The sequence below is a fragment of the Calypte anna genome, chromosome 8 (assembly GCF_003957555.1).
Source record: "Calypte anna isolate BGI_N300 chromosome 8, bCalAnn1_v1.p, whole genome shotgun sequence".
Taxonomy (NCBI): Eukaryota; Metazoa; Chordata; class Aves; order Apodiformes; family Trochilidae; genus Calypte; species Calypte anna.
In genome coordinates, this window is record NC_044254.1 from 11,998,910 (window position 1) to 12,070,998 (window position 72,089).

Genomic DNA, 72,089 nt, shown 5'->3' on the forward strand with positions numbered 1-72,089 from the left:
TATCTTAGTACATAACATAGTAATTTGACTGTTAAAGTATATTTGACTTTCTATAATGACTGACAAAAATGACCAAGACTCTTAAGACATGCCAACCTAATATAGTACTTTAGCTCTGATCACTCCAGTGGTTATGAAGAAGAGAAGGGAAAACACATTGCACACTCACAAAAACTGAATGGAATATATATTTTCAGTAGAGTTTCGGCTACACAAATAAATTTGAGAACACAGGTGTACTGTAAAGAATTCTGTTTTAACTAGCTCTTAACATTAATTTTCAAAGAATTGTGTTTCTGTCTCCACAAGATATTTTAAAAACATCAAATGATTTTAAAAAACATTTATTTTAATCTGTGTCTCTATAGATGGGTGGGTAGATCTGTCATTGCCTATGACAGGCATCTGCTCTTAGGGAACTGTCAGGGCTCTGCTTTTAGTACTACTGTAGACAAGAATGTGGTTGTTAGGAGAGTTCTTACAGCAGCAGGCAGAAGAGAAGGCTTTCATGATGTCTTTTTTGGAAAAGCTAAGGTTTCATATGACAGTATACTGAGTAACTATGTACTAAGTACTGGCAATAATTTTCAATGTGTTTTTGTTTGTTTTGATATTATTTTTTTGAAGAAGACAATTCAGCTATTGAAAACCTGGATATTCCCATAAATTTTTCATCTAGTTTTCTGTTGTGCTATAATTTTTGTAGCAATTTGTGAAAACTGTATTTACAATCTGTAGTTACTCCTGATAGCTGCTCAGTGACAGCTAGAATCACTGTACAGGGTTCAGGGAAAAGGAGAATCACTTATTTTGTTATTTAGAGACTGCATGATATCCATGCTGTCTGTCTTCATTCTGGCATTACTGATAACATGGTTAGTGTAGGATTATTCAAACAAAATGATCCTTAATTAGAAATTTATATTAGGATGTGATATTGTAAATAAATCAACAGCTGAATATTGGATGGCAACAGCTCTATCCTGGGCACTACACTTTTCTGTCAACTCCATAAATTCTCGCTTTTAGGTGACATAATGTATTTTAGTGACTGCATGTGAGTAATACTCACAATATGACAAAGGATGGTGGGTAAAAGACTACAGAAGTATAGAATGCTCAAATCACACCTGCACTTCAATTTCACCTGCAATCCAATGAGATGTGATGGTGTCATTCTGTTCTGGTCCTGATTATCCAGCCATGATGCTTAACAGAAGCTGCTTCCACCAATGGAAAAAAATTGTATCTATGAATTATTTTCTGGTTTATGTTTGACTACATCTGTATATTGTTTCACAGTAGCCTGTTTATATCTGTAAGTGGCCCCTAGCCTGTCCTTCAAGGAGATACATTATAGAATCTTTGTGAGCCTCTGGAAGTGCTTAAAAATCTTTATAAATTACGTGTCATATCTAAATGAGCCATCTGGTCTGCCAAAAAATAACTCACCTTAGTGACTGTTGTATTTGAAACCACTCAATAAAAATATTAAGTAAGTGTTTCTCTATAAGTAGAGAAAGAACACTAAAAAACCACCCTGAAAAAAAAAAAAAAAAAGAGAAAGAAAAGGGTTTAGGTGTAAAAAAGACACACGCACAACCATAATACATTCTTGTCTTTGTTTTTTCTGGACTGTGAGTGAAAGTAGGTGACCATTCTGAGTTAAATTTGGTTTTTTTTTTGCAAAAGACAGAGGTATTTAGAATAGATTTGTCTCAAGTTTTGAGTGATTTTAGTGTGAAATTGGCTGCTGAAAAGCAAGAAGAAATGTAGTATACTGAACAGAATTCTCCATTCTCACATTACGGTGTGGAAATTGCTAGAAAATGGAAACTTTAAATCATGGCTGCCTCCCCCTATTGAACAAGCACCATCTGAACAGAGTACTTCTGGAAACTGTCATTCTGAATATTGTGATGAACACTGCCACTGGAAGCAAGGTCTTAGGGTGAAGCTTGCAGCTGCAGAAATGGAGTGAATGGAGAGAGAAGTGACAAAACACAAGAGAAATCTTTTCAACAGTTACATGAAGATACTGGCTTTGTTTTGTTTTTCTGCTGCATAGGAATAAATGGAAAAGCCACAGGGAAAAGAAATGTGATTTCAATCTATCCATTATGAAAACACATAAAAGTGTTTTTATCATTAGCTAATTACAGTTAGAAGCCATTTTAATAACATCTAAGACCAGTTAAAAGATGACAAATGTTGGGTTTTGTAGTTATAACTACAAAAATTAATCCCATGACAGATGTGATTTTAAGATACAAACCTATGATGAAGATATGAAATGTTTCATTAAATTCTTGCTTCGTACATTAATTCAATTCTGAAACATTGTCTAAAAATGAAAAGGAAGAAAGAATACATATATAGTGCTGGTACAGGGCACATTACCCCACAACAAATCAGTGTTCTTCACTGATAGTATGAACTGTCAGCTAGGCCAAGGTAGGTTACTAGAGTTCTGTAAGCACATTAAATCTACATATCTTTGCATTCTCTCTTTTTAAGATTTTTTTTTTCCTTTTCTTTGATACAAAGTTGCCTATAGGGTTACTGTAAATATTTTCAGAAAAATACCAAGTCTGAGTAAAGACTGCAGGATTTTGTGTTCACTGTCTTATACTCATTTAAAAAATCTGTGGTTTTTTTCCTGTTGATGTTAAGTTTCTTTCATTAGGGATATTATAAAGTTTAAAGCTGAATCTTCAAGCCATCCTGTATTGTGGATGAGATAAGGTATGTGGTGGGCATACTCCCCATCCTCTTAACATTGAATGCAGATCCATATCCCTGTAGGTGCAGGCTGTGGTTATTCTCTGCTTACTCCAATCTAATTCTATTGACACGTTGAAGAGGAAGAGTGAAGTTATTAACAACAGTAACCCATGCTACAATAGTGCAGTTGGTATAGCTTTTATTTGAGATCTCCAGACAAATTCCTAATAGATGGACAGAATTCCTGGAAATTGTGTCTAATTTTTCAGAGAAATACTAGAGGAGTTTTAGAAAAATTAACTTGCTCTGTTTTTTCAATTTGTATGAGTTTTACATTTTAGCAATCAGAGGAATGCACAGTTTGTGTTTGCTTTTAATCTAGTTTATATATTGATGAAGCTTTCTCTTTTAAACAGGTTGAAGTAGTTTTCTTATAAATCCTTAATTTTTCAGGCATTCAGCTGCTTTTTATAGTATTGCTGCTCCAAATGAAACATGAAGTACAGTTTTTAATGTTTTTTTTTTTTTCTTTCTTTACCCAAGTTGTCTTTAGAGGCTTTCTGGAGGAGGTTCTGTGACTGAGGTTTCATGTGGAACAAGAAAAGGGAAGTTTAATCCTAAAGCAGTCTGCATATTTAACTATTAGGAACTGTGCAGAAATATCATGTCCTTCTTTTGAGTACTTTACAGTTGCAATTTGGAATTAAAGTTATCACCCAGAGAAACGTGGTTCATCAGCAGCATCACAAAATGCCCTTGTGAGTTTGTTAATTTGCAACTGATATAGATGAAAAGAATGAAAACAAAAATTATGACTTTATGCCATGCTTGTCTATGGAGAAGTGCCATGAGATATTCAAGGACAGATGATTTATAAAGCCTTATGTATTCATAGTGGCAGCTGCAGTTTTCTTAGAAGAGAATAGCCAGTATGTAAGAGCAACACTGGTGTACATTTTGAAGAAGAAATTTTTTATCATCTTTCCATCCATGACCAAAATGTAGATGATAAGAAACTGCATAAAAAATTTCAGGAAATTGCATGGTAAATGTTCTTGCAAAGGCTCAAATCAGACACTAGTAAAATATTAGTAAAAGGTGGCTATGTTATAGGATATCACAGTGACTTAATATGGCTGCATTAAATCCAGTTTGCATCAGGCCCTGTGTATTACCACAAAGACATACTTTGAGAACCATAGACAATTGAGCGGATTTTTCTTATATTCTTGTACTGGTATTTGTGCTTGGTCTTCCATAATCTGAGATACTGTTCTCCATCAAGCCATTCTAGCACTTACTCTTGTAACATTTTCGATTTTCACTTTGAAGCTCCAGTCAGTCATACAAGCATATTGGATTATCAGTCTTGAAGAACTTTATAAATGTTGAGAAAACAGAATATGGTACATTAGATATGGGTTGTGTATATTAACTATAGCTGACAGTAAATATGAGGAATTCCATAGGCTGTACTTGTTTTGCTGAATTATAGATCTGAAGAATGTTCAGGAGTGATGTTGAGTAAAAAGAGGAGATGAGTCCTGGATTTATAGAAATGTTTCTTAGATGTCTCTGATAATCACTCCCGCTGCACTGTATCAGGCTTACATTTCAGTTAAAGCACCTGTAAAAACGTTACGGTACAATTGTAGGAGAGTGCATTTTAGCTTTTTTTTTTGTATCGTGCAGTTCTTTGTAACTCCAAAATACTTGGTGATATAATCATTTGAGCCACCAGGTGGACGTGCAGCCATCTATCTGTTCTGCCGTCAGCCACGCTGCTGCTACACTGCTGCCTAGAAAGAGATGTTTGCCAATGAGCAGCCAGTAGCCCCTCCTCATTCAAACTGTCTGATCTGTTTCAGAGATCAGTTTTGTTTCCTCAGACCCTTTTTGTGAACATGTAGTAGATACTTCTCATCTCCAAGTGAGTTTGTTGGGAAGGGCAAAGCTACTTCATTGCTGACTGTACTTTTGCTTTGATCTCAAGAAGAAATCTGCTTCTATCAGGTTCAGATTTCCACTCCACAGCACTGAGGTATTTAAAAAAAAAAATAATAATGCAGAGAATAAAGGTATCATGGGATTTTGTGTTTCTTTCTGTTAAGACACTTTCCCAGTAGCCTTGTCCAGGAGTGGAATCTAGACTGCTGTTGGTGTTTGGCAGCTTTCACAAATTTATCAACTGCACTTGCATTTAGGGTGGTAAAAGTCTGAAAGGCACTTTTATGTCACTTAGACTGAGTTCAGGTTTGATTTGCTTTGGTGTTTTTTTTTGTTTGGTTGGTTGGGGCTTTTTTTGATGGTTTTTTTTTTATTTTGGTGTTTCAGAGGCTTAAGGTAGTAACAAGGCATAAGATGTCATGCAGTAATTCCAGTTAATTATTATCTGAGTCATAGGGGGAGGTAGAATATCTGCTAACTGCATTTCAGCTGCAATACTGAGGTTCATTGTGACACAATCTATTCAGCACTCTGCCCTAATCTCCTGTATAACTGCTGCATAGCAGTGCTTAAAGCTCTGAATTTACATTTCATAAAGGAAAGTGTTTTTTAATTGATTTCAATTTAGAACAAAGCAACTTTAAAAATATTTGCTACTTAAAGGAAACTTATAATATTTCAGTTTTAGCATTTCATTTTAGGATTTTGAAAAGGTTTTGCAAATTATGCCCGCCATGGACATGGAGACCACGCATGTTATGTGTTAAATTGGGTGTCTGATAATTTACATGGACTTACACAGAATCATACAGAATGTATAAGCTGGAAGACACCTCCAAGACCGTCCAGTCCAACCTTTGACTGTTATCATTAAAGATAACAGAAAGATTTTCTATAAATATGCAAATAGCAAAAGAAGAGCTGTGGAGAATCTTCCCCCCTCTACTTGACCTGAGAGGGAAACTTGTGACTGAGGATACGGAAAAGGATGAACTGCTGAGTGCTCATTTTACCTCAGTTTTCATCAATGCCAATTGCTCCCTGAGGGTACAGTATTATATTTCCAGCAAACATATGAAAAGTTGAAGTCTCCCACAAGAACAAGAGGAAGCAAATCTGAAACCTTACCCAGCTGCTTATAGAATACTTCATCAACCTCCTCGCCCAGACTGGATGTTCTATAGCAGACACCTTCTATGGTATCTATGGTATCTGCCTTGTTGCCATGCCCCCTATCATCACCACCATTAAAATGCTCAAGACAGTTGAGACCTTCCCTAACATAGAGGGCCACACCCCCTCTTCTCCTTCCCTGCCTATCCCCTCTGAACAGCTTATAGCCATTTAACCCAGCACTCCAGCTATGGCATGCATCCCACCATGTTTTTTTACAGGCAATTATATATAATTTTCTTGGTGGACAAGAGCTTCAAGCTCTTCCTGCTTATTGCCCATGCTATATGGGGTAGCATAAATGCATTTTAGCTGCTGTGCCTTCCTACATGAGAGCAGTCTACCCCCTGCTTGGAGTTTCTCAGGTCCCAACAAGCACTTCCACTGCTCATCACTGGCTGGCCTGTACTTGCTCCCTTACCCCTTGAAATCTAGTTGAAAGCCCTATCAATGAGCCCTGCCAACTCCTGCCCCAGAATCCTTTTCCCCCTCTGGAACAAATGCATCCCATTGTTTGCTCATAGCTCTGGTGCCTCGTATACCAAGTAATGATCATAGATCCCAAAGCCCTCTTGAAAACACCAGTCCCAGTACTTGTACTATCATTTGTTTTTTTCTTGCAGGTTATCTCCTGTGTTCTCATGAACTTTAGTTAAGCCATTTAGAAAAGTCAGCATATGGATCTTTCTACAAACTTTCACTGCTATGAATCTTCTTTTATTATAGGCATTACAATTTTATAATTTTGCACTAAAAGATGCAGCCTGTTCTCATTTTATAAGTTTATATTTTGCATACTAATGATATTTTATATCACCAAACAGTAATATTCTCTTCTGTAGCTTTTTATTATTTGCATGTGTTACAAAATATTACCAAGCTTACAAGTGGCCTTAGTAGGCATTCTCGTATAGAGTCATTAAATGCGACAGAAGAATACGGGCTTGTTGGTAAGTTAAAATGTTGCTGGGATGAAACAGGTTGTTTGTAGTTTGCCAGTAGAATGCATGGAGAAGAAAACAAAGCAAGTGGAAGCAGTGGATGTGAATTTTTCCAGGAGGAGGTAAAGTTTATTTCATCTTGAGTCAAATACTAGGTGTGCAGTGATATTTCTCAGGTTGCTCTTTTGGCTTTAAGTACTCGTTTCTGTGTAGAGACTTGAAAATAAGTGTTGAGAATTTCAGGTAAAATAAAATAGAAAAGTGTCAATCAGATAAGAAGATTATTGAAATTGAGAGGAACTTACATTTGAATTTTTGTTTTGAACTGTATAAAATGATAAATTTTATTCAATTTCATGTCTCCTAACCACATGCATATAGGCTGTATACTAATGACTCAGACATGGATATAAAGATGAATCTCCTTTAGAGGTGTAAAGACAGTGTAGAGATGAAAATTTAATTGACATTGAGACTGTGGATGTTCGGCAATGAGGCAGGACACATGGCTCCCAACACAACTCTCTGTTGACTTCTTGCATCAGTGGACATGCTTTACACAGGATTTCTTTATGATCTGCCATAAAAAATAATTTTAGCAGTGTGCAGTTTGTACCCTTCAGAAATGTTTGCTCTTCACCTCATAATCCACAAGATCAGCTTTTTTTTCTCAGAGTGACTGAACTGCTTGTAAAGACCTTGCAGACCAGCCTAGGATTCCATATACCACCTGCAATGGAAAAGGGCATGCAGCAAATGCTTCTGCTCTGGGCTTGGGAAGCAAGCAAGCATTTGTTCTCTGGTGTGTGTGAACATAGAAGCAGAAGCACATGGTGCTGCTGTACATATATCATGGAAAAAGAGACAATAATCTGATAACAGAATTTTGCTCTTCAGTTGACACTTATGAGTCATCCCTATTATCTGAATACAACTGTTGACATTGTTGAGCCAGAATTAGTGCAACAAGTTGTCTCTGTGCCAGTTCTCGTGTTTGTAATTTAATGTAATCAGTAGTCCTAAACTTGAAATTTACTCCTTTAGAGCAGCCCTTCTACATTCACACAAGTCTGTGTAAATATATTTCCTAATTCAGCACAACTGAATTTTACAGCATATGTTTACTACCTGAAGTACAAATAAGAGGATATAGGTTTTCATGGTTAACAGTTATTTCTCTTTCTGTATGTGTTTCTTCTTTTATGTACTTTATTTTTGACAGGCCATTATAGCAACACTCACAGAATCTTTTAAGAATACTGTAAGCCTGCTTCCTCAAGTAGCTTCTTTCAGTTTTGTAGGGTTTTTGTTTGTTTGTTTGTGTTTTGTTCTTTTTTTTTTTTTTTTTGCTATACAAGTTTTTATTTTTACTTGAAGTTGCAGAAGATTGTTATTTTCAGTAAATCATACTGTTCAGTGATTTCAAAGTTTGAGAACCTGGCCTAGATCCAACCTTATTTTCCTCTTTAAGGATGGGTGATAGAAGTAGGGCACAGCAGTCTGGACTCCCAGAGAGGAGAGGGAAAATGTGCCATGGCTTTTGTTTTGGTAATGTAAACAGTGCCACTCTGCTCACTGTGTTAATTTCACACATCAAGGACAGTTGCAGGTGACCTGCCTCAATGTTGTAAATACAGTCATAATTAATTTTCAAGAACAAAAAAAGATCTGCATTTCAAAATAGTAATCTTATGTTTAGCTTTCTGACATCACTACACCTAGATGTGATATGTCAGAAATTTTCAAGAAGTTAGCACTTAATGGTATTCAATGTTGCAGACTGGAGAGTTGGGCTGATTCCAATGGGATGAGGTTCAACACAGCCAAGTGCCAGGTCCTGCACTTTGGCCACAACAACCCCAAGGGGAACTCCAGGCTGGGCACACCAGCAGCCAGACAGAGAGAGACCTTGGAGTTTGGATTGACAGGAAGCTGAACATGAGCCAGCAGTGTGCCCAGGTGGCCAAGAAGGCCAATAGCATCCTGGCCTGTATCAGGAACAGTGTGGCCAGCAGGTCCAGGGAAGGGATTCTTCCCCTGTACTCAGCGCTGGTGAGGCCACACCTCGAGTCCTGTGTCCAGTTCTGGGCCCCTCAGTTCAGGAAGGAGATTGAGGTGCTGGAGCAGGTCCAGAGAAGAGCAAGGAGGCTGTGAAGGGATCCAGCACAAGTCCTGTGAGGAAGGGCTGAGAGAGCTGGGGGTGTTCAGGCTGGAGAAGAGGAGGCTCAGGGGAGACCTCATCACTCTCTACAACTCCCTGAAAGGAGGTTGGAGCCAGGTGGGGGTTCGGTCTCTTTTCCCAGGCAGCTCTCAGTAAGACAAGAGGGCATGGACTTAAGCTCTGCCAGGGGACGTTTAGGTTAGATATTAGGAAGAAATTCTTTACAGAGAGGGTGATCAAGCATTGGAATGGGCTGCCAAGGGAGGTGGTGGATTCTTCCTCCCTGGAGGTTTTTAAGAAGAGACTGGATGTGGCACCCAGTGCCATAGTCTGATAACCACAGTGGCAGTGGATTAAGGGTTGGACTTGATGATCTCAGAGGTCCTTTCCAACCTGGCTGATTCCGTGATTCTGTTTGACTTTTTCTGAGTGAGTGATGTATCTGAATCCCAAACTGAATGATCCTAAACTCGTCATTTTAGTTTCTTACAAGTAGGGCCATTGCAGCTGAGACAAAGTTCTTCAGACTCCTTTCCATGCCCCAGCCCTATCTATGTAGTCTCAAAATTTTGAACAGGGTCTAGTGCCTATACTAGAAATACAAAGTGTTTCTGGTGAATAATCATTTTTGGTAACAATAATACAATATTCATAATTTTTAGGAAATGTTATATTAACATGGCTATTGAGTGTTTTCATGTGTACATGACTCAGAATTGACCAGTTCAAGAGTTGGGATTTTTGTTTTGTTGTTAATTTAACTTAATGTGTTGAACAGAGATCATGCAGACTTTGTGTCCTGGGATTCAGAGAGATGTGTTGGGGGCACAAAGGAGAGAAAGTGGAAGGAGAGAGATATAAATTGTCGATTGCTATTGCCAAGCAAAGGAACTGATATGCAAACCAAAGTAAATGGTTATGACTGTAAATCTCAAATAGGTTTTCTGCAAAAATAATTACATTGAAATTGATTTTAAAATATCTGCTGAAAATCAAGACAAAGATTTTAAAAGTTAAGGGAAGAAAATATTGTGTTCTTGGCTCCTTATGCCTATGTTTTATTTGAGTTAGAGGAATTACAAAGAAAATGCAAATGTTGCTAATATAGCATTGTGAAAATTAACTCTTGCATTTGCAAATTTGTGCATGAAATTTGGAGCATCAACTTGAAAAGATTAAGACCAGAATCAGAAATTATTATTATTAATAAGAAAAATATTTAGCTGTTCGGGTCTTGCCTGAGAACAAAAAATGCATAAAATAAATAGCCATGAAAAAATCTGGTAAACACCTATATTGTGAACCTTTCTGACAGATTCTAGAAAAGAAATGTTAATAACATTCAAGAGAAAATTCTGCTCATAGAGCTGCCAATATAATTTTGCTTCTTAGGTGACTAACCAAGAGTAACTGCAGTCATTCCATTAGGCCATTTCCACTCCATTCATCCTGCTCTCAGCCTTGTCTCTGCCTGCCAGTACACACCCTCTGACTATGGTTTAGATGCTTTAGTGCATGCCAGTTGCTGGGACACAATGGGATTTGTAATACTTGGTGGTAGAGGTTTCACTGTGACTTATTCATAGCAGTGTCCAGGTCTTCATGGCAGCTCTCTGACTTTTTGTGACTGAGTGACAGGCGTAGCTTGAGAACTGAAAGACAGTGTAAAAAGTGTGGGTTTTCAACAGTGCAAATGCTGATGCTGAATAATTGTACAAAATTAATTTGAGCCTATTTAAACAATGGTGACAGAAGTACCACTGAGCTAACTGGTTTCTTGAGTTCACAAAGATTTATTGAAAATTGCTTTCAAAATTTGTTTCTTTTGTCTTCACTGGACTTGGAATCAGACCTTTGGTACATATTTACCCACTTACATTTTGAGACTTGACGATTTACATGATCTCTCAATACTTCTTATTCCATTACAACTGGAATGGTTGGTGGTGATTTAGCACAGCCAAACTATCAGGAATCATGAATCAAAGGTGGACATGGAAGAGTGAGATCATGCTTTTAAAAGATCAAACTCTTGCCTTCCTATTTGACCAATGTAAAATGAATCCAGCAAGAGGAAGAAACATTTTTCCCTGTGGGATTTTAAAGTTAGAACTTTCTTTCTTGTGGCTTTAGTAAGTGCTAAATTGCAATTGATAGAATTGACAAACAGTTTTGTTTTCCAGCTGATAATTACTTCATTACTTCTAATTTAAAAACCTGAGTACTTTATGCATGAAAGTGAATTAAGATGCCTTTCTTTAAAATGTAATGATATCTTTAAAAGCTTCAAGAAAGTTGGACATAAAAATACTGCAGCTGACTTCAATAAGCATAAATCAAGAGAAATAGAATAAAACCAGAATAGAAAAATGATTGCTTATGCTTAGTAGGTATCTATGCTACAGCAACCTTTAGAAGTCTCAATAAGGCTTCTGGACTCATTGACAAATATAAGACAGACTCTGCTCATAGTTGCTCATAATCTACGGACTTAACTGCAAAGAGATCTTTACATCTAAGTTTCTGTGCCTTAGCAGAGTCTCTGCCTCTGCACAGGGTTCCTTTGGTGGAAATGCAGCAGCAGGGTCAGAGTTTCATGGCCCACAAGCAAACCCAAGTGCAAGTGTAATGCCTGACACAGAGAAATCAAATGCAGGAGAGTTCAGCAGTGCTAATCAGCAGTGCCAAAATGTTGGGCCTGTGAGGCACCTATATATTATACTTGCATGAATGGGAAATTAATCTCTACCCATTTGATGCTTTAGATACTACTATTGGTTTTCCTACTGTAATTCTGTGTTTATTCTCTTATATTTATCGTGTAACACTGCATCGCATTGCATGATTTTATTTAATTTTCTATACGATTTTCTATATCAGACATTTATATCATGTCTGTTTGCTTTTGAAGGCAACTTAGACTAAGGTCTATAGCTTTCCAGGTTTCTGCTAAACCCATATTCCTACATGGTTTTTTCTTTTTTTTTTTTTTTTTTTTTTTCTTTGTCCTTCCTCAACCCCGAGGGTGTAAAGCTGCAAGTGTCAGGATTTCCTGCAAATGTCAAGATTTCCTGCAAGTGTCACAGGAGTGGGTAATGAAAAGAAGTGGCTGAGTCTAAACTCAGATATTCCTCCCAGTTCACTTTTTTTCACCTCCTTATATTTTACTGAATGTTTTAAGTGAAAGGAGCTATTCCTTTTAGGATTTTCATCAAAAAAGGAACATTTCTTTGCAGAAAAGGTTGCAGTGAGTTTTTGCTACTTCAGACTTTTGACATATGCCAATATTTTTCTGTACTGCCACTTACAGCTGCTGTTCTTCTCTGTGTAGTGGGTTATAGTGCCTTCTTCAGGAGAATCAGAACTCTGAATTAGGTAAACTCTCTAAGACTTTTCAGTAATAGCAGACGATCTGTTGTGGTTCATTCTGCATATTTATTCTTTTTCAGTTGGAGGAGTGAAAAGCAACATAAACTTTATGAGTAGTGTCTTGAAAAATCATGGCACTAAGTTCCTAAATGGTGAAGAAATAAGACAACACAGAGTATAAGGGTTCAGTGACAGGAAACCACAGTGTGACCAGTGCTACAGGATTTGTTGTAAATTTCATACCAAATATAGCCTGCATTATACCTGTGTGAGAGGTAAGCCTCAGAAATGAAGAAGAGAAACTAAATGATCAGAGGTCTAAGAAGACCCAGTACACATAACAAGCCTCATAGCTCAAGCCTCATAGCTCTTTCTTATTTATTAGTTACGTACTACCTATACAGTGATATAATGACCATTTTTTAATCCCACTGCTATACTGCAAGGATCAAATAATTGTGCTGCACCTGTGCTTTGAAGATGCACTGTGCTATAGATATTGCTATGTGGAATTTGTCTGCTTTCAGATGTGGCAGTGTGCTTTTATCAGACAGTGTGCCCTCTGTGAGGTCAGGCTGGCTTGATTTGTATAAATCTGTCGGTGCCATACAAAGTACAGAGTTTCTTTGGTGTTTTATTTTTTCTAGAGTTTAAGCCGAACAAGTCTAGGGATGCAGAGAAATTTTAACTGTGACCCTCAAGGGCAGATATGGTTCGTTATTTTGAAGTGACATCAAGAGGAAGAAGAAGCAGACATCAAGATTTCTTTCACTGGGGAGCAATGGCACAGATAGCAGAGTGTTTCTGCCATCACTGAGTAAGAATGGATATTGTGGCAGAGATCTCTGATACCAATAGACAGTGAAGTTGTGGGTGAAGTGAGGAAATGAGCTTGAGATTCATGCTAAAATTAGCAAGTGTGGGATGGAGATATAAAGTCTGGAGTTGTTATACTTCTCTGTAAATAATTTAATCCTGAAGTAATGTCTTCTGTCTGAAAAGTTAATTGCCTATTTTATAGCAGCAGACTAACCTGTTCAGAAATAGAAAAATTTGGGTTTTTTTTAACTGTGTGGTAGTTGACTCTATAATACTTATGAATGGGTATGTCTGTATGTTGAAATTAGAGTATCTAGAATCTTAATGAGATGTATCCTGAATATTTTTCCACCTCTTGACTCTCTGGGAAGGAGTTTAGAAATATTAGATGGAAGAGCTGCTAATATAAGTGAAAGAACTGATGAAATTGTAGTTATGTAAAACAAACTTGAGTTATTATTATGTCTATGTAAACAAGAGCAGAATCTACCTCATCTTTGATTTAATAAGAAATGCTTATTTCTTTTTAATAAGAAATGCACGACAGGATTTTTTTCTTGTTTCTCTTTCCCCACGAGCCTGCTAGTAAACTGAGAAATTTGAATGAAAGAATGTAAAGAGTAGCTTCATCAGCTGTATTGAAATTAGGTTCTCTGACATTTCCTAAACTGCTGGATGAAAGAATCATTAAACTTGGTAAGAAACTTTTAGAATAGGATAACAAAATGTCACTACGAAAACTAGTACTGAACAAAAGGACAGTTCTAGTCAGTAATATGGCATACAGGAAAGGTCTTTCTCAGAAGGAAAATTACAGAAGGTTGGTTCCATGAGTGTGGGCACAATTATGTAAGAATTCCCATGGATTGCAATAATGTCACTTATGTTTACAAATATTCAATCTTTTGGTCTGCTAAAGGAGTGTTTCTTGTACAAAGATTGCAGTCTGGGCCTTTGGCCTTGTCATAAGACAATGATAAGGATTTTAACAAAAGCCACTTCTTCTGCATAAGATCTGTATGTTTGGCCTAGTGCTGTAAGAATACAGTTTTGGGGGTACTTGAGAGCATTGGCATTCATCTGTGCCTTTCTGTCAGTGATGGAACAAAGTGAGGTGCTTTCTCCATTTTTCATGTTCTCCCTCTCCAAAAAAGAAGTTATGGACCATGGCCCCAGGACCAGGAAGTATTAGCCAAGTAATTAGTAACAGCAGCTGTCAATGACACAAAATAAAGTTGGTAAAAAATGTTCTTAAGGAAAACATCTTCTAGTTCTGAAAGAAAATTGAGCCAGTTTGCCTTTTTTATCCTTGTTACTTTCTTTATATGGAAACACAGGCCATTTTACAGCTTAATTTCCTTTGCAGTGTCTGCCTATTCAAGAGGAACTTGGACTTCAGTCTCATTCTTCCTTTCCATGAAACAACTTCCTTTTCTGCATTTTTGTTCAATTTATTTTCCAACCTACCAGCCTCTTTCCTCCATCAGTCTGCCATGTCTTCTGCTTCAATATTCTGGGATGCCAGGTTAACTGTGTCTGCCACCTGTCATCAGCCTTGACCCACAAGGTAAAGTCCAGGCTAAGATGTACCTTTCAGGTTTCCCATGCAGTCAGACAAATTGTCTCCTCTGCTCTTTTCTAGTATTTTCTCAACTGAAGTCTATTGCCTGTTTCTAATCTGTAGCCTCAAAGACGGGGAAGCAATATGGGCCAGAGGCCTCTTAAGAACACCCATGGACAAGGCTGTGTTGCTGAATTACAGTACCAAGCACACTGAACCTCAGGAACTTCTATTTTATTGACAAGTTATGTGTTATTTCAGCTAAAACTGATTTCTTCACAAATTTGAAGAGGACCCACTCGAATGTGAAAGGATGGAATTCTGGAACACAGATTTACTTTCTTCAGCATAGTTTGATCCTGTTCCCATTTATTTCAGTGGCTTTAGATCAATGCCTGTTGCTAATTTCTGTTCCAGTCAGTTTCCCTGGTAACATTTTATTTTTAGCATCATTATTCTTCAGAGATCTGGCATGAAGGGTTCATTTTGAATATGAACTATTATAACTTTGTTTTAAATATTTCATTTCATGAGCAAAAATGGAAAAAAAACAACCCTAAGCTGTTCCATAAAATACCTATAAATATCTGAAAAGTGTGGCCATATCACATATCACTTTATACCTTCTCCCTCCCCCACTCCCTCCATGTTCAGTGGAAGAGTTTTGGAAGACAGGTTGTTATGCATTTATGTAATTTTAAGTCTCCTAAAAGCATTATCCTTTTGTACATCAGGGCTGTGTTACTCTGATTTTTCAGATCTGCTATCATAGCAGGCCCCAAACTGTCTGCAGCACAATGATTCTAAAAATAATTGGTCTGGCAGGAAAAGAGAAATGCTTCTTTCATTCATCTTCAGCACTAGTCACCTTCTGTTCCTGCAAACTGGCAGAAAAGTAAAGAAGCTGTGGAGATTGTACCTCTTTCCATTTCTAGGTTCTATTTAATGATATATACTTGTATAGTCATCTCAGTACCTTGCCTAAAAATTTCTTCATTCTCTATATGGAATGAGACTAGTTGAAATTCTTAGGTTGGAGACTCCAGCAATCATTACATAATGGGACTATAGTTGGAGGTTGCAAAATATTTTCGCTTTATTCTTCAATATTACCTGCTTGTCCATTTGAAACTGACACAATGACTCTGACTGTGTACCAATTGGTAAGAAATTTTGGGGTTTGTATATTGGTTTAATGAAAAAAATATTATTCACTTTAACCAGTTCTCTCAACGGAGGGAGTGGCCAGCCTCTGTGACAAAAACCAGTGCTTGAGAACTTAGGCTGAATTCTGTGGAAAAAAAATGTTGAAATAAATGGGAACGTTGAAAGCATTTGACACTGTCCTGCACAACACCCCAGTCTCTAAACTGGAGTAATACAGATTTGATGGATGGATGTACCACTTATTGGATAAGGAACTGGTTGGATGGTAGCTCCCAAAGCGTGATCAGTGGCACAGCATCCAAATGGAGATGTGTGGAGTATTTTTCCTCAAGGATCAGGACTTGGACCAATGCTATTTAACATCTTCATCTGCAACATGGACAGTGGAATGGACTGCACCCTCAGTAAGCTTGCTGATGACACCAAACTGTGCAGTGAAGTCCATAAGCTACAGGGAAAGATGCCATCCAGAGGGACCTTGACAGCCTTGAGAAGTGGGCTCAGGCAAACTGCTTGAAGTTTCACAAGGCCCAAGTGCAAGGTTCTGCACTGGGGTCTAGGTAATACCATGCATGAATACAGGCTGAGAAGAGAAAAGGTTGAGGGCAGCCCTGAGGAGAAGGACTAGGGGGTAATTGTGGACCAGAAACTTTACATGAGCTGTCAATGTGCACTTGCATCTCAGAAAGCTGGTCAAGGGAGGTGATTCTCACCCTCTACTCTGCTCTTGTGTGACCCCACGTCACTGCATCCAGTTCTGGAGTCCCCAGCATAAGAGGGACATAGAGCTCCTGGAACATGTCCAGGGGAGAGTCACTAAAATGATCAGAGGGCTGGAGCACCTCCCCTTTGAAGACAGACTGAGAAAATTGGGGTTGTTCAGCCTTGAGGAGGCTCTTAGATGACCTTATAGTAACCTGTCAGTACCTGAAGGGGGCCTACAAGAAAGCTGAGGTAGGGTTTTTTGCACAGGTGTGTAGCAAGAGGACAAGGGCCAATGGTTTAAAACTTGAAGAAGGGAGATTTAGGTTAGACATTAGAAAATAATTAGGAAATAATTCTTTCCTGTGAAGGTGGTGGAATGCTGGAACAGGTTACCCAAGGAAGTTGTGGATGCCCCCTCCCTGGAAGAGTTCAAAGCCAGGTTGGATGGGGCCTTGAGCAACCTGGTCTAGTGGGAGGTGTCCCTGTCCATGCAAGGGGGTTGGAACTGCATGATCTCTGAGGTCCCTTCCAACCCAAACCATTCAATGATTCTATTATTCTATGAAAAATAGTCCTACTAAATATTAACAGTGAGAAAAAAAATATACAAAAATACACAGAACTTTGTCAATATGATGCTTAGAGTTCAGTGATACTGCCTTACTGGCAAAGAAAAATATAAATTAACATTTTAAATCTTTCAGTATTTTTCAAGGTACTTTGGGTTTAGAGTGCTCTTTGCCCATTAACAGATAAGGACTTTCTGATTATGTCTTTCACTCGAGTTGCATAGGGAAGATGATCTGTCAGAATTTATCAGCAGATGAGTAATAATTATCCTCTTATGTAGGCTTCTATTTATAGTACTTGTCAAGGAAGTTCTCTCACAGGGAGGGATTACAAATACAAGTATAAGTACTACACGGCATGCTGAAAGCCTTCCCATACCGCAGACTTTGTAATTTCCTTCTATCTGAAATAATTGCCATAGTACGTCATAAAATCTAAAAAGCTCTTAGGGTTTTAAGTGAAAGTCCCATGCCTGTCAGAAGATGCCTGGGTTACAAGCAGATGTTTCTATTTTCTGGCAACCCTGAAATCATGGCTCTTCTGTAAAGGAAAAAGAACCTCTAATTTTCTCTGTTTCTAGGGGAATGGTAAGTGAGAAATAGTCCTTCCTCTTTAAAGAAATTACCACTCTGTGGTATAAAACTTTGTTCTCAGTACGTTTTAGCTCTTTAGCTTCACCTGTCCAAACGGTCTTGACTAAGCCTGAGATGAGATTGTCTGACAAGGCTTGGATGCTAACTGTGCCAATAAGATCTCTCAAGAGGTTAGGTAAGCTAATGAGAAACTTGACAGTTACAGAAATTGGCCCATCCCAGTTACCATACCAAAGAATAGTACTAATAGGAGCTGATGAGTTTCTGCCAAATTTGTTTCTTCTCTTCAGACAGACATTTTTTGTCTCTTACAGCGAGAAGGAATAAAAGGTTTTTTAAAAAAGAAATTTCTGGTGCTTACATAATACAAAGGCTCATACAAATTGCCTGCTAGTCATTTGGATCTGATGGAAAGCTAGTGTGAGAGAGGGTTAGGACATTTCTAGGTTCTAGCTAGAACATTTCTCATTTTGAGGTTTTGAAATTCAGCACTAAGGGGAGAGCTGAAATGCTGCTGCTTTCATTTGGTAATAATTAGCCCCTGCTTGCATTGATGGTTTTATTAGTGCTGATCATTTAATCATTTGCTTTGGAAGACACTCTCCTGTTTTGACAGCTATGTGTGATGTTACTGCACATTAATTGCACTTTTCTTCTGCAGAATTATTTTGTGGTTTCTTAGGAGAGAGAGCAGTGAGAAATAGCTGCCTTGAAGCAGTATCCGCCTGCCAGAAATGTGTGTCCATTAGCTTTAGTTTCTGTAGGCAAAGGGGCACAACACTTCAAGTGATTCATACTGCCAACAGAGTAGGGCCCATTACTGTCTCAAGTGGGCTGTGGTATAGCAGTCTATGTTAGGTTATACAGCACCTTCTCTGCTGTCCTGGTTGCTAGCACATATGTGCTTGGTAAAGATTAACCTCTAGGGTCACTTTTTGACAAATATATTATGGCCATCTTACAGGTTACAGTAGCTATCTTCCTCATTGTGTAATGAAAAATATAGGGAGAGATTGTGCTTCCCAAAACATGTGGAATCTAGAAAAAAAGAAAAGTAATGATAAAGTAAAAGGGAGAAATGGGCAAACACAAGCTGTTATATAAAAGTTGTATTTTTTGTGAGAAAAGAAGGGAGGTTACTATGACATAGCATCAGTGCTAGGGTGAGGAGTGATACAAAGTATAGAAGTTAAAAAATACCTGGATTTCTACTTTTTCAAAGAGTAGTAAAGGAGAATGGAAGAAACTAGAGACAACAAAGGTTTCCAGACTCATTCTCCTCTTGTTCTTATTCTGTTTTCCATGCCACTGACCCTTCTATGACTGGCACAGTTTTATCATTTTCCAGGCTCTTATTGCTAACAATTGGCAAAGCCCAAAGATTTACACAGACTAATGTTGAAACAAGGAGAGCCAGGTCTGCACTGAGCCTGTGTGAATCCACAGCTTCTTCATAGTAATTCTAGGGATAATGCAGCTGGTTTCTTACTGACACTTGTAATATAATTCTGGTGATTTCAAAGGAATGATAAGTTTTACTTGTTAATATTTTAGAAATTAATTTAATCTACCCATCACTCACGTGCCTACATGTGTGCCATATTTTGATGTTATCTCTTGTCAGGATTCCTCAATGCATAGCTGTTTGTGGTAGCAGCAGCTAGAAGATTCCCTGTTGTATTTCAGCATATGAGATTATTTAATCTTGGGTTGAATTGACAGTGTACATTTCCCTGAAACAGATCTGGTTCCATTCAGTTCAGTGGGATTCAGATCCTGAAACACTGACGGATTATGTTAGCTAATAGAATGAGTTGCAGAAATTTTTAACATCCACTATGATAGTTGAAGAATCTTGTTAATTATAACTGGGTCTACACTGTCCCAAGAACCACTACAACCTTATGTTATTTTTAGGTGATATAGATGACAATTTGAAAAGAAACAGCACACAATATACAAACCTTCTGTCCTTCTGTTGCACCTTCTTAATTAATTAACGATTAATTAGCGTTGATTAGCGATGATTACTCTGGTAATAAGCACTCTCCACAACCAAAAACAAGATCAGTGCAAACAAAACAATTTTCATTCTTAAGACCCCTTTCGGGCAGTAAGGAGCAGAATACTTACAGATTTGAACTTTGTGTTCAGTGGAAAGACAATGTAGTCAACAGAGATGTACCACAGCATATACCCAGAGACCAACACTGTTGAGCCAAAGGCAACTCACTTCTCAGCAAGGTGAGGAGTCACCAGGATCACCTGAATGCTCATCAGATATTCTAAAAATGTGTATTGCATGCTTGTTTGGAAAATACATGTCTTCTTCAAAAGTTGCAGATTGAAAGCAGTCTCAACACTTTTATGCTTAACATGATAGATCTGTGATATTCATATCCAGAGGCTTCTGCTTGCATAGGTGGTTCTATTGGTAAAAGAGATGCATAAACATCGCAAATATCTGAACTTATGGATTTATAGCTTCTTAATTCAACTGAATTTCCTGTTCTGGAAAGCTGAAAGATCATTTCATTAATGCAGGAAACAATTACTGCAATTTACATTAGGTCAATTGATGCTTTTTAATATGAAGCAACATTACTGTGTAAGCACCATTATGCAGTGCAATCCATGTAGGAGTGCATTTAAATCAAACACCTCATTTTGGTCTCAAGGAAGAGAGCAAAACTGAATAATTTTCAAGCATATAATTTTTTTTCCGTTTAAGTAGTATCATCAGAATATATCAGAAAATGGCAGCATTTATACACTTGAGAGAGATTATAGTATCTACCATATGTCATCTTTGTACTCTAAATATAGTACACATAACAGATATTAAATCTCTTCCTGGAAGTTGTTGTACTAATAATTTGTTCTTTGTAGTCAAATTCTTTTAAGGAAGAGAGAATCAGGTGGACTCAGAATTCAATATATCAGCTACATCTCAATACTAAACTGTCTCTGGATAATAAAATGATGCCTGGTGCCATAATTTTAAAGCAGGAATACATCTGCACTTTGTTATATAACTATGAATACAGGATACACAGAAATACCATTTCAGCCTTGAACTGCTGTTATTATTATTTTTTTCCTAAAAGTAAACTTTAAAGGACTGTTTCTGCAGTGATTTAGACAGCAGCGTACTTTCATTTGTTCAAAGAGTTTATTGATTTCACATAAAGCAGTTGCATGTTTTGTGGAACAGGCTGCTAAGCCTTTACAGCCTGGTACAAGACTGGCTATAATGCAAGACAAGATGTGCAGTATTCCAGTTTATGGTTCTGGCAATTGGACTGCTGACGTACAAGAATGGTCCATCAACTGGAAGAGGAAAGATGGTCTTGAATTAGAAATATGAAAACTGAACTTCATTATGTGGGAAATAGGTACAAAACCCCACACCTGTAACTGCTATAGGAGTGCTTCCTAGATAAGAAATAATCAGGATTTTTTTTTAATTCTTCTGAGGATGCAAATCCCTTAGGGCATCAGATTAAAGCTTCTATGTGATATTTAATCCTTAATTTATCAGAGTGTTTAATCTCCAGTTTTCCATTAGTTATTAAGTCCTGTTAGAAAGTATGCCCATTCTGTGTAGCTGTGTTGTATTAGAAATAATAATTGACCATCATGGATCTGTTTCAGAATTTTAAATTCTTATTAAACAAAGCAATTTAGATGCAGTTCATGGAATAGTGCTGCTCCATGGTTTGCCCTTGGTGTAGCAATGATGAAGTATATCTAGCAGCTGAATTTGTTTCTAGGGCAGCAGATCTCTTGCCTTCTCTCCCTATAGCTTTATCTTTATAACAATAGACTGCTTATACAGTTTTAACACTGCTTAGTGGCTCACGACTGCTACTGCCCAGCTAACTATCCTTGCTAAAAATCCATTCTGTGAGCTTGACCTGGCAAAATGCTTCTCTCACAAGTTCCAAAGTACTTTGGTTGTGTTAGCTTCATGTTTAGTGGGATTAGCTACTCTTCCTCCTTGTTGTATTTTTCCATTTTTTAAATCTTGAATTTCATCAAGTAGTAGTGTAGCTTTTGTGTCACTTCACAGATTCAAATATGCTCTCATCAGTTCTTTTTATTCCTCCTGTACCCCCTCCTAGTGACAAGGGCTTGAGATTTTTGTAAGCTAGGCACATTTTTTATCTTAAATATGGGGGAAATCAGTTGTTTTACAGTGACCTAATGAAGAGGGATTAAGAAAGAACTGATTGTACTAATTATCCACCTACTCCACTTGATAAACATGAAGTATGAATTTAGAAATTATGATTTTGTGTTTTGATAAGTGCTGCTTAATCTTCCATTTTGGAAAGCACCTTAAGCTTTCTCCTAACTGATTTTATTTTCTTGACTAACTTGTAAATCTGAATGAATCTGAATTCTCTTACATCATGAAAAATCTTAGTGAAAGGCAGACTATGATGGTAAAGCTATGTAATTTGAGTTTCCTATTCTCCTTTATGGCAAACCACTGGAGGAACAAGTTTCTTCTGTGGAAGGTGTAGCCAAATGATGTCTTTGTGCACATTTGGAGTGCTTGAACAGATTTCTGCAGGCTAAGCAGAAAAACTTTAACAGTAGTATTTGCAGCCTTGGCACAATTTGTTTCTCCACTTAAATTATCTGTTTAGCTTTCCCTTTCTAAATCCTGGCTTGGACAGGTTAGTTTTGTTTATGTATGTATGTATGCACGTGTATGTGGCTTTGGAAGGTCCTTCGCATTATTAGAAGCAGCCATCATTTGGATCACAGTGAGCTCTCTTAGTTTAGTGAGTGCTGTAACCAAAATGGTGTAAGAGAGTAAGACAAGCTTTGTCAGCAGGGATAATTTCTCATCTTAGATCAAATTTTATAATATAACCTTAACACCAAGGGTATCCTTCAGAGGAGGACTTCATTTTTTGCCTAACTTTAGATGTTTAAAATATGACCATTAAAATGTTTTAACTCATTGTCTAAGCCCTTTATAATCTGTGGGAAGGGCCATTCCCAGGGGAGATTCTCATCAGATATGTATTAGATGTCAGTTCTCAGTAGTCATACCCTAGCAGCATCTGCCTTACTCTCTTGCACTCCTTCCCAGGGTCTCTCTGAGCCACATCTGGGCTACCAGTATGTGTCCTGGAGGGTGGGACACCATAACCTTAGTCTCCAGCTCTCATACTTCTCACAGTCACCTGCTGTGGCAGATAACTCTGCTGTCTGGCTGCTCGTGCCATGGGGCCAGGACATTCTCCGGCCTCAGCCCCAGGCAGAGAGCTCCTTCCTTCCCCACAGAAGGAACAGTATCACAGCTGTATGCATTCTACCCTCTCTCTGAGGGACAACAGACTGTTTTCTGATTCTCTTCTGTTCAAGGGCCCCCGTCTTAAATCACATGAAAGTCGTGGGACAGGGCTTGCCTAGTGTCCCACATTTGCACCCCAGTTTGTGATGACAGCAGTCAGCTCCAGCATGCCTTGGCTGGGAGCATGGCCCATACTGATGGCCAAGTGCCGGGTCCTGCACTTTGGCCACAACAACCCCATGCAGCGCTACAGGCTGGGCACAGAGTGGCTGGAGAGCAGCCAGGCAGAAAGGGACCTGGGAGTCTGGATCGACAGGAAGCTGAACATGAGCCAGCAGTGTGCCCAGGTGGCCAAGAAAGCCAATGGCATCCTGGCCTGTATCCGGAACAGCGTCGCCAGCAGGTCCAAGGAAGTGATTCTGCCCCTGTACTCAGTGCTGGTGAGGCCACACCTCAAGTACTGTGTCCAGTTCTGGGCGCCCCAGTTCAGGAAGGATATTGAGGTCCTGGAGCAGGTCCAAAGGAGGCAACCAGGCTGGTGAAGGGACTCAAGCGCAGACCCTATGAGGAGAGGCTGAGAGAGCTGGGGTTGTTCAGCCTAAAGAAGAGGCAGCTCAGGGGAGACCTCATCGCTCTCTACAACTACCTGAAAGGAGGCTGTAGCCAGGTGGGGGTTGGGCTCTTTTGCCAAACGACCTTCAACAAGACAAGAGGGCATGGTCTTAAGTTGTGCCAGGGGAAGTTTAGGTTAGATATTAGAAAGAATTTCTTTATGGAAAGAGTGATCCGGCATTGGAATGGGCTGCCCACTGAAGTGGTGGATTCTCCGTCCCTGGAGATATTTAAAAAAAGACTGGATGTGGCACTCAGTGCCATGGTCTAGCAACCGCAACGGTGGTTCAAGGGCTGGACTCGATGATCTCTGAGGTCCCTTCCAACCCAGCCAATTCTATGATTCTATGATTCAGGCAGCAGAGCCACCAGCTGCCCAGTGCCCCCACCACCCCAGCTGAGGCGGGTCCCCTGCTACATGGAGCTCTTCCTTTCAGGTTTGCTCCTGACTTCAGCCCTGTTGTCATTCACAAAGCCAAGGTGGTCCTCACCATGCCCATCAGCTTTATCCAACACTAGGGAAGTGATTTAGAGACATGAGGGGTTCAGCAATGCAGTTGGCCCTGCAGAATGATCTAGCAGACATGTCTTCACATGGCCTGAAGTTCCCAATTCACTTCCTTTTTTTGTATTTTTTTGGTTAGAGACAAGCTTGTTTGAACACTGCTCCTCATAACTTCTTACAACTATGCAAAGTTTTGAAGTTTACTGTTGATGACCACTTTTACCTGTCATGAGATACCTAATATTGAAAAAATAATTTGAATGAGAATGAGATTTTGCTTCACCACAGAGATGACTGAACATCAGACTGAGGAATTTAATCTTTATTTTCATGATGTTAGCACAATAAACTCACACGGTAGCTTTGATCTGTACTTATTTAACAAAATACATTTATAGCAATTTACAAATTTTCTCCATTTTAAAACATTGCATAACATTTTATTAAACACAATACTTTATATAGAGAATTCTAAAAACATATTTTATTTTTTCATATTTTCTTTTCTCAGTAAAGCACAGCCTAACAAAGAAATTCGTGCCTGTTAGCAAGTAAGAAAATCAGAACACTAAGAAGATGTCACCTGCCAATTTATTTGATTAATTTTAAATTAAGGTATCAGTGGAATGTAAACAAAGAGTAATTTTACAAAAGGCTTCTTATCAAATATACATGCAGAGGTCTGAGTTCCAATGTATATATTATTATTATATTTCTACTCTCTGAAGTAATATAATTTGATAAGCCATTATTAAAAACAGTAGCCTTTGGCACTTGGAGTAAAAAAGAATATATCAATATTTATGTAAAGAACACAATTTCAATGATTACACAAGAGCTTTAAAATATTTTGTTAAGAAATAGGAAACCTTAGGAAAAATATCACACTGCACTTGAAATACTGCAGCGAGTTTTAGAGTAATAAAAGCAACACATATGCTGATATATATCTAAAACCAAGGAATAAAGAACAAACACTCTCACCAGGAATCCTGCTGTTTCCAAAACAGCTAAATTTCCAGAGGGAACATTTTCTAATCTTTGCTTTATTGCCATAATCTCCATTTCAATTTTCCATTATTTCCAGGTTCATCTACTTGTGTTCTTTTCCCCTGCACTTACAAACTAACAAACAATTGCATCTTACTTCCCTGCACTGACGGGCCAACAGTGATTTTGTCTTACCCATTTATTTAAAGCTAATCCTACCTGCTTTATCTGGTACCTAGACTAAACTAAATCCAAAAGGTTTTGATCCTGACAGTCCAAGTGTTTGTAATTCCTAGGAACCTTGTACAAAAATTGATAGTAAATACTTAAATACCAAGGATGTAAGTTTCATTATTTTAAAAAGAAAAAAAAAAGTATGACTTTATTAGTCTGAGAACAAATTTTTACAAAATTGTTCTTTTTTTTCCCTGGCATCTATGTTTATTTTTCCCAGCTAATGTACCTTAAAGTGTGCCTTCAACATACTGTGCTTTTAACACACACAATATGCTGCAACCCTACTACTAAGATTCTTGCATGTAACCTGCAGAATACTTCCTCCCAGTCATCAAATGTATCATGGGCTTGTCTTCTGTTAGGAAAAGCTTAAGCTGTTCCACACATTGGGCGATGGGCAAGGCAGAGAAGCATTACTTGATCAGGTTGCCTGACAGCACTCAGCTAAGCCTGGAGCACCTGTAGAACTGGGAAGGTATATAAAGCTTTCCATTGACTCCCTTCTTTTCTATACAGATTAGCAAACACTGTCCTTACACCTACAAAATTACTTAGGACAGGGCTTGGGTTTGGGATTTTGTTTTGGTTTTGTGGGTTTTTTTGAGTGATTTTTTGTTTTCTTTTGTTTTGTTTTTTTCCTTTTTTTGGTCTCTGTGTGTGTTGAGCTATTTATCATCTTGAGTTGGGATGATTCTTCCTTCTACCTCCTACTTGGCTGGGTGGGCTTTTCCTCAGAGTTCTGTTGGGAAGGGTCCACAGACAGGTTCAGACTACGTCAAATGTATCTGGTCCTCTGGTACCCTAAATCAGAAGAGGACTTACAGCAAAACACTCCTCACAAGCAGCCAGAGAATAGACTTAATCTGCCCTATTTCCTCAGTGAGGGGATTGCTAAATGTTTCCCCCCCCCTCCTAGCAGTGGAGCTGGGAGGTGTGCCAGATAGTTCTCCTTCAGGTGGAAATAATCTAGGAGAAAACGAGGAGCTGCACTGGATAAGCATTGCCCCTGGCTTCTTCCTTCATGGTTTAAGTCAGAGCCAAATGCAATGAGGCATTTCTTCTAGCACGCCCAGGGCATGCTATGCATATTCCCTTCAGAACTTATCCCTTCAAAAACTTCTGGCAATGGAGAGTTCTAGCAGACAACTTATTTTGTTATATTTGAAACTCAAATTATAAAAATAATCCATGTTCTCTCAGGTGCAGAGACCCTCCATATTCTTAAGTGGCAGTGGTGTGAAAAGGTATATTACTTAGGAAGGATCTGGAGGGTGTCTCAAGGGAGGTGAACATTGGTAGTGGCACAATGCAACACTTATTCAGTGATTCTGCAATACCAAGTCATTCCATCTTCGAAGTGAAACATAAATTCCCTAAATGATGGTGACTGAAGTGAAAACTTGTGATTGTTCTTGTGGCATACTAAGCAAGTGAGGTGAATGACTGCTGCTAAGTGTGAGCTATGATATTAATTACTACGTCCTTGAAAGCTGGTCAGGAAAGTGGCCATTTATTTCTGTTAACTCATGGCTTGCCTTTCACATTTGCACATCTTGCAGTTATTGGTGTCCTGCATTATATGGTTAAAAACTAATAGAAAAATTGAAAGGTTGCTGAAGGACAGAGTAAAATGTTTAAAAATGTAAAATCTGAATTACTTGTACTACTTTAAAAGACCCCTTGAAAAACATAATTTAACACAATTCTACAAGTTAGCCCACTAAGAAGCAGCCTTTTCATTAGTAGCACCTGTTCTTAAACAGAAGTTGAGCAGTAGCAGCAAAACCATTCAAAACAGATATTCCATTCTAATGGAATGTCACCCACACATTTTTGTTGCAGTAGACAGCTTAAAGAGCTACACAAAAACTTTGCAATCTTTGAATGTGACAGATCCACTATAACAAAGCTGTAAATATTTCCTAAGCTAAATGACTGCAGCCAGCATCATCATAATATTAGCAATATTACTTTTAAAGTAACTGCACATCAATACATCATGTGTTTGTAGAGTCTAACAAGTATGCAATTTTCCAAAACATGTAAGGTTATCATCAGCACCATCCTGTATTAAAGATTTGGTGCAAATTATGCAAGGTTGAATATATACCACTGATACAGCCTTTGCTGTGAAAAATTCAGTTGATTTTGGACACAAATATAAAATAAAAAGTTGGCACATTCAGGAAATAAAGTGTCTTGTGTTCAAGACCATTGTTTTGATTGACATCATCACCCTCAGATAAACATTTTGAGTCTGAAGAAACAAGTTGCACGGAAATGTTTCACATTAGCTAGGTTCTGGCATTGTGCTTTTTCCCCCACCACGTGCTTTCCACAGGCTCATGCACATCAGCAGTGTTCAAGAACAGTTGGGCTGCTGGTCAATAAGTTGGCACATCAAAGGTAAACATCAGCTCAAAACAAAGAGCAGAACCTGTGTCAAGATGTGTTTACTTCATGGTGGTATGGTCCAGCTGATATGTCTCCTCTCATTCCTTGTATGCTCGTGTTGGGGATGTGCCTTTATAGAAGATGTTTCTGGTGTTCTCTGGACTGCTCCCTCTCTCAGGGATTAAAATGATGTTACCTTTTCTTCGAAGTGTTGAGTCCCGGCTGGAAGAAATGGACAGAGTCTCTGAACCAATCTCACTTCCCTCCACTGGCGTGACTCTTATTGTAGTGATTCCATGATGGTGATGATCACTGTTATCTATGTTGCTCCTTTTCCTGTCACCCGATCCGTAAGTGTCTTTTAAGGAGTCACAGCTCTCAGAGTCTCTGTTAAGATCATTTAGCTCATATGTTTGACGAAGGGTGATTTTTTCAGGACCTTTCCATTTCCATGACCCACTTCCTTCACCTTCTGATGGCATCTGAATTTTAGGTCTGTTATTTTCTGGATGGGCCTCAACTCTGACAATGCTACTTGGCTCATGGTCTGTCAAGGTTTTATATCTGATGGCTCCTGTACAAGTGACTGTGCTTCCATCTGAGCCCTTTGGACTGCCCTGAAGAACTCCTTGCTGCTTAGACATGGCTATTACTTGCATGATTCGTGGCTGGCTATTGCTTCTACATGCAACACTCTTCTCAGCAGCTTTCAACCATTTAGCTCTAGCTGAACTACTTTTAGGCGATGTGTTCACATTCTCCTGAGTCTCTTCAGGAATATGCACCAGCTGTGATGAGCCAGGACGTGACTGAATAGAGACCCTTGGCCCACCAGAAAGACCTGAGTTGTTACAACCTGGTACACTGCCAGGTTGAATTTTCAGGTATTGGCTAGCTGGGGCATGATGATCACCATTTACACCCACTCTGGAGGGTTCAGAGCTTGACCTCATTTCAATAGCCCTCGGTGGTGACTGCCCAGAATCAGTCTCTATTACCTGCAGTGACAACTTCCGACTTTCATTCTTGTTCTTCCACTGGGAAAGCAGCTGCTTGGAACGGGCAGAATCCATTGATGCATGTATTGTTGCATTTCGTCTTGCTGGATCTTCTAAGGATGGTGTATTGACTCTTGGAAGAGTGTTGCTGAAAGTAACCATGTTTTCCTTTCCCATAGGGCTTCGTGGTGTTATTATTTCTACATCAGCATTTGCTCTCTTGATATTGGTCAGAGACCCTGAGTCTCTGTGGTTTCTGTTCAGGATACTTTCTGTACGGTGAGAGACAATGCCATCACCACTGCTACTGTTTTTACCTGGCAGGATTCTGTTGGCATCTTGACTGAGATCTGTCAAAGACCTTAGAGGTTCTCTGTGAAAATTTTGGTGAAACACATTCTCATCACTTGGTAGGAAGTTCCCCACAGCATACAGACCCTAATATTTGAACAGAAGCATCAACAATCAGTTATGAAGGAAAAAAAAGAAATGTTAAGGTTCGTAATTATAATCTCTGCCTTTAATATTGAGTGAGAGAATTAGTCCAGCTTAACTGACAGGCTTTCCTCACTTTCCTTTCCTCACCAGCCTTACTCCAAATTTCATCCTCAGGTACACCTAGATTCATATGAAGGGAGTTTCAGTAGGAAGACTAGGGCCCATAGTTCATGGCAGTAAGTAGCTGAGGAAAAGGTTTAGCCTCCTTCAGTTTTCTTCATTTTATAAAGCAACAGATACAGCTGAAGAAAGAATGTATTGTTGTCAAAATAGCAAAATAAATGTTTGCAGTCTTCTAGGAAAAGCTATTTTACAGCTACTGTCTGTAAATACTGTCTGTATTTTACTGTCTCCTCTGATTTACTGCGTCTTGTTACAGCTTGAGTTGTTCTTTGCTCTGTGATTCTGCCCTTTTTACTGCATACTAACCGTGTAATACAATATCTACATGATAGAGCAATTTATCAACCTTAAATCACTTGTTTTCCAAGCTGCACAGACCTGTAATAAAATCTAGTTATACATTTTCTCATTCAGCAGACTCACTGTAAAATGCTGTTTTTTTTAAAAAGACTCCACTGAGAAAGAATATTACACAAAAGGTGTAGGAATAACTTGGCTTGGGCACCCAATTTCCCCAGTTCAATTTCCCCCAAGAATCACAAGGATGTAATACTGTCTGATTTCTTGCAGGTCCAGGAATATACTCAGCTGAGTTACTGCATAGTAATTCAACCATTTTTTTTAAATCACAAAGCTAAAATTAGCAATACAAGCTCAGGCTGGCAACAAATACTAATTAATCAAGTATTTTTTGTGTGTTATCCTTCCAAGTTTGGAGTGGAAAAGATGAGTATATTATTAAAGTATTTAATGAAGCATGTAATGTTAGAACCATTTCTGTATACAATGCCAGATGATTATATATCACTTTATGCACTGTTGTGCTACTTGAAACTGAAATACTCTTTATTTGTAAAGTGGTTACCCCTAACATCATCATCTTCAGCATATTTAAACTCTATTTTTAATTATGGCATGTGACGACGATGAAACATCTTAATAAAAATTACCAGTATTGCTTTTACAGCCTTATCAGTTTTAGTTGTTTAAATTTAACTATGTAACATTATATTTACCAAATAAAGAGCAATTCCTCCTCCTATGAGAAAGCCACAGTAAACATCAACTGGATGATTCTTATACTGGGTGATACGAGTCAGGCCACATATAATTCCACAGATGATAAAAGCAAAGACCAAGAGTGGTTTCAGAAGTTTAGAGGAGTCTGTTAATGTAGAATTGAAGTACATCTTGAAAAAAAGAAGGACATGAAGAAGCAGTTAAAGAAACTTAACTTTTCATATTCATATAGGATATTCATATTCTCTTATTCAATATTTCTTCCACACATCAACCACTATTACACAGCAATATTGCAAATTCTCAGTTTAATTTTATTTTACAGCCCTGTTAAAAGTTTCTCACTTTAAAAAATCTAGGCAGTGTTGCTTAATGACATAAATTAGGACATCGATTTTATGCCTAAATACTGTTCACAATTAGAGCCTAAATGTTCTGTAAATGTGACTAAGATGTCTGTGCTTCTGAAACACAAAAGCCAGATGTCATGCCAGATGAATGTAATAACCTGTTCTAACAAAACCAGATGCCTTAGAAAGCCATTTCTCAACAGGGGGCCATGATGTCAGGGATGTCACAAAAATTAAGTGGAGGTGGTTCACCAGTATTCCAGATTTTGGGCTTTCCCTGGGCAGAATAAACACTGGGAAGCTCCCAGTACATGCACAGTTCCATTATCTGATTTGATTAACTGGTTATTATTCTTGTTTTCCTATGATTTTAACTGCAGGAGGAATGCAATGGCTTTTTTGTTTTCAAACTTCAAGTGGTCACTCATATAAACATTGTAGCCATACTGAAGAAATATGGAAAATATGCTGTGATTGCTGCAACATATCCTGCAACTCCCTACTAATTGCTGATGGTTTTTATTCCTTTGCTTTGCAGCAGCACCTTGGAGGCCTCTGGGAGTGATTGTGCCAGTTCATCCATGCTGAAGTTCTATGGAGGTCAAATGAAACTACATCACATAAATGTTTGTTCCTTAATGCCTCAAGTTTAAAATCAACAAGTCAAGTAAGAACAGCAATAAAGTCAGAACACATAAAGGTTAATTTGAAAGGTAACTTAAAATATCACCCTGTGAGATGGATAGTGCTTCAATTTAGATGTGAATATTATGAGGCATCAAATCTACTTACACAACATTACACTTTTTGTCACTTCTTAGCAAAGGTTGTACAGCAGTCAGACCCTTTCTGTATTCTTAACAAAGTTGGTTTTATTTTAGTTGCTGATAGTTCTAGTTTGCTTTCAGACTGGGAAGATAAAAACTTATATCTATTAAGGATGTCCAGGAAACACATCACTTTACAATATACAGGAAATGACTTTTTGACACCTGTCTCACGTAAATGAGAATGAACAGAGCTGGTTACTCACCGAAATGTACACTGCTGCAAAGGCTGCCAGGGTGGCGTGTTGAGACGGGAATGACTTTCTGCCAAGGAAGGACACTCAAATTATGCTTCTCAATTCAAATACACTGTGCTAGTATTCACTTGAATAAAACCCCGGGATAGTACAGTCTTTTTCAGCTTATGCTTCCTAAGCAATATATGATTGATCAGTAATATTTAATTTCTAAATTTATTTTCTACAATCTGGAGATAGCACCAATGTTAATGAAATACCATTGTTTTGAAGTAAATATTTATCATGAAATTCTTTTTGTGTATGTTGAAAAGTGAGTTTACTAGGAGAACAGTGGGAACAAGCTAAAGACCAAATGATTGACTGAGATAAGTATCTATACATTTATTTCTGTAAAGAAATTTCCATTATAACTTTTCAGTAAATACCTAATTATACAACTTATTTAATGCACAAACCTTGATCTCTTGATTACTTTCACTGACTTCAACTCTTTTCAAAGTAAGGATTCACACACTTTAATAATCAGCAACTTTAACTTCAGCAACTGAATCAATCATCTTCTTGCTCTGATGATGGAGGGATGACAGGGTGATATTCTTCTCAGAGAGAGGCAAACTACATCTTTATTTGCCATGTCTTCATGTTTATTTTTTGTATTTCAGCATGTTATGGAAGGACTGAATGGAGCACAAAAAACCAGAGGGCATTTTAAGAGTTACAGGGCCCCATCCTGAAATCCAAACCAAGAGGGTAAATTAAAATATATGCAAATTGTGATCAGATCTATTCTTGAAATTGCTCAGGGCCTCCTGCTCCCATTGAAAACCTAGAGACTCAAATGATGTGAACTTGAGTCTTGAGTCAGAAACTACAGATATGAAAATTAAAAGTGACAGCTTAGCTTCTGCTTCTCTGACCAAGAAAAGGAGGTTTTGTAGAAACAGCAGCTAGACGGAACCCTTATGTAAGGCCTTCTAATATTTTACCTTTGTTCTTCTCATAGAACCATTTCAGTCCTCTAAAAAAAAAACCAACAAAAGTGATGGGAACATGGAGAGACTTTATAGAGTAGAGGGAGTGGATTTAGCTGGGAGTGGATTGAGTAACAACTGTGCTATGGCAGACATTTTTTTCATAGCTTGTAGAAGGCCTAAAAAATGTCTGATCTCTGAACTCTCTAAGATGTGGTGAAGATGCACAGCTATTTATATCTGTACATTTACCTCCTTAAAATGGCATGGACATGAAATGTAATGTGCTGGCTGTCTTGGTGAAGAAGAGCATGTCCCTCTTGGAGCCACAGCAGCCACCTTTGACTGAGAAAACTCAGCTTGGAATGAATACTAGAATAATTACTTCACAGATAGGTCTTGACACCGTAACTGGGATCCATGCATAGCCATTGCTGTGGCAGCACCTGTGTTAAGTAGTTTAAAATTGAACATAGTCATTTACCTTTAGACAAAGACAATTTTCTGCAAAATAGCAAAGTCTACTTTCTAAGTTTCTTTCCTATGCACTTTGCTATCTGTTCTAAATAATTTGTTGGCAACTAAATGTGTTCATGTAGTTCAGTGTGAATGTCACATTGCTGACCTGAATTTGAGCCCATGGCTCCAGCAGGTTCATAACTTTGGCCAACTTGAAATCAGCATGATTCCTTTTTCATTTCTGAAGACAGACCTACATCCTTCTTTTTTCATTCCCCTCCACCACCCCTGAGCACACCTTTCACAAATGTATCCTTGGGGAACAAGTTCAGGATTGAGGACAGGAGGATAAAGACATGCAAAAAAAGTAAATTTTTATAACGGCTAATCTACTCCTTTACGCTGTGCAGCTTTTATTTGAAGCATAAATCTACTTACAGCCTCTGTGGAGCTGATATATAGACTCGATTCTATGAACTTTAGTAACATTCAGAACTTAACCTCAATTTAATAACATTGTTATAATATATAAGGTATGGAACTACGCTACAGTCAGCTTTTTCTTTATTCTGTTTTCTGTTCGTGTGCTTTCAGTGCCAGCACAGCTTATTACAGACAAAATGCACTCGGTGTACTCTTCAGTGGTGACACTGTTTTTATTTCTGTATTTGTTATATTTCAATAAAAAAATTAAAATAATTCAGGGTGAAATTAGGTAGCCTTTTTTGTATTGAAAAGGAGAACAAAGAACTCAAAGAAAACATGTCCTAAGCTCAGATGACAGTGCATCACACTAAATGCTCATGAATGAGGATGAGTAGAAGGAGAACAATGATTAGAGTCACACTGAGAGAGAGTCAAACTGAGTTAGAACATCAGAAATTATAGAGCATAGAGAGCTCACTGGACATCTGCACAGGAACGACTGAAAAGGCTCTTTGAAGATAAATAGAGGAAAAGATGGACAAAGACACCTCTGGATATTTGGGGATATTGCAGAAAATTATTTAATACAAGCAGCTGGACAATTATGTGTTCCTCTCTATAATTTTCAGAGGGGAGGCTAGAGGCAGATTTCTGGAGCCAAAGTTTCTGGGAAGTACAAATAAAAACTGAAGGTCATTAGCAATCTCAAAAGAATAGGTCCCTTAGAAGCTGAAATTATTGAAGTCAAATTAACCTCCTGGGCTGGAGAAGTTATACCACAACTCCAATAGTACATGACTGAAGGACACTTCATACGAATGGAGCCTTGCACTAACAAGTAGCAGATGTATTGGAACAGTACAACTTACTGACGTATACCTTCAATTTCCCTGTTTAAATCTTTGACCTGTCATCAGTAGCTGAATTATCACTATTTTGTCACATTAAGCTTGTTTAAAATGATACATAGTTTTTTTTTTATCTTGACTGTATACATGTCCCAAAGCTGCTATTACAAACAGTATTAATTTCTTTCCTGACCATCTAAGTACGGAGGTTGAAGACTAAATGATCAAGGAAGATAAACCACAAGTGAAAAATACCCTGAAAGAAAAAGCCATGTGTTTGGGAACGCAGAGATTTGCACTGCTGTGGTTTTTCCCCTAATAATTTGTCAATCCTGTATAAAAAATTTAATCAACTGGAGAAAGGGAAAACAAAGTCCTCCACAGAATCCTAAAACCAAGCCTCACAAACTAAAACAAAAATTCCAGAGGAGTTATGTATTTTTACAGAGGTCTTAGATAAAGTACTTGGGTGACTTCCTCCTCTGCCTGTAATGAGTAATGAGTAACTTATCCCACTGGGATAACTTTTCCCACTGGGAAAAGCAGTAGAGACTATACATATTAATAATGGTATAAGAAGTTGTCTCATTTGAAGGAAGGAAAATAACTAGATACTAACAACTGTGCTTTGGAATCGGACAAACCCCACTATTGACCCAATTTCTATATAAAGATATTGAAAGAAAATTCAACATCACTAAAATATATTCACATTCTCACCTCTGTTACAAAAAAGTAGACAAAAATCATTCAGATAAGAAAAAAACCATGAAACTGGCACAGAAGATAAAAAATAAAATAAATACTTGAAAATGAACACAATGAAGGATAGAACCAACCTTCCAGCATTGATAATATTGAGATCAGCTCCTGAGCAAATATCTTCCACAACATACGAATTCTCTGAGCAGGATACATTTAAAGATGTGTAGTTAGGCTTGCACACAGTCAGGAAATATGGTGCCTGATATCCTGTTGATAGCTGTATAATATCAGTAACAAGAGCAGTAGAACAAAGACCAAACACATGAACACCTAGGAAAGAAATCAATAGAGCTTGTTAACTGCATTATATACCTAAATTAGATTAATCCATTGTTACAAAATACATTCAATGGAATTCTGGTGGCTTGTGTCATTGGATTTGAAAGAATGTAACTGAAGAATAAGATGATTTTTTTTGGGGGGGGGGTTGATTTTTGTTTTGTTTTATTTTGTATTTCTGTGGTTTTTTGTTTGTTTGTGTGATGGTTTTTTTAATGAAAGCTTATTGCAAAGTTCAATTCTTAATTTAAAAAAAAGCAGATTATTTATGTTTGTTTTCTTTCTCTTGATACTTAACACTTAATTTTGCTGACTTAATATCCTCCTGAGGACCTGTTCTCTTTTTACCAGCAGGGACTCATCAACTGGCAATAACCTTGGCTATCCTCATAGTTTTTGTTACTTGTGGAGTACCAAGTCCTTTCCATGAGCCCAAATATTTAAAACTTTTTGGTAACTGATCAGTGTTTCTGTCTAGTTAATAATGCCAAATTCACAAGTCAGTCAAATACACTTGTTTTAGAGAAAGAATCTGAAGTCATTAAAATATGAAAGAAGTTTCAAATTCAGAGTATCAGTCAAATACAAAATTCATGCAGCTTTGAGTTGATGTTTTTGCTGATGGAATGAGATGCCATACAGAAGAAGTGGAGAGTACAGAGTATTTTTACCATCCTCCCTGCTGATATTGTAATCTACCATCCACTCTGTTAACTTCATCACTACTGCTATTAAGAGGATGCTTAACTGGTCACAGACTGCATAACCTCTCCTGTGATTACCTTTCTGCTTCCCAGGCTACAGAAACCTCATGCCCTCTCTAATTAAAACATTTCTGACACACATAAAACCTTTTTTTTATTCACTCATTGGTAGAGGAAATTAACTGTAAGATATGGAAAAAACCTCCAGTTGCCTTTTCAAGTTCAATTTTCACAAATGATAATAAAACCAAAGTAAAATAAAACAATTCAGCATGTAATCTCTATAACTACATTGCCCTTTCTGAAGAGGTAGATGAGCACGCCCCAGAAAAATAATGTCAAATCTACTGGCAGTTTCTGTCAAGTTTTTACTGTGATGCTGAATTCTATGTGAGGTGGCTTGAATCTTTGCAGTGAAGACAGACAGGGGAGACTATACACTAAAACCATGAAAATAAGACAGATCAAAGTGGATAGAGAAGTAAAACCAAATCATTCTTTTAGAAAAAGTGACAATAGTATGGGAAAGGAAAGGAAAATCAGAGAGCATAGATGCTGCATTACTGAGTATGGAGCTGCTCTGTTGCTCCATTCGACAGCTGCTTCTCACATTTTCTGGCAGAAGATCTAAGCCAGTGAAAACCCTGCACTGTTCTGAAAGGCTGTTTCAGAGAAGAAAACGTATATGGTGAAAACTGAATGTATATGGAAAGTTCTTTTTTGTGACTAACATTTGAAACCTACCAACAAATCTGACAGCTCTTCTAAGAAAAGAATTGAAGTTGCATCCTCCTGCATTAATATTGGCCTCTGTTCCAATCCCATTCCTTCTTTTGGACAGGCAACAGTAGAGAATCCCTTCTCCAATCATTATCTGCAATGATAAAGGAGCTGTTAAAATTAAATATAGCACTTACTCAGAAGAGACTAATTGACTTTAAAGAGCTGAAAGATACCTATACCACAACCAATGTCATCCACTGACATGTATTTCCCTTTAAAAGATTTCTATCAATACGTAAACATTCAGTAATAAAACTTAGCCTAAGTGAGGGCAGGCAAAAAGGCACTGAAATGAAATGTAAGTAGCATACAATATACTGTCCTCAATGGAATCAGGGTCTTGATCCACTGCTGAAATTTCATGTTTCTACAATAAAAAAAAAAGAATAATTGCAAAATCTTGTCTCTACAATAATCCAGAGTCACTGCAATATTTTATGTATTTCTGGGATGGTTTTAGATCTGAGTCTTGGCCTCAAGCCTCTCAATCCCCAGCAGCTTCTAATTATGAGGCAGCTTGATCTTCTGTTTGGTTTTTTGTTTGCTTGTTTGTTTGGTTTTTTGTTAGCTTTTTAGTTTGGTTTGTTGGTTTTTGTTTGTTTGTTGTTGTCATTTTTTTTTTTTTTTAATTTGGCTTGGATTTTAACCAGATCCACAGCAGCAGAAAAAGTTCTGTTCTTATGGTCCCTCTGAATGTACAAAGCAAAACAGATAACGACTGAAGCCCTAGACAAGAGTTTATAATAGAAATAATGAGAAAAATAAAAATGAAAAATAGTGTTACTTGCTGGAAAATCCAGATCCATTTATACATTTGCAGATTCAGGTTTGACTTTTCCTTGTTAAATAGTGCAACAACTTGAAAAGGTGTTTCGAGCCAGTACCAATTTCAGAATAAGGGCTGGGCTGAAATTAATGAAGCATTTCTCACCACTAAAAGGATATTCATGTTGTCTATCCATAGATGCAATGAAAACTGACACATACAATGCTCAAAACTTGCTGTGCAATAATACACTAAAGCATCTGAATTATGCTGAAGTTTGTGCATACTAAGAACCCTCACCCTAGTAGAAGGGAGATACTATACACAAGCTGAGCCCAACTCTTTTAGCTAAAGGTTTATTAAATTAAAATTTCCCTTCTTTGCCAGAAAAAACTGAAGTAGTGAAGGTTGTCTCATTACATGGAAAATTCAGTGGTGAGGGTTATTAAAGGAATCTTGATTAGATGAGAACTATGGTTAATATTATCTGTCCCGATTCAATCGATTTACAGGTGAAACAACAGGAAATCAATCGTGTTTCAAATTTAAACAAAACAAGAGAAACTCCAATAGTTTTTAACAAAGCTCCAGATGATGTCTGGCACAGGATAAAAAATAGAGATATGTCTTTAGCTGGTATGATCAGAGAGAAAATTGGGAAACAGCAAGACTTATGTCAAGGAAAACTTCAGGTTCAGAGTTCTTTGAAGCAAATGGAAGTCATGTTACAATTAGTGCATAACTATATTCCAGACATAAAATACCCATTCTATACAAGTCCAGTTGTTTCACATGGAAGTCTCCTGTGGTTTATGAATACATACAGAAAATTTTATAGAAGCCACAAGCTATAAAACTATGTCAATAATACAGGTAGAAATTTTCTGCAGTACTTCAGGGCTACAGAACAGACCTGGTTAAGAGCAGTTGCTGCTCACTATAATAAGCAAAAAAGCAAAGAAAAACCCAAACCCATAAAGCCCCAAATCCACATAGATCCTTCTGTAATAATGACTTGAGAAAATATACTACAACATAGTAGATTTGTTGAAAAAAAATTGCTATGAAGTGAATAGATTGAATATGTTCTCCAGTCTTGGGAAAATCTGAGTAGATTAACTAAAATAATAGAGGAAAAATTAATTCTTGTTCTAATATTTAAATAAGGCTTTAAGTAAAAACTGAGACTGGAATGTACTTTTCTCCTCCTCTACCCCCTGCTTATTTTTTTATTTTCCTGCTTTTTGGCCTTATTATTTACATTCTTTGGTAATATTTAAAATGTGCCTTAATCACATCTGTATTTTATTGAGTCTTGATAACTTTCTGCCTCATACTGCAGTAAGTACCTTAACTGCAGAGGCTAGCATATGCAATGTAGCTGGAGATCCTCAATACCTCATATAGCTCGTGCTTTATTTTCTATATGTTGGAGGTTCTATAAAGTGTGTAATTCATTGAAATGTTAATGAAAAGTAAATTATTAAAATGCTAAACTCTACAAGATGACAATGGTACAATTGTAATCTTTTTGCACTGTGTTTCATTGACATGTTTTTCCAAAGAGAAAGGGAGGAAATGGACAAAAAAATCCTAGTTTTTTGCTTCAGAAATGATACCGAATAATAAAAAGCTGATGCTCTACACCATCTGCAGTGCCTTTTATGAAAAGAGGTAGTGTACTTCACACAGAGCCAGTTCTCCAACTAATACAAGAATCAAATTAATGCTCACACTAACACATAAACTACACCTTTCTAAGGATTCCTGCCTTCAAGTTGTTGTGATGTGAAGCTTCAGGATTTACTGTCTTTACTGATCTCACATTTGATAGGCATGTTCAAGTGTGGGTTTGAGTTCTCCATACGGTACGTTTTGGTTAGTCTGTACAGCTGATAGGAGAATAATTCAAACAAGAATAATATTCTCTACTGCATAATTTCATGCAATGCTTAAACAGTTTAGCTGTAATCAAAGCCCTCATGCCCGTAATGGAATGTGCAACTCATCTCAGTTGAAGGTGTTTCATATTGCCTAGACTTGACATAAACTCTTAAGTAAAGATCAGTTTTTACCCCTCTAAATTTAGAGATTAATTTAAGATCCTAAGGTTATTAGCCTGGATGACATGCTGCAGCCTAACTGAAACCAAAAGAGTTATTTTCTTTGTGCCAACTGAAACTCTGCTCAGAACCTTTAATAAGTGACAGTTGCACCTCACTTACCGTAATTGACGGTCCAGCAAAAACCAGACTCAGCAGCATCAAGAAGGGAACAGACTCTTGTGTGGGTTCAATGTATGGCATACTCAGACTCTTGTCATAGCAATTAAATCCAGAGTGAACTGGCTTGAAGACATCAGTAAGTTCAAGAAAATAGAGACTAACAACAGAAGATGCCAATATGGGCAACTAGAAGAGAAGAAAGAGACAAATTAGTGTTTGGAAATGGAACAGCAATTATTTTGGAAAGACAACATAGTCTGTTAATTAAACTCCATGATGTTTGCTGTCTACATCTCACTGCTCCTTCTCATATCCATTTTAGCATCTTTAAATAATTATTTCTCTAGAGATATAATACTATTCATTTAATATCAACTAACCCTGTTGTCTACCAAACTAGTCAAAAGACCCAATCTGACCTTTAATCCATACAATTTAGCCTTTTCATCTATCCATAATTTATAGATGTACTTTGATTTTTTATTTTTTTTTTTTATAACAGAGGAAGTATGAGATTGCAGTCTCCCATGTGGGGTATCAGCTTTCTCCTGTTCATCACTGCCGTTTTTGGTCCTTAAGCAACTACCTGCTTTGTATGTGACAATTATATCAAAGCTAGCTTGCATTAAGTTTCAAAGTAATAGTTAATTAAAAAGTATCCAGTGCTTTCCTACTGGCTCATATGAGATAATACAGCATTCTGCCTTCACACATTTTATAATTCTATCAAAAAAGCAATTAACTTTGGCAAGACTCAGTTTGTTTAGAACCATCACAATTCTTTTAGCCTCTAGCTATTTAGTGATTTTACCTTTTGCAATTACTTCCAGTAATTTACTAAGAGCAAAGTTGGCCTCTGGGGATACATTCACCTCAGCTTTCTAGCAGCTCCTGAAAGCACACATTCAACCATAAGCCTCTTTGGATTGAAGTCATTCAAGAGGAGAAATAGCAATAAGGCATTTTAAAGCCACTGGTTTATAAGTGAACAGAGAGCTGCCCTGCCCCCAGGGTGGGCAGTGGGGCATTCAGAGGTGACCAGTAGCACGTAATTATTCTCTATATCCTCTTAGTAAATGCTAAGAGATGTTTGCTGTTCGTTACTTCCCAGAGTCTTCACTGAGTAAGGCAACATTAGAACAGCTGCCCGCTCCTCTGCTGAGATTCAGTGACTCCTTCCCAGTGTGTCTACTGCTACAATGAAGGTACCTATGGATAACATGCTGTGAATTGCCTGTATGCTTCCTTTTTTTCTTTTTAGGATGGCTATCACATTAACTTTCCTTCACTGTTAGCCACAGCTGAAAAGTAATAGCTTGTAACTCCTAAGTATATTCACTTAGATAAAATCATAAAAAAACTGATAAGGCTGTACCACATCTCTTAAATAAAAAAAAAACGTTTCCTCTTTTACATCAGGCAACTCACATTATGAGAAAGAGGAACTATCTGAACATAATTTTGGGAATACTTAGATTATATTATTCTTGCAATTTTCAATACTGTCCTGGTTTCAGATGGGATAGAGCTAATTTTCTTTATCAGCTGGAACAGTGCTATGTTTTGGATTTGGTATGGCATTTGGTATGAGAAGCATGCTGATAATTTGCTGATGGTTTTAGCTGTTGCTAGAGAAATCAAGGATTTTTCAACTGCCCATGTCTTGCTAGCATATGGGTACACAAGAAGCTGGGAGGGAGCATAGCTAGAGAACAGGCCTGAGTGGGCCAACTGAATATTCCAGACCCTATGATGTCATGCTCAGCACATCCAGCTGGGGGAAAAAGAAAGAAAGGGGGACTGAAGTGATCATGTTTGTTTTCCCAAGTAACCATTAGTTGTGACTGAGCTCTGCTTTCCCCACCAGGGCTGGGAGGGGCTGACTGAGCAGCTGTGTGGTGCTTCATTGACGGCTGGGGTTATGCCACAACAAGTGTCATTTATTCTACAATGGAAAAGCAGAGGCAAAACTGGATAAATATGGATATTGCAAAAATGATGAATAAACCCTGCTATATATGGCACAGGTACCACAGTTTCTCACAGTAACTGGCCATTTTCAGATTGTTAAGCATTGGGTTTTTAAAATGCAGGGCTTCTGAGTATAAAATTATAATTGTGGGTGGTTAAAGGAGGAAGGTTCTAGCTAAATTTCACTGAAATGTTTTTTAATATGTCTTGGGATTTGTTTGAAAAAAACAGCTTATCTTTGTGTACTGGAAGACAGATTGGAAGAGGGTGTGTTTTATCTTCAAAGTGTTCAAGACAAAATTGGCAGAAGGTGGAGAATGAAAGAATTGTGCCTCTCTGGTTATCTGTGCTCCATCTGATTGCACTGTAATGTCACACAGCATAGAGGCTGTGACCACACAGAAACGGAGGGAATGCGTACTGGAACCCTAAGTGCTGTAAGCATTAAAAAAAAGCAAGACCAGGCATGGAGTAAGTTTGCTTCATTAAGTAGTGTGTGTTTATAAATATCTAAACCAAACATTTATTTGCACTCATGTACTATATTACACATGCACATTATGTATATATAGCAAACGTGCAACACGTAACATGTTTGCAAATACATAATCTAAATAATACATAATCTGACATATAAAATGTATGGAATAATCATATACAATGTAAGTAAATTGAGTCCTGCTTCCTGCCCATCACAGGAAGAAGTCCAGTTCTTACTTCCTACTGGATGCAGTTACTGTTTGGCTACAATGCAACCATGCACATTTAGTCAACAGGGGCTGGCTATGCTCATTCCAGCTATTATACAGATGTGCAGGGATGAAAGAGGACTTTCCCGGTATGTTCATAGTCTGGGAATAATTGGGTTGTGGAACTGGGTGCCTTTCTCTCTACACCTGCCAGCACAGAGACTGTGAAGCTGTCTGGGATAAGGGGCCTCCTGACCAGAAGGCTGGCACAGTGCACGCTGCCCAGGTGGGAGGGGAGCTTGCACAGAGTCTCTGCTGCTCTTGCAGGGACACTGAAATTCTCCACAGTATTTGAACTCACCCATATTGCAACCTCACTTCTGCACAGCATTTCTCTCTTGAAACATTTGCCATGTTATAACAGGAAACAAACCTATTTTTAATGGACAAAGGAGGCAAAGTGCCTATTGCCCTTCTTTTCAGAAATGATGCCCTTTTATCTACATGCCCCCAAGAGTTCATTTCCTACAATGAAAACACAGAGCAATCACACACATAAAATATCTTGCATGCAGAGCTTCAGCTTCAATGTGTATTTTTTGATTTCTTTAATGTCAAGAAAAGGAAAGCCTCTCCTTGAACAACAGGCTCTTCATTACCCACAAGTCCACCTCTGAATTGATTATGGGGTTCTTAGGCAGGCTGCTGTTTTAAATTAAAATATTGAGCTATCAAAAATAAGGAATATATGAAGAGACATTTTATTGCAAGACACTAAAATAAAAGATGTGGACAACATTTTTTAAACTACCGTATGTAAGCTATAATTTTATACCTAATTACAAAATCAAGGAACTGATTTTGTAATAAGAACTGCATTTTACTGTCTTATGACTTCACTACAGGACTCTTGTATTATTTCTGACTGTTATTACCCATTCTGCTAAGAGAAATAATTCTAAAGGGCTATGAATCCCCAATGTAACTGCTAACCGTACGAATGAAAAGGTTTATAGTCAGTATGCTACACAATGTATGTCAGATCCCACTGGGCTTTTTTTTTTTTAATATCTTTTAAAATATAAATATAAAATAAGTCTTCTAAAAAGTCTAGCACTTAAAAAAACCGAAGTCAATGTTTCTAAAATCTTCTAAACAGTAAAACTGGCTATTTAATATATGAATATTTATGGAGTATTCTGCTTAAGGCAGCGGTAGTTCTGTAATTATAGACTTCAGCTCCCAACACCTTGAAAATGTCAAATATAATTTATAATTAGATGGTAAAATGTGTATTGTTTTAATTACAAAATGGAAAAGGAATTTTTCTGTTCCTAATCAGAATAGTAAGACCCCCAGCCTCAGTTCAAAATCTGACTTCCTCGGTTGGCTAATGGAGAAAGATCCCTGTTTAACTTGTAATTCAGACTTATAAATGTAGAGTTTGACCATTTGGATGTTTGGCTTTGAGTGTTAGGATCAGAATCACAGTCAGCATTTAATTTTATTTTTTATTTTTTATTTTCCCTCCTGTTATTTTCTTAAGCTGTAAATTGAGAGCCTTTATTAAGCCACAGGATTTTGCTATGAGTAAAAATTAATACTATTAATATTTAAAAAGATTGAGCTAGGGAGCTAGTGAGCTAGGGATTGTCCAAGCAGGAAAAGATATAATCTCTTCTCATAAGAGCTCCACACAGATGTAAATAACTACATACAGATCTTGTAAGAAAGAAAATAAAACATGAAACTCTCTTGCGTATTACATAGTGCAGGCCAAACCAAGAGCATTTCTTATCACAGTAACGTCCCTGAACTGATGGGATATGTAACAAATCTTCCTTCTGGCCAAGAGCCATAGGATACACATCATCCATTGCAGAGAAGTGAAAGAAGAAATGGTTGAGAGATGAGTTCAGAGGTGTGAGATGACATTTCTTCAGGTTGCCCATCACTCTTACTTGGGACACGATGTGATTGCTTCTAGGGATGTTTTGGGGTGGTTCTGGTTTACTTGTGAGGATTAAGAGAGCCCAGAACAAAACATCTCAGCGTAATTTATTATTTCTCGTATGATACAGCCTACACATGGAAGCCATGTGGTCCTGCCCCAGACCCACAAGTTGGCCACCAATTAATCACAAAGACCCAAACTGCTTGGGCACCCCCAGATAGTTGGAAATGCTTCTGTTAAACTTCCCTGAGATCGCTTATAGTTTTCCAGATTTTCAAATGCATGAAAAGACAAACCTGTACAGTTGCAATCCACTAAATACAGTATTGTCACTACTATAGAGAAGCCACAGATTTTGTACTGAGTTTTCATGGACGTGGGACTGGGGCTTGTCAAGCATTCTTAGTTTGTACCTGTCTTGACATTTGATTTAACTATAACAGCAGTTCTACTGACTTTAGAAATTAGGCTATGCCATCTTTGTATGGTACAACTCTGCATGATTTTTGTATCTGTATCTAGCAGTAAGATGTAGTTATCCTGTAAAAAATCCTCTCTTCATGACTCTAACATAGTGCATACCAAATCCTTTGTCAGGATCAGTATGATAACACACTCCAGGAACCACTTGGGTTCATTTTATGTTTGTTAATGTGCTTTTATATCTTTCTCTTTTGTCATGTGTTTTCACATTATAGTCTAATTTACTAATCAGTTTAAAATCAGTTTTCCCAGCTGCAGTTCTGTATTTCTTTATCTGACCATTGGGTGAGTTGTTTCTATACTTGAGGTCTCCAATACTAGCATATGCCCATCTCTAATCCTACAGCTGTAACTCCTCCATATTGCACATTCTGTCATGCCGAATACAGGTATGACAGCAGAGGTCTTGCAAATGGGGCAGTGCAAGGCCAAGCTTCAGTAAGAAAATCTTACTGGAGTGGATAGAACCATAAACAATACAAGGTTGTCCTCTGGACAGCTCAGCAACTAGGGCACTGACCTTTCTGCCTGGTCTCCCACCAGGAACACAACCTGGTGATCCGGGGGAAACACTGAACTGCTTGCTCTTGAGTCAAAATGCAAGACCTTGAACTTTACTATTCCACAGGATCCCTGCAGAGCCCTGAACTTCTAATTCAGGCTACTCTCTTTCTTTGGAGAATTTCCAAATAATCAAAAAGCTTCACTAAAACCACATTCTCTCTGCAAGCATTACAGGCAAGTCAGTAGCAATCAGATATTGTTAGAGTCTTAAAAGATAACAACGGAGCAGGTGAGGCTCAAATAAAAAGAAGGAAAAAATAAGTGCATACACACACAAATGGTTTCTCTTTTACCTTAAAAGAATATGCAACTGGATAATTGTAATTCATGGAAATTGTAGAACATGGTAATTCAAAATTCTCCGGGAATCAGTACCTTCCCTTTCTCTAAAACTGTACAACGGTAGTTACATATCTAACTCATACTTACCAGCCCTCATTAATCACAGAGTCTATATTTACCTTCAGAAAAATGACTTCTTAAAATCCATGGGCTATATGAGACTGCAGCAAAGGACTGTCACATGCTCAAATGTCTGAATCCATTTTGTAGGTTGCACAAAGAGTGACATCTCTTTGCTTAGCTAAAAAGGCAATACAGGCATTATCTCTTATAAACTCATAACCAGATCTTGCTATGGTGTTGTATTGGACTGTGCTGGTGGCTACCAGCAGACATTCTTTAAATATGGGTCACAAAAGTGACTGGCCTGAGCTGTATTTCAGTCAGGCTAAGAAGGGGGAAAATTAAATGCTTCTCTTGAGGAGAGGCATAGCTGAATATTGATGTCACTGCTCAGTAAACTGGTCAGAATGACCTGAGTGATTCTCCTTGAGACTGTGTGCAAATGCAAAGGCTGTGGAACTGCTTAGTTCTACCTGTCTGTATAAAAGGTAGGCAGAAAAAACAATATGTATATAGCTTTCAGAGGAAGTTAAGACATGATTAGCCAGATGCAAAATAAAGACAGTATGATCAGCCCACCTGTCAAAAAGGGTTAAGGGTGCCTGATATATTATTTGGATCTTACTTATTTTGTAAATAATTTTTAGACTTGAATGGCTAGGAAATTCATAGATCCTTAGGTCATTTTGCAAGAAGCAAGAAGTTCCTGGGCATGGGAGCTGCATCCCACTGTTTCTTTTTTTGTTTCTGGGAGTCTTTGTAACAAATCAAGAAAAAATCAAACAGGATTGTCTCAGAGAGATAGCTAATGAACACCACCAGTTTCTCCTCATGGAAAAATACCAGTGAAGTACTCAGGAGAAGGATGTTCTGTTTAATAATTACATTGTGTTTGCACTGAAAGGCTGTGGCATTGTGGAAGATTTTATTAAATACATCAGAAATGTTATTCCTTAAGCGAGAGAATTCATGGTCTTAATGATAAGGCACAACAGATGGATGAGACAAAAAAGAAGGCTGTGGTGGATTGAAGGAGACAAGATATTCCTAGTCTTAGCCAACTACTAACGGTGATTGCAGCTTTCAGCTACCCTGGCTCTTGTCCTGTTGTTCTTTGCTGTGGGGTTTGCAAAAGACAGGAGGAAAGAACAGAAGGATAGGTCTCTTTTATCTTGACAGGAATGAATACTAAGGTCATGACTGAATACCTTCCAGAAACAGGTCAGGAAGAAGAAATGGTGTCAGCCTAAATTCTGCCATTTTCTCTTGGTTTTGGGAATGCATGGCTCCTGTCTAGCTTTACCTTCATCCCCAGTGAGGCTGCTGTGCAGTGCTGGGATTCAGACCACGCAGAAGCTGAAATGCATTTCAAACTGGGCTGTCATCTTTTTGAGAGATAGCACAAGATGGCTGTAGAGCAGGGAACTTGCTTGACCTAGTCAGGTCTGTAGATTTTTTTTTAAGTTCTAAATTTAACTCTTAAATGCCTCAGGTTTATAAGAGATGGCAGTTAGGCTTTTTGCAAGTCTAAGATTTGCATCTGTATAAAGGCTTTTTGTTTTTTCTCTGAACGAGTCTCTGCTGCTTCTTGTCACTTTTTTGGATGCAGGTTTCATCTGGCCCAAAGCTGTAGGGATCTGGTCTTTTCTCTAGAGGACTTTTACTTCACTGTTTTTTAAGCTCTATGGAAATTACTTGCAAAGACATGATATGATACTCTTTCTTCTCCTTGATTTAACTCTACTTGATTTAATTTCAATTCTCCATTTAATTTCAAATCCCACGTGTCACTGAAATCCATTATGATTTCCATTTTGAAAAATTAAGTTATCCTTATTTCCAGCATTGATTTTAGAGTTTAATTTAATTGTTCAATGACTGCTAATTAGAGGCCAGCTTTAGAAATACAACAGATACCCTCATACAGCTCTTCAGACTTCTTGATCTATTGCCAAATCTTAATGGAAAACCTCTCAGTATACGTAAGCCCAAAAGTAGAGCTCCATCAATTCTAAAATTTCCTGTTTTTTCAGAAATCTTGAAGTCCCAGTAATCCTAAAAGTAGCAATTACACACGGAGAAACCAACAAAATAAAAATTGTTGGACAAAAGTATTAATAGTCAGGAATAATCAAAAAAATCTTAAAAAATATTTCTATTTAAGTAAGCATATGAGCCTAAATAGAAGGCAAATCCTTAGACAGGAATTTTACAGCACAAAAAAATACCATTAAATCATTTCTTTTCAGTGTGACTTCAAAAGTAACTGATGATTCATTGCATTATTACAGCTAATTATGATCATTAATCAAATCAATGATTAGTTATAATCTATTAATAACTACAAACAATGAGATTTAAGATATTGCACATACTGTTGATTATGAAACTCCTCTTATGCTCCTGCTGCAAGGTTAAGGCAAACCAAGAATTAAAACACTTCAAAAAAAGGCTGTTGTTTTCAGGTCAGTCTTACCCAACTTCAGCTAGAAGTTTCCTCAAAACCCTTATGTCTAGTAAACAAAGCTGCCAAACCTTACAAAATACTACCATTTGTTCTCTGTAAAACATAATGGCTTCCATACATACAGAAAAAAAAATAATTCTGTGCTTGCCAACTCTTCTCCAGTGTCTGACTCCCCTGCTGGTTGGCCATTCTGAACTCTCTTCCTAAAAACTGACCTTTTATGTGACAAATCGAAATATGGTGTCTGGAACAGCTCCTCTGTATATAAGGTCTCATAATAGACTGTCCTTTATTAATTTTGGCTTCAGAGTAACAAAATTTTGATAATTATAGAAGAAAATCACAGACAGAATAAATTTTTGGAAGAGGTAGTAATTTTTAAAAATTAATGTCCTTTAATTTTTAATGTATTCAGGCCTCCTTTTACTATGGGGTGTTAGGTCAGAAGGATGGTACAGGACTGAAAAGGGAGCAAGGTCTTTTTCACCATGAATTACTCAAACTCTACACTTGTCAATCAAGTAAGCAAACACGGAGAAGGATCTAACATGTGGCATTTGCACTTGTGCCCACAGGAGAGCCTTGGCATACTTCCAACATCTCCCTTTTTGTTTTCTTCGACTTCTGCTAAAAGCTGGCAGTATGTAGGCTGCGTTTCTCTTCTGTAAGCATACAAATGATGTGGAAGATATAACACTTATGACTTGGCCAATCAATTATACAGATGCTTTGAATGTGTAGCAATCTCCTCAAGCCCCAGAGAGACTCTTAATGTTTTGGGGATGCTGGTCTCTAATGCACAGTTATAAACAGATCTGACACCCGTCCTCTGAGTCAGCCTCATGACTCAGTGCAAAGTGTGCAAAGTCAGTGCAAAGTGTGTTTCTCTTTCTTCCCTTCCACTCACATATGGTTGACTCTTTTAAGAGAAAAAGCAATGTACTGGGAAAGTACTATGCTACTTCCAGAGTATGGGGATAATTCAATCTTCGACAGCTGGGGGTTATTTGTTGTTTTTTCCCCCTTGCCCCCCTAAAGCTAATTCAATCTTAACAGAAAACCTACCTAGAGAGAAGCGACTACACAGTGTCTCCTTACACTTGATCTTAACACTTGATCAAAACATCCCATCTATAGGAAAAAAAATTAACCCTGTGGCCTACTCTCCCTCTACTCCTTTTCTAATCACTGCATTCTTTTGGCATTTTGTGTCTCTTGCAGTGACACCTATATGTGACTTTCAGGTGACAAAGTGCCTAATTTAAAATGTGATGGGTCATGCATGGCTGTAAAATCTCCAGATGTGACTAGAGAAGTGGCACCCAGCTCCCAAGTGTGTACACTGGATGTTTCAAATCTAGCTCTCTCAGTGTATGCTAGAAACAACAGAAAATAAAGCATCCAGTGCTGAGGCCATGAATGTTCTCTACATGCACCTATTCAAATGGAAGCTGATGATCTCTTGCACTTTACAGCCTGGAGTCCTACAATGATATGAGATCTTTGTGCATCGTGCTGGTGAGAATTTCAGCTCCAGTTCCTTTGGGGAACAAGAAAAATAAGTGGTCTTCCACTATTGAAAGAAGTGTTTCAGAACAGTCATGGTGTGACTAATGCATGGCTATGCTCTGAAAAATGCAGGGAAAGAAGCTACCTGTATCTGAATGCATAAAATCATAGAATTATAGAATCGGCTGGGTTGGAAGAGACCTCAGAGATCATCAAGTCCAACCCTTGCTCCACTACCGCCACGGTTACTAGACCATGGCACTAAGTGCCACACCATTCTTTTTTTAAATATCTCCAGGGACAGAGAATCCACTACTTCCCTGGGCAGCCCATTCCAATGTCTGATCACCCTCTCCGCAAAAAAATTCTTTCTAATATCCAACCTAAACATCCCCTGGCACAACTTGAGACCGTGCCCTCTTGTCTTGCTGAGAGTTGCCTGGGAAAAGAGACTAACCCCCACCTGGCTACAACCTCCTTTCAGGGAGTTGTAGAGGGTGGCTGAACAGTCCCAGTTCCCTCAGCCTCACCTCACAGGACTTGTGCTGGAGTCCCTTCACCAGCCTAGTTGCCCTCCTTTGGACCCGCTCCAGCACCTCAATCTCCTTCCTGAACTGAGAGGCCCAGAACTGGAGGCAGTACTCAAGGTGTGGCCTCACCAGCGCTGAGTACAGGGGCAGAATCACTTCCTTGGACCTGCTGGCCATGCTGTTCCTGATACAGGCCAGGATGCTATTGGCCTTCTTGGCCACCTGGGCACACTGCTGGCTCATGTTCAGCTTCCCAGGTCCCTTTCTGCCTGGCTGCTCTCCAGCCACTCTGTGCCCAGCCTGTAGCGCTGCATGGGGTTGTTGTGGCCAAAGTGCAGGACCCGGCACTTGGCCGTGTTGAACCTCATCCCACTGGAATCAGCCCAACTCTCCAGTCTGTCCAGGTCCCTCTGCAGAGCCCTCCTGCCTTCCAGCTGATCGACACTTCCCCCAAGCTTAGTGTCATCTGCAAATTTGCTGATGATGGACTCAATCCCCTCATCTAAATCATCTATAAAGATATTAAACAGAACTGGGCCCAACATGCATCATACAAAACAGTTTAGAGCACAACATAGGGAAAAAAATTTACTTTACTAGGGCCATTGTCTGACATATCTTGAATTTCAGTCCCAGGAAGTTAAGAAACCAGCAAAGGAATCCTGTGCCATACACAATTTATCTGGAGAGTACGTGCATCAAGTCACTCAAATTGACACCACATTGGCTCCTTGCATTCACACATATTGGGCACCAGATGAACCAACAATGTCACTGAAGTCAAAGTCAAAATTCATGGCAACTTCTGTGAAACCAAGATTTAAACGAGGAGCTTCTGAAGTGGCATTGCATGGGTGAAGACCATTTCTTCAACAAGAAAAAGTGAATATATCTGTCCTGCTTCCAACTGTGTCACCATTCTGCCAGAATCTGAAACTACAATAATGCAGAAGTCTTCCAGATTCATATTAAAATGAGAGACAACCATATTTTTCTGTAAGCGAATATACTTATGACATACTCTGAATATGCCAAAAAGAAAGTCAGTTAAAAAAAAAAGCAAAACTAGTTCTAGGAATACTCATTTTCAACATCTTCCAGAGGCATGTTAGACTTTTTTACCCTGAAAATTAATATCCACTAGACCAAAGGGTCTATGAATTTTCTTGGCAAGTTTTGTTACTCCCAGCTATGCAAAGGAAGCTCAGATAACCCATACAGTCTACAGAAACCTAAAATGGCATGAGCATAATTAGGAATAAAATAGGCCAAACTGCCTGGCAGTGCTGATTACTACATGCTTCAGGTAAGCATAATGCACAAGGCAATCTAAAACAATTTAGCTCTCAGGAGTGTTACCAGTGTTTTAAAATATCCTTTAAAACATTCTTATATACACAGGATAAATCATCAAGTTATTTCTTTATTCGGATCATGAAACTTGAAAATAAGTAACTGAAATACATTAAGATTTATTTCATAATGCTCATTTGTTTGCCTCTGATGTTTTTTAGAGAATGACCAACCCACATTTTTCAGAAGCTCCATCTCTTATTTTTGTTTCCATTTAATTTCTAGGTCTTCCAAAACTCTAGCCTGAGTCTCCTTTTGCTTTTCCTGTGTAAATGAAGAATAGCTCTAGTGATAAAAATTATCTTAAGAGGAACATTTTGATTTATATTTTAACTCTGTTGTTGGTAAAATCTGCTGGTTTGAATTATTCTTAAATTAGATTGAAACCAAAATCAGGGCCAGAGTATTTACTTTGAAGTTAACCATCAGTTACATTCTATGTAATCATAATTCATCCAGTCCTGAAAGTTGCTGAGACCAAACATATTTGTTTACTGTAGGTAGTCTCATTCCTTACACATTCCTAAGGAATTAACAGAAAATGCTAACACATTAACAGAAAATGCTAAGTGTCAGACCTGTGTTTTCTGCTGTTTCTAAAGATAAGGTCCTTCTGAAGCAGCGGATGCTTGTTCTGCATCCCTGAATTATATTAGTTATTACAAATATGTTTTTCAGTTTTTAACTATATAATATGTTTCATTTCTATAACATAAAGCCATCTTTTTCCTACTGCTTGGGATAGTAACTTCCTCCTTGACCCAACGTCCTTTTTTTCCATGTCTTTCCGTTTGTCTAGTGTTTGAGAGAAAGATCAGAACCTTTTTATAACTGATTTTCCAAACAGCTTTTGCTCTGGTGTAGACCTCCTAGTTCTTCAATCAAACTGCATGACAAGAAACTGCAATTTTATTTGTTGAAGGTGCAAACTTAAGGTGCTACATTTTTTTTTTAGCAATTCAGGGAGGAAAGGGACTGTCTGCTATGAATGGAACAGTGAAACTTAAAAGGAATGAATGGCAGAGGAAAAACCAGAAGTGACAACATTCACAGGACAGAGAAAACCTGCTTCCCATCATTGATTCAACCATCACTCATGAATGTAAAACCTCAAGAATTCAGAGACCCTTAGTTAAATTGGGTAACATTTGTTTTTAAATAGTTGGCTGCTGCATTAGGAACTTACCTCCTGCCTAAAAAGGAAATTCTTATTACAGAGTAGTGCCACACTGAGTCACTCCTCTACCTCTTATTTTTGGGAACTTCCCATTGCAATTAAGTTATCTTTGATACAATCCCTCTTTATGAGGTCCAATTCAATCTTTGGTTCCCTTCGGGCCCATCACAATAGAAGAATCTAAGCCATCATGATGAGTTGCTGATGCTTTTGAAGTGTTGGTATTGGCCTGTGCTACAAGCCCTAAAAAGGTATTCAGATCAGTAGTCTGATCAGACCAATGCGTGTGTGGCTAAATGCAGGGTGGGTATACAAGAGCAACACAACCTAAGTGGTTTTTTCTAACTATCATATGATTTGTCACCTTTTCATATAATCATGGAATATTAGGGCAGAGCCATAGAATGCCAAAGCAGGATAACCTAGGGCAGGTTATACAGGAATACATCCAGGTGGGTTCTGAGTCTCCAGAATAGGGAGACTCCACAACCTCTCTGGGCAGCCTGTGACAGTGCGCCATCATCCTCACAGTAAAGAAGCTTCTCCTCATGCTGAAGTGGAACTCCCTGTGTTCTATCTTAAACCCATCATTCCTTTTCCTATTACTGGGCATCACTGAAAAGAGACTGGCCTCGTCTCCTTGACACCCACCTCTCAGATATTTAAAGACAGTAATAAGTTCCCCTCTCAGCTTTCTTTTCTCAAGGGTAAACAGCCTCAGTTCTCTCAGTCTTTCATAGGAGAGATGTTCAAGTCCCATAAACATCCTCGTAGCTCTCCATTGCACTCTCTCCAGTATATCCCTGTCTCTCTTGAACTAGAGATCCCAAAACTGACTTTGACTCCAGTGATTTGAGTACCCAACCGAAATGTGAGAAATAGTTTCAAATCCTCCTTTTGTGTGATAGGAGAGGGCTGAAAACTCACCAAAGAGTTTGCTAATCAATGTTTAGATAAGGTGTATTACGCTCAGCTTTTCCTCTTGATGTTTCTTGTACCAAATACCTACATGTCTAATGAGTTCATGGTGGGGTATATGTCTGCAGTTCAGTAATTAGAACTTGCTCCTTGGAGAGAAGCTGGCACAGGCTTTAGACTCTGCTCCTGTGGCTGAATAACATAGAAGTCCTGAAAGTTCATTAGGAGAGCATTCTGTTAAGTGAGAGCTCTGACTCCCTCAGAGCAGCTGGGTGTTGAGATCTCCACCTCTTTTTAGATCTAGCTCTAAATGAATTACTGAACACTGGCTGAACACTTGTGAGTAACTGGCCTACAGTGGGAACTGCACACAGAATTTATTTTATGCTCTTCATTACTCACAGAATTCTTTGTGCTATTCCTGGTAACAGGAAGGTTCCAAGGAAGGTTCCATAAGTATGCAACTCTCTTGCACAGCAGGCATGTGTGTTTTGTGCTGCTGCCTTGTATCTCAGCCCATCTTGCTGCAGGCCAAAGCATAGTTCTGTTGAGTCTTGCAGAATCTCTACATCATCTCCTGCATTAGAGCTATGACCAGGCTGAGATTCAGCTATGTCCCTTCCTGTCTGGATTCCCAAAGCAACATTCTACCACAGAGACTGAGGAAGCCCCTTTAGGGGTTTCTCCAAACTTGACCTCTCTCTCTTGTGCAAAGCTAATGTAAGATATGTATAATGCAAGTCCCCTTGAAAAGGGCTTTTCTTGAGCAGGCCTAATTACACTGATAGAATGAATGTGATGCTTCCATATAATCTGCCTCTGCAAAGCTTTCTAGTCAGTATAGCTTACTGTAGGTTAGCTCATGTCCAGGTTTTTAGGGAATGCAGCGAACTGAGACACTACACTGTTACCTGAAATCCCTTCTCGGCCTGACCCTTTCTACCTCCTGGAAAACCTCCAAAGCACTGAAAATAAATAACTATTCAAATAAAAAAATAAATATTAGAAATAAATGCGCCTGAAATAAAATAATTTTTGTTTTATATTTCACTCAATGTTTATATTTTTGTATTTTATACATTAAATATTGTATATACTTCTTTAATGCTTTTATTTAGTGTACCAGCTATAACTAATTCACATTATATTTTACCATTAAGCTCTTCATATTATTTTCACAATCACTGAGGTAAGTTTACATGCTCAAAGTAATTTCTTTTGAGTAGGGTCACCTGAAACAATCTGCTCAATGTATAAAGCATTCTTACTTCCTGCTTACTGCTGTACCATTGAGCAAATTCACATCTCGGCTACAACCCTAAGTTTAAAATGGGTCTATTCTTGATCTTACAGAACTACATAAGCGACTGTACCTTCCAGGGGGACTGAACGCCTGCAAGTGACATCCCAAGCAGCTATTGCCTCTGCAACTCCACCTGCTACCAGCTGAGCAGCCATAGCTGGTTTTCTCTTTAAGATGTGCCGAGAACCTCATTTTCAAACCAGACATTTTTAGCTCATTTAGGAAGCACATAATCCAGGGGTCGGTAAAATCATACCACAGATGATGGTTTTGTGCACATTTCAATTTTCCTAAGCATTTCCTTAAAAACATGATTTTTTATTCTATCCAAGCAAGGCGAGCCGCGTTCGCCTAAAAGCCAGACCTTGAAACATGTCTTCCTCCCGAGAGCTTCCTCTGCACACAGGAGAATTTACTTAAGCAGCTCTGGCATTTTCTGAGCAATTCTTAGAAATCATTCCCCCTTGAAAGCACTGCAAGGAAGAGGTTCACCTACGCCGGCTCCTCACGGGGGGCTCCGACGGTCATTCCGGTAAGGCAAAGCATCGCGCATCAGGCGATGCGCAGACGACGCCGAGGCCAACGCTCCCTCGGCGGGGAAAGCGGGCACCTCCGCCGAGCGGCTCCCGGCCCCACCGCTCCCCGCGCCCGCCGCTGCTCCGGAGGGCCCCGCTCGACGGGGGTGGCCACTCACCTCTACGAAGTAGAAGCAGGGCAGGAGGGTGACGCTGTCCTTGGTCACTTTGCCCTTTGGCCGCTCCTTAGCGGACATGCTGGCGGGGCTGCGGGCGGCGGCCCCGCGGGGCTCCACCGACCGCTCCCCACTCTCCTCCGCCCGCCGCCGCCCCGATCCCCGCGCCGCCCGCCAGCGCGTGCCCTGCGCCGTGCGCGGGGCTGACGTCAGGGGCTGCGCGGCGGCGATAAGCGGGGGGCGGGCGGCGGAGGGTGGCGGGGTCCTGGCAGCTTTAACTCCTTCGCGCCGGCGATCCGAGGTGCGGCTCGCAGGGCCAGCGGGGTGCGGAGCTCAGACCCAGGAACTGCGGCTGCAGCAAGGGGGCTGCGCGAGTCGCTGCGCAAGCCTGGAACACCTGAACGGGTCCCCTGCAGGCGTGAGGCTGCTCAGGACCCTCCTTGGGAGAGGGAGGGGTAGCGGCGTGTTGGGGCTTTCACCTTGGTTCTGGGAAATCTTTCTCTGAAACGGTGTAGTAGAATGAGCCTGGGGATAGAAGTTCCGTATGGCCAGAGTTGTTTTGCGGGTGTACTCTGTGCGAGGTGACACCGCTGCTGCCTCAGAGGCAGGCGGGGAAGAACAGTGAGCTCATCTTCAGCCCTCTCTGCAACACTAAGGAATGTGAATTCCCCGATCTGTGAAGTACCAGGTGCCGTTCCTGCTACAATCTTGAAGAGAACAGAATTAACCTTACCACTTGTTTCCATGGTGAAATGTGTCATTTTGAGATCCTGTTGGTGTCAGTGCGGGATATCCTGGAGAGGGCCTACAGTTCTCTGTGCAGGATAGTGTTTTCATTCTTTTGTAGCACATTAATAACGTCTGCAAAGGTTGTCTTGTGCCTGTAAAGCCTATTCTTGCATTGTGATGTTTAGCTTTAATGTTCAAGGAGGGAAGTGTATCTTAAGCAGTTATCATTTATTTCCTGTCTCTTCTTTTTTGGGGGGAACATGGGAAACAATCTGCTGTTCTTGTTCAGATAATCAGTAGTATTTTGACTGCTGTAGCCAGAGAGCTATGGCAATGGAGGTCAAGATTCCCACCAGCCCCTTTTTTTCTAGTTGTTCTCCTTTCATTTACCCACAGAGGATGTGCTAATCCATGCTCTGCACTGAGCAGAAAAGCAAACAAATTTTGCAAGCAGGTAGAAGAAAACACATACTTCATGCCTGCAGGCAGGCGTGGAAGGCAAACCTGCAGTGTGCCCCTAGATGACTGAAAAAGGCTTTTCAGAGCTCCAGCAGGTCGCAAGTGTTACCATATCAGCACATAGTCTTGTCATAACGCTTTTAGGAAATATTTCCAGGGTTTCTGCTTGCCTGGGGTTCAGAGTGCACATTGATACCCCTGTGAAAAGGAGACTGAGGGGCTCCACACAGCAGAGCTGGTCAGGAGGGTTTCTGGGAGTAGAGGAGCTGGGAGCAAGGAAGTTTGTACCTGACTACCAGCACCAAATTCCAGTTTCTTGACTGGTGTGATGGTTCTTGGTAGCAGTTCCTGCCCAGCCGTGGTGTAGACTTTAAATAAAACAAGTCCCTTTTTCTGGCCTTGCTGCTGTGTTATTCCAAGTCAAACAGCAAGAGTCGAGGACAAGTAGCAAGACTTTGCTACTGCCAAATATGTAAAATTATTGGGGAGAGTGGTTGATGAGCACTTAGAGTTGCATTTATGTTATCAGCCTCAGTTGTTCTAAAATCATTAATCTGGCTTGGAAATCATTTGAAACCATTAAAAATTACTCAAGTGCTTTGTCTGCCTCCATTTCACAAACAATTGCTTCATTCTGGAAGAGCAGGGAGTGCTCTGGAAGAGCAGGAAGTGCTCTCTGTTAAAATGAACCAAGAAACTCCTTGAGATGTAACTTCAGAAACTTGCATAAACTCTACTATTAATTATATTTTATGAATTTACTGTCTAAAGGTCAATTAAGAATGCAGTTTAGGTACAGTAAAACACAGGGTAGTAACCATTCCCTATTCTACAAATTGTTACTCTAAGTATCTTCTGGTGGGAAGGATGCAATGCAAGCTATGTGGTTGCTATAAGCGCAGGAAGAGTTGTACTAATTCTCTGGTTTTGTTTCTCACTATTTTGTGAATGTACTGATAGAGTTTGTTGGGTGAGGGGTTACATATGATTTAGCTGAAATTAAGCAGTTAATTTTTTTGCTAGTCACAGACTATGACTAGAAGTTCCTGTCCTTTAGCTAGTCAAATAGAGAAGAACAAAGATCATCAGTGCCTGTGCCCCATAGGGTGGCAGGTTACTTTCTCTAGAGTAAGTGACCATGATCTACATGATCTAAAGGAAATTGTGTTGTTTCATTCAAGACAGTCTTACAAGAAAGTGTGGTGTTGCATGACCTACCAGTCCTTGTGCAGGATAGCCATATGTACAGGACCTTTTTTTTACTCACCTTCAAGCAATCTCTGTAAAAGGAAGTTGTCATGGAAATGTGTTAGCATACACCATACAACAGTTTATGCTTTACTTCAGTAAAACCAATTGAATTCATAGAAAAATATAAATAACTTGGGGAACAAACCAAAAACGTTAATAGACCTGGAGCTCAGGACTCTTCTGACTCACCTGGAATAAGATTTTAGGAAGAAAGGTTCGTTCTTCTTTCAACAAAAAGAGAACTTGGCCATTAGTGGGTGACCCCGGGGAGTGCAAGCTGATTTTTAAGAGCTAAACTTGATGCAAAACTTTGCCACCACTGCCCCAACCCCTAAAAGGTATTATCAGTGGAGCTTCAGTGGAGCTGTGAAGAAAACAGCTTTCTTTGCACTTGTCAGGCAGATAGAAGCTTCCGCAGCTGTTAGAAACATGAAGTTACTTTCCACCAGAGCCTAGTGTGTTGGCAAAGCTGCACGTAAAATGTGGCTGCAGGTCATAATCTCTACCCAGGTGCTCTCTTCCCTCTGCATCAAAGTCCACCCTTATTCCCAGGCTTTGGTAATTGCTGGACACAGCCAACAGCTGTGGTTTCATTGCTTCCATGGGAACAGAAAGCACACTGCATAAGTAAGGACTTGAGCTGTATCATTGAATAAACCTCCTTGCATGGTGAAATAATTTGGGAAAGAGAGTTGTCTGGGAGCTGGTGGATCTGTGGCTGTGCACCAGTCAGACAATGGCCTTGGGGTATTTATAGCAAGCAGAAGTTTGGCCAGAAGCTACAGCAGCAACTACAGTCATAGTTAATGTTTCTTTTTAGCTTCAGAAAACCAGCTTTCCTATGACTGGCACACAAAATTTCTCTGCACAAAGGCCATTTCTGGGACTGTGTGTATAGGTTAGCTCTTTCATATTATATAGAAGGATTTTTTTGTTTTGTTTGTTTTTGCCCATGGAATAGGGAATAGATTATATGAACTCACCATATTAAAACAGTAATCCTCTTCTGGAGAAAGAGTGGCATATGGGAACTGAGCTCTTCTGTGTGGAGCTGGCAGATGATTTTTGGTCTGCTTTGGCTGCCGTATCTGAATTCAGATATGCAGCAATGTGTGTGTGTATATTATCTTCTTTGTTCACCGAGTCCCTCAGGAAGATGTCTGGTTGGGGGAATTTGCTCTGTGTGCTGCATTCATATTATTATGTGAGTAAACCTGCTGTAAGCAAGTGAAAGGATAGTACTTGTTTTACAGTCTTCCATTTAAAAGATTGTCGTGATCGGAAGACAGATAAATTTTTAAAAATAATTAATGAACAGGCTTTCTGATCTTCTAGGCAACTACTTCAATAGGGTCTGTTACTTGGAAAAAAGAAAATGGTGATTTCCAGTACAAAATCCACGTTTGACAAGAAGTAACATCTTTTTTATAATCTTAACAAGGTACACTACATATAAACCTGGAAAAATTGATGAAGGGAAAAAATATTAGGATATAGTAAAATAGGACAGTTCAATGATATGAAGGCATCCCCTTAATGAATAACATTTACATTAGCTTTTCAGAAGTGCAAAAATATTTTTTCCTTACTTTTTCATGTTAGGGCAAAATTTTCCTATTTGACCCATCTGTAGCTCCCATGTGAGCAGCACATAACACTCTTGGATAGATGGCATGTGACAGCACAGTGGAACAATTTCAAAACATACAAAATAGCCCCACAGTGCAGATGGGAGAGTTAAATTCTACTTTGAAGTTATAATTGCATCAAGCAATCAGTTCTTCACTATGCTTAATGATGTCCTGTTGATGTAAAGCTCTGTTTTCTGATGTCTGTTCTTTGGCTACTAGATATGGGTCACAGCTTTAAACTAGCAGATGACTCTGTATGATTCCTGGCTTTCTTGCTGCCTTTTTAACTGCACTGTTGGTCTAGGAAAGGAATTTTGCATGTTTTGCATGAGTCTTGCTAGATTTCAAAATCTCTGGCTTTAAGTACTACCTACGAACACATCTGCACAGTATTTTGCAGATGTGCCTGTACTTTCTGGCCTTAGATATCTGAGTTTTGGGTTGCAAGCTATGTGGCTGCAGAAGTGTAAATCTGGACTGTGGTTTGTATGTACTGCTCCCCCTTAAGTCAGATTTAGCACCAGGCTGAGTGGTTATGTGGCTTTTAGTGAAGTTCCCTTGTGGATGTGAAATATGGGAAAAGGAGTTTGTGGGGTTTTATGAATTATGCCCAATATGCTTTTATTTCCATGCTGATCATGGCATATTCTTTGTTATCTGCATACATCTGGACTTAAGATATAAGTTACAGGCATGAAATTGTGAAAACATCAGAATGTGAAGACCCCAGATGGTCAAGAGACATCAATGTCTCTTGGAAGCAACTTGTTGTAATTATCAATAGGGCACAAATCTGGGTTTTTATGTGGTGACCTGTCACAGAGACTTTGCTTGAATCTGGGTAAGTTGCTTATCACCAGCTAATTAAACATCATTTGGTGCATGAGTTGAGGCAGAGGTCGAGTGTGGAACCAAAATCATGCAGTTAACAGTAGCATCCATTTGTCTACATGGAAAAATAGAAGTCCTAGCAGGAATCCTGTTTGCCCTGCAGTCTGTACAAAATACTGTATCAACAAAGTGGTGATATGTGTCTGACATTTTGAGGAGTACTGCTACTATAGCCTGTTCATATTAATCCATTCACTGAACATATTTGCATCTGCAAATTTTTGCATCTGAAAAATTCCCAAGGCTCCAATGTCATGTTTTTCTGACAAATAACCTCCTTCTCAACATTTTTAATCTTAAAGTACTATACATGAACGCACTATTGTTCACTATATTTTAATGAAAAATGAATGTTTCAAAATCTGTGAAAAAGAAAAACTGCATGCATGAATTTGAGAGGGAAATTTAGCAAGTGAATGAAGGAAACACAAGATGCTGATTTATTCATAGGTTGTAGAAAAAAATGCCCAAAGTACTAAAATGCATGTTTTTCAGAGCATTCTTAGATGTTCTGAATTCATTAGAGGAAAAATGTTTTATTTTTGCAATATTGAACTCTGAAGTTAACTTTCCTACAAGAGCATAAATTATTTTGTAAGTCCATAACCATTGTGTTGTTGGTTGTCAAGGATACAAATTATGTGGACTCAGGAGTGAAGAAACCTCCTGTCCCCCACCATTAAATACCCATTTGCACTTATTAAAACTGAGGCATAATAACCTACCCTGCAAGTACATATGCACAGTACTATGCTTATATGTTCTTATGAGTTGGGGCAATGGAATGAAAGCCTTTCATCTAAAAATTACTGCAATTCCAAAATAGCATTCAATATCTATTGAAATTACCTATTTATAAATATAGCACCAGAGTACTCTATCACTGAACAAATAACAAAGGTAAAACCATGGAATATGCATTTTATTACCTGAATAAGATTTTCCTTGAAAAAATTGTACATCATCTGGCAGCAGAAAAACTCATTATCAATAAATATTATCCAGTAATAACATAGTTCAAGAATTTTTCTATCATCTTATGAGAATAGAAGTGAAAAAAACTGGTCTATGGATATGTTGAGTAGAAATAGCTTGATTGTAGAAACTGGTAGAATATTCATGGAGAGAATGTTCTTTGTAAAATTAACACAGACAAAAATATAGGAGACAAAATATAAGAATTTAAGACAAAAATACAAAATATAATATTTTGTATTTTGTTTCTGTAACATGAGATGGCTTTCAGCCCCTTTCTGATCATGGTTAGAAAGCTGTTAAAGTCAACCATTGCTAAATTAAATGTGGAAAACTTTGTTAACTGTAGGAATGTAGAGGAAGTCAACAGATGTTCACCATAGGAAGTGACTGAGTAATTATTCCTTGATACAAAGATATAACTGCACAGTTTGCATTATCAATTGTGAAAGTATCTGAGGATTTAGCACTTGAGTTGAAAAACACAAAACAAACTATGCTTAGCAATAGTGCCTGCATAGCAAAGGAATGCTAAGTATGCACATATTCTTAGACTTATCCTGATTCTATGGATATTTTCTAGCACAGAACATAGAACAAAAGTGGCAGAATAGGATATTTAGCTCTCTGGATGGTAAAAGCTATAGCACTTGATTTTCTTCCAGTGACATGAGAAGCTGCAAACTACAATCCTTCTCTTGTCATATCTACTGTACATATATTTTACCAAATGTCTGCACACATTTAGAAGCTACAGTGCTTCCCAGGAGTATGTGTGTTTTGTTTGCTTGTTGTTGGTTTGTTGGTTTATTTAAAAGCAAATTACTCATAATTAATTCCTTTAAGTAAATGGACTGCCTTAATAAATATATATTCCTACACACTCTTGGAAGCATGTGCATATTAGGATATATATTTCCAGGTTGTCAGTTCTGCATCTAAATTCAGTCTGTCTTCTGGTACATGCCTACAGAAATCTTCAGATTTTTCAGATAGCATTTGGGAGTAGGCATTTATTGCTGATGGTCCCAGATTCAGTCTGTGGTAGCTGCCCTGCAAGGGTTTATTATGTTTGCAGAACATGTGGAAAATATAAGATGATTTCACAACAGGGGAAGCAGAACTGGAGGCTGTATGTCTGCTTGAGCTGTGTGTAGCTCACTGCATAGTGTGGCAGTAACTCCTTGTCCTGTGTAGCTGCTACAGTAAATACCAATCACAGGATAAAAAGAAGTGGGGAAGGGCTGGAAATCAGACATGTCTGATGGCTTAATGAATACTTCTAACTTCATATTCTTCCCTTTAGCAACTGGCTTTTCCTCAGTGGTTATTTCTGATTTTACACAGTCTAAAAAGAAAATTACTTAATATACAGTCTGGGCAAATCAGGGATTAAAGTGTTACCCACGATAAACTGAAGTAGTTCAAGCATTCCTCAACTTTGTTGCCTGAAGCAATGCCCTTTGAAGCATTTAGGAACACCTATACTTGTAGTAAGCATAGCTTCCAGTAAGCATAGCTTCTGCGTGCCTCTGCCTTTTGGACTGGCTAGGGTAGAGTTCTCCTGGATTTGTATCTCTGCAGTGTGTCCCTCAGCCTACTAACATGTCTCTCCAGAGGGAAATCTGACATCTTTATGGCTTCTGTATATTTAGAAAACTGTAGGAAAGCCCCAAATGTGGGAAAAAGGCTTTTTTCATATAACTTGAGAGGAGATAGTAGATGTATATACTGAATATAAAACGTGCATCAATTACATGAAGCCAGCATGATTGCATTGAGTTGTAAACTCTGCCTAAGTGGAAGGGTTGAATGCAGACTCTGTTGATGTTCTGATCTATTTTTTATGAAATGGCAATAAACAAATTAATATGTATGGAAAGGAAATACTATATAATTGGAGACATAATAACAGGTACATACTACCAGAAGATTTGTCATATTTGAATTAAAAAACCACTAGCCAAAGTCAAGGCCTTTCACGTCCCACATTTGATCTGTAAGAGAATAAAACTTTCCCAGTCCATAATTCAATGTATTATAAGGCATCAACTGGCTCAGTTCCCTCTTTACATTGTGGTGCATGCATGATTTTTAATGATTAATAGCAAGTATGTAGTAAAAACTTGCATTAGTTTGGTTATTGCTTGTTCATTGGATTCTGCCTGCAGTCTGACTAGACACATGGATTTGCTTGCAGAATTTTAATTTTGTTTAATCAAATGAAGGATCTCTGAGTACAAAGAAGAAAACAGGATTTCTGTTTTCCTGCTTTGAATTTAGAAATCTAGATAGCTTTTCCAGGAAAATTCAAGTCTCTCAATAGCCTTAAATATTTCAACATTGACCACTTTAAAATTTATGTAAAGAATTTTATTCATTCTTTAATTGTTCAGTAACATAAACTGTCCTACTTCACATATTTTTCTAAGATCCTGATCTGTGTGCATTATCACCCTTGTGATTATTGTTTGATCCATTAATTCTTCAGTGGCTTGGTCATTCAGATTGGATTGAAATTTATATCCTGCGCATTTCACCGCTCAAGTTCAGTGGCTTAAATATTATAATGGTCCAGCAATTCTGAATAAATGGACTTTTTCATGTTCTCTGTGGTCAAATGTTTACAAAAAGCTTAATGATAAATTAAATAACATTGGCTCCCTGTTTCTTCACCTAGTAGAATAGCACAGAACATTTCTACAACCTCAAAATATCAGAAAAAAACCTTTTGTGAAAAAGAATGTATAAAGGTGGCTCAGTAGAGACTCTTCAGTCAGCCTTGGTATAATTGTATCCAAACAGGAACAGACTAAAAAGCTGGAAGCCTTAATTCTATTCCTACCAAAAATCTGTATCCAGAATGGAAATTAAATTGGCCACAGATGTACATAAAGAAGTGACAAACAAGAGCAGTTTTACACCCAGGAATGTTCTGCAATCTGTCATAAGAACCAGCCAGATGGAATGTACTGGAAGTCCTTCAGGTACCTAAAGCAAACAGATGTGTAACAGAGATGTTGCTTTTCTGAATGCCTTCAGTTACAAGAGTCTTGTCCTGCAGTATTTCCTAAAAGAAACTCAATTCCTCCATGTAAGTGATGTCCCTTTGAAATCATAAGAATTCTTTGTCTGGGGGAAGTTAATTCCTTACTTCATTTCTTGTCAGTTGTGGGAGTAAAATGGAGGCAACTTCTTTGAAATGAATGAATGCCTCATCTACCCTGACATTCCTGCTGAAAGCTTCATTCTGCACCATGTGATGCAGAACGTTTACTCTCTGTTTACTAGGGCTTGAATGCAATAATCAGTTTTGGAACTTGGGCTTGATGTCTCTTGATATCAAGAGTTTTATCATGAAGAAGTACAGGATGCACCTGTTTCAGCATATCTGTGGCATTAGCAGTCTAAGGAAGACAGATACATAGAAAAGATCATCTGAATTTCTTCAAGAGGGGAGATGCTGTGTAGCCCAGCAAAATTCAGCTGCCATTCCCTGGGAGTTTCGGCCTGAGGAGAGGCTTTATGGGTTAAGTGGTGAGATCTACAAAACAGCAGGAGCTTCTTTTGAAAAATATGGAAGAAAATAAGAAAGTGGCTTCCACAGACAGACAGACTTTTTGACTGGATGTCGTCTCTCAATTAACTGTGGAGCAGGGAGATGTGCATTGCCTCAGGCAAGAGATCATTGTGGGTAAAGGGATGTCTTGGTGAGTTGCTTTTGTAAAACTCGTTATTGAACTACAATAGTTATTTCATCCAAACATTTGTAAATCCATGAAAACTAAGGCATTTCTTCTTTGAAATATTATCTTTAAAAGTCCATGGTATTTTAAATACTAGGATTTCAAACTAATATGCAGCTTAATTAGATATCAGAAATTGTTTAAAACCTTTTTTCGCCACTGTGGACAAATGGATGTTGCTGAGCCTGGTTTTTAGCAGAGCCCAGTTTTTAGCGGTACCCCTAGAGTGCACTGAAATAGAATTATTTATATGTTTAATCTAATTCAAATTAAAAAGCAAGCTGTTTGATTTATAAAGAAGAATCATAGACTCATAGAACCATAGAATCCTTGGGGTTGGAAGGGACCTCGAAAGATCATCTAGTCCAACCCCCCCTGCCAGAGCAGGGCCACCTAGAGCACTTCGCATAGGAACGTGTCCAGGCGGGTTTTGAATGTCTTCAGTGAAGGAGACTCCACGACCCCCCTGGGCAGCCTGTTCCAGGGCTCTGTCACCCTTACAGTAAAAAAATTTTTTTGAATATTCAACTTGAACCTCCTATGCTCCAATTTACACCCATTACCCCTTGTCCTATCACTGGTCACCACTGAGAAAAGCCTAACTCCATCTCCCTGACACTCACCCCTTACATATTTGAAAACATTGATGAGGTCACCCCTCAGTCTCCTTTTCAGAAAAAGCCTTGCAAATATTTTCTTAATTCCAAATCAGTCCAAATATACAATAACATAGTATTCTCCATGTTTCCCAAGAGTCCATTTATGTTGACTGAAAGATTTATTTGTTTGTAATTTAAAAAGCTTTGATAACATAGCATCAATATAAGCACTTATTTGGTAGAATGTAGTTTTCTTGCATTTTCATTACTGTTATTTGTCTTTGTGCTGTGAAAAAATGCTTTCCAGATACAAATTTTAGTGATATTTAGCAAATTGTGACCAATGACAAATTATGTGTCTAAAAAGAAGAAAAATACGCGAAGAAGCTGGTGTTTTTTTGTTACTGCTTAATATTTAATTTTACTGATTTTGAATGAGCTCATCTATCTCTCTAATGGCAATAATTTATTTCCACCACTTTTAAAACATGTAATACACCACTTTGGAAAAAAGAAAAGTTTACCGTTTTAATGTAAATTGCTACACTTAACTGATAATAACAAAATAGCTGTATGGGAATGTTTCTCTTCATTCATACATGAATTAAGTTCAGATAGTTTGACTTTCTATTGGAAGATACTAATGGTTATGAATTTCACCATAATAGAAGAAGTAGGGCAAGTAATCATCAGGACTTCCTTATGTACATCCATGCCACTTCATCAGTATGCAGATGAACCATACCAGCATCTTGGATACAAGAAAGAAATTGTTTATGATTCTTGGATAAGATCAGCAAGTTTATTTATCGCACAAAAGCAAAATTAAAATCAATTATTGCGTCTATCGTCTTAATTAAACAGGTTGAAATGCTATATTTTTTTTGCTGTGATGTCAAGATTATGATCACTGTTAAGAGGATAGAAAGTATTAACACCTTCCCAGGAGTTAAAGTGTATCCATTGATCTGTTAATGGACTGGTGTCTGAACCAGTGAATATTGACTTGTCTTGGGATATAGATGTAAGGTCTGAATATGATGATTCAGAAGAGGGTACCCCTGCCACTAAAATGGACCACACATATCTATATGATCTTGCTATGCGTTTTTGTCTTTTTTCCTTTTATGTTCTCTAGATGCTTGTGAATATTTTGTTCATGTCTCTTCCATATAATTTCCCAACTTTCCATGTCATTTCACCATTCACATTCTATCATTCCATTCTCTACACATTCTTTCTTTCTTCTCTTCCACATTCATGTTTTGTTCATTCCCTTCTGCATAGTTTTTTTACTTTTTTTGCCTTGTCCCTGACCATCCCTTCCTTATTCTTTTCTCTCATCTATCTCTTTCAGACTTCCATTTTAATCTTCTCACTCTCTTGTTTGCCTTCCCCTTTCTATTTCCAAACACCCTTTCTCCACACTGTCTTGCTTTTTCCTGTCAGGCTGTCTCATGGGGTTGCTCTCCAACCAGCCTTGCTTAGGGCAGTAGTGAACTGAGACAGTTATCACAAGCCCTGAAGTGACAAGCCATACAAGACCCTTCTCTTGACTTGAGTCCATGCCCTGTGCTTACTGTACCTTCCAAATGTTACCGTGCTGAGGTCACCGCTGCTGCTGTGACACTGTCCCTCCCTCCCTGCAGGCAGCGGTGATGCTGAGGAGCTGTCCAAGGTAGGTCCTGGCAGTCCCATCTGTCCTGTCCTGTCCTGTCCTGTCCTGTACTCTCTTGTCCCATCCCATCCCATCCCATCCCATCCTTCTAGCTTTTTCCTCTTCAGTGTTTTAGCACTGAGCTTTACAGGAAAGTGGCTGCAGACATAACTGGGACATAACTCTTTCTCTTTTCCTAGTAACTCCACTGCAGTCTGTGGAGTGGTATCTGTTGATCTGTGACCAGCTAATAGAAACCAGAATAACAATCCCAAGGAGCTGGAGTCAGTAGGGTATCAAACATAATACGAAGATAAGGCACACAGTGGTAAGCAGTATCTCATGTTGCAAAGTTTGACTGAAATAATGTGCAGTTTCAACGTGGAGATCATCAGTGTCCTTCTTCCCAAATCACTTGCCTAGCTAGAGTTCTCAGCTACGCAGATATGTTGGGAGTGGTTTTATATCCAGTTCCTACCAACCAATTTGATTGTTTTCAAGTGTCTCAGAAAATGAGTTTTAATTATGCTTCTTTGCATTGCTATCAGTGTTATAAACTGATTCTTAAGGACACTTTTCCAGTCTGTTGACTTAATCTTTCATTTAGAAAAGATGTAATTGATACCTGGGGTATCAAAGCTGTGGTAAGAGGCATTGAGAGGTACAAAGGATCAACCTTTACCTCTCCTCGCTCCAGACAGTACTTTGTCTTCATGAGCATTATCAACTCAGTAATCAAATTTCTTGCCCAGAATATTTTCATCATCTATTTCAGGATGTAACGTCTCTACACAAGTGTTTAGAAAAAGTTTTTCTATGATTTGGTTTGCTTAATTTGTATAGCTGACAATTTTTTTGTGTGTAGCTAATTTCTTTCTCTAGTAGCTCAGTTCCCCATTTGTTCATGTATCTCTTTCCAGGAGAGATTGGAAAGGGAAATGGAAAAATGGAATTATAAGATCACCCTCCAAAAAGCAGGAGGGTGTCATTGGGTGCATGAAACTTCTGTTGTTTCTTTTACTAACTTGATACACATTTTTTCAGAGCTCTCATAAGATCTCTATACTGAAGTTTACACTTTTGTAAAATGGAGATAATGTCCTTTTTGTTCTCAGGAGACAATATGAGGTTTTTGTAAACTGTAATTAAATTCAGTACTGTGAGATCATTAGAAGAAAGTCTTTTGTTGTTACTGTAACTCTAATCTTTAAAGAAACTCAGTTGGGTACAATTTCTAACAACACTGATGGGTTTTAATATTTTTCAGGAAATTCTAAACATATTTGAGACCTAACCCAAATATGTAAAAACTTTGCCTCTCTATAAATTTTGATTGCAGTTGGAGACCTTTTTCCATAGGAGCTATGGGGATCCTCTACTGTCCTCAGAATTTTTAGAATCAGATGTGATAACAAGAGGTTCATCCCCCTCCTCTATCTAACCTCTTCTGGTCATCCTGTCAGAGAATGGCAATACAGTGGTTCTTAGCTTCTTCCATGTCTCCAGAGGTGTACCCATATAATATATCAGGTTCCTCTAGGAGGTAGTAAACCTGGGGTTGTGCCTTCAAATGGGTACTTCCCATGGCTAGTATCTTTTTTTGATTCAGTGACACTTTTTTTAGGACACAAAGGGGTGACTTTTGTAAGAATTTCACAGAAATATGGTTCTCAGGAATATGGTTTGCTATTAGTACTGTTCTATGAATTACATGTTTCAGGCTTTCCTTTTAAACGTAACACATAAGATTATTATATAAATGTAATAGTTTATCATTTTTTACTATACTTGAATTCGTAAGTACTTTTTTCCTCAATCTCTTTTGTTCTCCAAGGAGTGTTTTAAAATGTAAGCCGGGAAAGAAAAGAAATGAAGGTTGGCAACATTGCTGGTTGTTTTTTTTTTTTAATGCAGTAGCTATTTTTCCAATTTGTTCCCACTATGGAAATGTGGTGAAATGGCATTGCTATCATTATAATGATCTAATGTTATGGAAATCAGTTCTGAGTAGATCAGCTTTTGTATTTTGGAAAACTATATTGAATATGGGAGAAAGAGAAGTTGATTCTTATGCATTTTTGTAACAAAATTTATAATCACTTGTGATTTATAAAAAGTGTATCTAAAAACATACTTCTGGCATGTGCAGGAGGGCAAAAAAGAAGTAAATCTATTACAAGAGAAGCTTGCAGGTTAAGTGTAATACTCTTCTATGGGTTTTTACATGTAGGAGACTCTTTACATGGCTCTGCAGATGCAAGTTGCATAAATTTTCAGGTCACCCTTGCTACTTCAAGATCTATAGTGAATAGGTTACTTTGTAAAAAACAAAAACAAAAACAATGAAAAAAAAAAAAAAACCAACACAAAAAACCCCAAAACAAAAACAAACAAAAAACCCCCCCAAAATCCCAAACAAACAAACAAAAAACCCCCCCAACTCCCCCCCCCAAAAAAGCCAAAAGGAGAAAAAAGAGGAAAAGAGAGAGCATTTTTCTGAGTTATTTGCATCTACTTAATCTAACCCTGGCAAGGAGATTTGCAATAAGATACAGGGCAGAGTGGTGCAGATGATACCTGATCTAATGCGTCATGCATTAATTTTGCATTAAGTGCAGAAATTAAAAGGAAAATTCATAGCTGCTCCTCACCCCTGTCCCTTTCCACCTCCTTCAAATAGCCTACTCAGCCTCCTGGGACTGAAACACTACTGTAAGTGCTACTTCTATCTGGAATGGATTTTATGATAATCAGCATAGGAAGAAATATCGTTCCCTTCAATATCAACCCCTGTCCAACTGATGAAAGCTTGCAGCAATAGTTGATCCTCACTTCCAATCTTGAGTGCTTAACCTTGGATGGAGAATCATGCAAACTTCTTCTCTCCAATAAATCTCCTCTTGCCTGCAATTAAAGTGCTGCAGATAGTATGAGTTACTCTTAGTCTAGAGTTGTATGAGATTTTTTTAAGATGTCTTTTAAACAGTCTTTTAGAAATTTTGATTCATCTTTCAAGGCATTAAACTTTGCTATAATAATATTTATTATTACATATATTATATACATATTATATATATATATTATTATATATATTATATTAATATGTAGTGAAATGAGGCAACCAGGTGCCACTAATTGCCAGGGAGTGGGCATGAGCTTGTGTCAAGCCCACCTGTGCCTAATCAGGGTGGGCCCCCACTGCACATGAGCAGGACCAGGGGGCCAATAAAAGGTAAGACTTAAGACAGAGGCTCAGCTCACACTGGAACGCACAATCTCGGCATGCTTGGCTTTTATGCTTGGCTTGAATCTTATTGGATGGAAAAGACCTTTAAGATCATCATATCAAACCTCAACCAGTTAATTGTAAGTGAATGCATCTTACATGTATAACATTAACTAAGGCCTAGTGTGAGTTGCCATCTACAGAATGTATCTTCAGTTAGTGTCATGCCAAATTATGTTTGTGGTGGAAACACATATATGGGAAATTTCATAGAAAACAGGAAGTCACAACCACATGTGTCACAGAGTAGAGTCTTCCTCCTTGCAGCAGCTTGTGTTTCACAAGGGCCTATCTCCGCTCCAATCTCAAAATCACACCAGGCAGGAATGATTTCATGGATCAGTTGGTAGCCTTCGTTCCACCATGGTCACTGGCAGATCCAGTTCAATGCAGAGACATTATTCCTTTTTCCAGAATGCAAAATTTTGTTCCCCATAAACTTCATTGGGATAAAAGATGTGGGAAATTGTTAGGGATTAAGCTTCCTGTCCTTCGTCTGTCAGAGCCATTTTAGCTGCACTCTATCATTATACTCCTGTACTAACTCCTACATGCAGGGTTTCAGTGCAGAGCTGCATTTACTCTGAAGTATCTCATTAAAATCGTATATTTTTTTCTCAAGCATAGGATAATGGACACCTTGAAGACTACTAACTTGGTCCTAGTAGTTTTCTATTATTTAAAAAGGAGACAAAATATTTCCTTCCCATTATCAAAGAAACAAGGCAAACCAAAGAGGAAAATCTGCATGATATGGTTCTGTATGATTTTAGCACCTCTGGTCCTTAGCTCTAAAATGAACTCTAACATGCCAATTTTCTATCTAAAAT

The 72,089-nt window shown here is 38.4% G+C and overlaps 1 protein-coding gene across 3 annotated transcripts; it reads right to left on the reverse strand.

Annotated features, from left to right (window-relative positions):
• Positions 1-24,465: 24,465 nt before the first annotated feature.
• Positions 24,466-56,219, reverse strand: PLPPR4 (phospholipid phosphatase related 4). 3 transcript variants are annotated; one of them, XM_030455119.1, is made up of 7 exons: positions 56,039-56,219; positions 40,022-40,207; positions 36,992-37,121; positions 35,339-35,534; positions 31,802-31,859; positions 30,415-30,588; positions 24,466-29,215 (listed from the first exon to the last, which is right to left on the reverse strand). In XM_030455119.1, the coding sequence occupies exons 1-7, from the start codon at positions 56,114-56,116 to the stop codon at positions 27,878-27,880; spliced, it is 2,160 nt and encodes a 719-aa protein (XP_030310979.1). In that variant the 5' UTR covers positions 56,117-56,219; the 3' UTR covers positions 24,466-27,877. The 3 variants fall into 3 exon arrangements, with proteins under 3 accessions (XP_030310979.1, XP_030310981.1, XP_030310980.1); XM_030455121.1 differs by lacking the exon at positions 56,039-56,219 and adding an exon at positions 55,841-55,861 and having other exon boundaries at positions 27,605-29,215; XM_030455120.1 differs by lacking the exon at positions 30,415-30,588 and having other exon boundaries at positions 27,605-29,215; positions 56,039-56,145.
• Positions 56,220-72,089: the final 15,870 nt, after the last annotated feature.

What these genes read in the sequence shown, in the direction of transcription:
- PLPPR4 (XM_030455119.1), bottom strand. Translation starts at nt 56,116, where the DNA reads ATGTCCGCTAAGGAGCGGCCAAAGGGCAAAGTGACCAAGGACAGCGTC. An exon ending in AAGAGCTGTCAGATTTGTTG is followed by an intron (nt 35,535 to 36,991) that starts GTAGGTTTCAAA and finishes TTTCTTTCCTAG; the next exon opens with GTGTTCATGTGTTTGGTCTT. An exon ending in AATATTATCAATGCTGGAAG is followed by an intron (nt 31,860 to 35,338) that starts GTTGGTTCTATC and finishes CTTCCTTGGCAG; the next exon opens with AAAGTCATTCCCGTCTCAAC.